Here is a 72,089-nt window from a genome sequence, read left to right as displayed (position 1 = left end):
GGGCCGGGTGCTGGCCAACTCCTCGTGCTGGAGACCCTTTCTTGGACATGGATCTAAGAGCAGGTTGCTGTGGTCTGCTCTTTGATCCAGTAGACACTCAGCATTGCTGTTGTGGGGTGCGTCCTTCTCCCATTGGTGGTGCTGGTCTCGTATTGTTCCCCTGCCACCGAGAGTACACCTCGGATGGTTCAGTGGAGGACAGCTGGTTGATTCTCCTACTTATATCTCTCTGCTGCATCTCTTCAAGCGACTGGCCTTTTTCACCTTAATGCAAAACTGCCAAGATTTCCTTCAGTTGCTCCGTTCCTCAGACTCCTATGGTTATATTTATCATTTAACATTTTAATTCAATATGTAAGTGTAATATATATAGAATTACCAGACTAGGTGATTTTTGGTGCATCTGACTGCAAGTCGTCACAGATCCCTGTCTTTGAAGAGACCATTTCAAAGGTAACAAGTCTGCAATTCTATCACACACGGTTGTAATAATTTTGATTGTGCTGTGATCTCTGTTACCCTGGTTGGACTGTAGCATCACAGAGAAAATCCCAACAATCACATTATCCACTACGAGCAGCACTTGGTGACCCCGGGAAGGAAGAACTCCCTTTTAACAGGATGAGACCTCCAACAAAGGGAAGCCACCGGCCACGAGGGGAGGTGAGAAAAACACAGAGAGGCCAAGAAACAAACACATGTACTGTAGAGGGTTGTTTAAGAGAAAGCCTCTGTTTTACTCATATCATGACTGTTGGTGCTGGATATAGCAGCATGTTAACCAAAGCAAGTAACAACACAGGATATTTTTTGATTTTTTAAAGGCTTTTAAAAATATTTTCTGTGATTTGATGGGAAACAAGAGCATTCAGAGACTGTAACTCTTACCAAAGGCTAATGGTTACACTAAAACCTTCATGTTTTATGATGTTTTTATCACAATCTGATGATGTCAGCCTGTTATTGGCATCGTTGTGTTTCTATGCTACTATATGATTTTTTTTTCCAGGTCAACTTTGACCACAGGTGCTAACTATGAAAGTCAAATGCTTAGTGAATCTGAGTACTTATGCTCCCTAAGGCCTAGTATATTGTTGTTAAGTTTGAAGACGATCTGTAAAAAATTGTAGGTAATATGAAATTTTTACTGATTTTCAAAGCTGACCTTGTAGTTGCACCTTGACCACACACCTCTGGTAGCCATCAGTAAGCTCCTGGCATAATTCAGGTTGGATGTTTGACTGCTCTTCTCAGCAGAATTTTTACATTTCATTTGAATAGGGACCTAGCCTAGCCTAGCCTAGCCTAGCCTAGCCACTTCTGCCCTTGAGACGAAGGTTTAGAAGTGTCCAGAACATCCAGACTCACTAACTCCTTTTCCCCACTGCCACCAGACTCTTGAACAGCTGACCCATTTTGCACGCCTGGTCGTCTTACATATTGAGCTATAGCTCTTTTGCGCACATCTTTTTCAAATCTCCATATTTTGTCTCCTTTTCTGACTTCAGCTATTTATTTGTACTATTTGTATTTATATGCTCTATTTCTATTGTATATATTATTCGGCATCTGTGGGTGGACAGTAAAGAAAGAATTTCATTGCACAAAGAAATGCCTTTTCTCTTGTGACACATAAACACTTTGAATCTTGGATCTAGTGCACAGATTTCAGAGGGATTGAGGTGTGATGGCTGCACTTACAGCCACACAGTGGTAATATCACCATATTAGTGCAGAGGCTTTTACATAACACTGCATTCTAAAATAAGTGCGCACATTTTAGTTTACACTGTTATGTATGATTTAATCTTTGTCTTCTGAGTTACCTTAGTTGCAGCTGCTCCAGTCGCTTGATTGAGGAGCCAGGAGGTGGAAAAGGGGCGGAGCAAGCCTTGATGGAAAGCTGCAAATTGGCTCATTCCATAACTCGGGACCATGGGGGGGATTTGGACTTCATTATGTTAGTTTCAGTTAGGTTTTGTGTGTTTTACCCCTTTTTGTGGGCTGATCAGCCACTATTTAAGTTTCCCTTTGTCTTGTTAAGTTAGGTCAGTTTGTTTGTGTTATCAGTGTTGTTGTCAACTTTGAGTAGAGTTCTGTTATTCTGACCTCTTTTATGGGCCCAAGATGTTGATTCTTTTTGCAGGATTTAACCAATTATGATTTTGGGGTTAAATAAAAAATCCTTTTTTTGGACTTTAACCTGTGCCTAAGTTTCCTTCGCTGCTCAGTCCATCACAAAGCTCAGGACTGCTAGCCTGCTGTATCCTTTCCATCTGGGATCACTATCCTGGTGCAACATCAAACTTTGTCTGAATGCAACCCTCTATCTGGTCATTTGAGGTGACATTTAAGAATATCAAGGTTGTCCTCCTCCTTCATTATTCCATCTATTTTTTACAACCTGCCAGTAGCTCTGGGAGCAAAGTGCCAGAGCAGGATGCAGCCTCCTCCGTGCTCCACAGCTGATACAGACTTTGAAAGCCTCAGTTTTACTCCTCCAAACATACGTCTTGTCGCTGTGGACAAATAGCTCCATTCTTGTCTGTTAGGGAAAATGTTCTAAAACACTTCTTCAGTAAAGACTCAGAGAAGAGAAACACACAGAAGTTCTTGCTAGCAAGGGCAGCCTCCACTCTAAGAGACTCCAGTGAGAGAACTGCCCTGGTCTTTATTTATACTCTTGAGCGTATGTGTGTGTGTGTGTGTGTGTGTGTGTGTGTGTGTGTGTGTGTGTGTGTGTGTCACTGCTGATCAAAAGGGTCATATAACATACAAACACAAAAGGTACATCCTTGGTCATAAAGAGGGTAGTCTCCCCCACCCTAGATGGCACGGTGAGGAAGTCCAGCAGTTAAAGCACTTAGACTAAAACAGACATAGCTACGTTAAAACAATAAAACAAGGTGCGACCTCTCCCACGCTCCCAGGATGTGGGGGGTGAACCAAGCCTGCAGCCTGCTAGAGATCACACATCTTATCACTACACAATTGATTATATGCCTCTAAGTATACATGGTTAAACATTTCCTAATACAAATAACTACAAACAGCATCCTACCATAAGCAAACTTATATCACTAAAAGATTATACTGACTACTAAATACAATTTTCCATTGACATTGTCTCATCTGACTATGAAACTTTTCTCCACAAGGCATCTGGCTTGTCCATGTGGGGAGCTCCAGATGTCACTTGAGCTTGAAGGTGCTGACTTTGGAGCGAGGGCTTCTTCTCTGTGGCACCTAGTTTCTGTTTTTAAATGTCATTAGAGAAAAATGCAATCATTGTACAACCATTCCACCCTGGAAACGGTAACGTTCAAAGAAAACATTAAAAGCCCCAAATTACCACGACATTCATGCCATGATGAGTGTATTTGAAACATCTGACCACAACTGTAGGCATTAGCACGTGTGCTGTTGTGTCACCATGAGGAGTGATTTAGATACCAAGTCATCGTGTAGTAAGTTTCAGCATTATTCTAAGAAGAACTCGTGTCTCAGTGGAGTGCTGCTAATATCGTATAAACATGACTGAGTCTCATCTTTTGTAGCAGCTCTGTGTGTTGACTCTGACGGTTTGCGTGCAGGCCTGTTATGTTGCTTAGCCTTTAACGGCCTGAACTCTTCCACAGCAGCATTTTTAATTTCTCTTTGATATTTGGGCTGATTGGGACCTGATGAATGTAAAAACAAAGAATTACCAGATTTTTTTTTTTTTACCTAATTTTTGTTTCTAAGAAAAATGAGAGCCACTTATGAGGATATTAGTTTAAAATTTTGATAGAACAGTAGCAGCATAATGTCCTCGTGAGTGGATATCAGGCCCTTGTTAAGCAAAATTGAGTATTTTGGTCTAAATAACCCAAAATGTGACGTCCACATATGTGGACGCAGGTCCTAGGAGGTTAAACTGGAGCTAAAGCAAATATACATCAACGGGGACGTGCATGAAGAATAGCTCTCAGTCTCAGCCAGCCCACTGGGGAGAGTGATATTCAATCTGATAATTGAGGTATTGATGAATCAGGAATGAGTGGTGACATTGATGAGTGTGAGACTGGAGGTCTTGCATCCGATGGTGAGGAGGACCGTTAGAGGGAGAATGGTTGTGAATCGACCCGCACAGCTACGCCTCCCCGGCCTTATTCTTTTTCCTTTTCTATCCTTAGCTTTGGTATTTTCTCTCTTCTGTTTGCTCCAGCTCTCCCCACATTTTCCTGTTTTCATCTCCTCTTTGGATCTATTTCCAACCCCCACCTCCCCACTCCACCCCCTTCTTTTTTGTCTTCTGTTTTTTGCTAGTGTGGGATGAAGCATGTAGAACAGGCTTACATCCTGTGAGTGGTATGTGGTATTTGTGACTCAAACAAGGAAACGACATAGAAGCGTTGTCCTTAAACACTTCACTCCAACCGAGCAGAGACAGACCGAGGCGGAACAACTGGACAGAGCAGGTTATGGAAGATATCGTCCCAAACTAACACAATAACAAATGCACAAGCGCTGTTACATAAAGCAACACAAGGTAAGGAAATGTAACGTAATACAACGCGATGTAATGTTACAACAGAACTGAGAGCAGAAAAGGAGCAGAAGTGATGAGGGTGCACTGGCCCAGAATCTAAAGTCCCTCCTGGCTAGCTCACAGGAAGTGGCACATTACTGTCGAATAAACTCAGAATTCTCTCCCATATGTGCATATGTGTATACATGAAACTGCATATAAATGTGTGGTAATGTTTGAACAGCTGACACTGCCCCGATGCATGACTAGGGCCAGTGAGCAGAGAAATGCAATCAGCTTCGTCAGGATATGGAGATCAAGACGTTTCTGTTTGCTTTTAAAGACAAATGCAGATAAATGCCCATCGCAGGAATTTCAAATAGACCAGAATGATTTTTTGTGATGCTTCAGTGTTCATTAATAAAACTAAAGCTGTGCTGAAAAGTGACAAGTGAAAAATGACAAGAATGGCAGAATAGGCTGCACGTACATATTGCGCAGGTTTTCTTTGGTAATGCTCTGTTTTATTTGATGCAACCTCCTGTTTGTCCGCGGTAGCTGCTGAGCTTTCCAGATGGTCAGTCCATTTTAAATATCCCTGCAACTATTTGGTGCATTACTATGATATTCTCGCTGTTTTGCACAGAAACAATTTTAGTTTTTGGACAGTTCACACTGTTCGGGACATGCTAACACATGGACATGCTAACACATGGACATACTAACACATGGACATGCTAACACATGGACATGCTAACACATGGACATACTAACACATGGACATGCTAACACATGGACATACTAACACATGGACATGCTAACACATGGACATACTAACACATGGACATGCTAACACATGGACATGCTAACACATGGACATGCTATATTGCTAACACAATTCTAATATTTAAGAAAATGTTTTCCTGAAAGTTAAATATGAATTGAACTTTTTCGTGTCAACTTCTACTTCGGCTAAATTGTTGATTGAGGGGCGTTGGTTGGCATAGAGCTCCACGGGGAGGGAGGGAGGGGGGGGGGGGTGATGATTAACAGTGATGAGTAAAATTTACATTAAACCAAAATTCATGATAAGTACTTACATTCAGAGTCCAACTAGAATCTCAAATATCTGGAGCAGTACCCTCCATGGAAAAGGAGACTAAAGGCCCTCATGTCGTTGCAGAGGGAAGTGGAAAGGTGTGATAAAGAAAGGGATGCCAAGTACAGCAAAATCCCCACACCTTGGAAACTGCCGAGCAAAGACTCACAGTCTTATCTTGAAGAGATAAACCAGAGAGATTGAAAGTAGGAGAAGAAACCAGCTGCTTTCCACTGAACCATCCAAGGTGTACTCTCAGTGGCAGGGGAACAATATGAGAACAGCACCACCAAGACTGGAAGAGCACATGGGAGAAGGACGCACCCATAACAGCAATGCTCAGTGGCTACTGGATCTAAGAGCAGACCACAGCAACGTCTCTGAACAGGATGCAGCAAGTATCACAGCGGCAGACATCCAAGAAAGGGTCAGAGTTGGACAGCACCCGGCCTGACATGATTCACACTTACTGGCTGAAGAAGCTGATTGCAGTCTATGAGTCTGGCAGCACAAATGAATCAGCTGCTAGTAGATAAGACACACCCCGAGTGTCCTGATCCTCAATAATCCCCAGAAAGGACCGGTCCCATCAAAATACCAGCTAATAACCTGCCTCAGTATCATGTGGAAGGAGGCATCATAGCAGCTAAGATGAACAGACACATGAGCAGGGCACAGAAACGGATGGGCAGGAATACCAGAGGGGCGAAACTACACCTACTTATAGACAGAGCAATTGCCCGAGACTGCAAAACCAGCCTCACTGTGAAGGTCTATGACTCAATGCCCCACACCTGGATCCTGGCATGCCTAAAACAGGAGCCTAAGAGCCTTCATCGGGAACTCAGTGGGGATGTGGTGGACAACACTAAAGGCCAACTTAAAGCTCACAAGTCACCATCAAGTGTGGGATCTACCAAGATGCTCTGCCCACTGCTGTTCTGCATAGGCCTGAACCCCTCAGTGAGAACTACAGAACGGAGCAACCGTCAGCCACCTCCTCTACATGGGTGACATCAGGCTGATGCACAGCACCAGGATACACAGCAACGACATCACAGTGTAAAGTCCTGTTGTGGTACAGCCACTTTGGTATAGCCTCCACTGCAACACAGCAGACCAGTGTGTGAATGTGTGTGTGAATGGGTGGATGACTGGATATGTAAAGCGCTTTGGGGTCCTTAGGGACTAGTAAAGCGCTATATAAATACAGGCCATTTACCATTTACCATCATTCAGGCAAACAAGCGCTCAGAAGTGTTCATGCTGTAAGGAGCTGTGGCTCTTTACAGCATGAACAGCATTTCTGCAGCACACCCTGCATGCATCTGCCTTTTCTAAAGTTTTCCTCACGTCCTGCTCTAATCTCTCCCCTCTCTTGTTCATTCTTTGAAATTGCTTTCTTCTCCTTCCCTGTCCTCACCCTAGCCCAGCGATCCCCCTCTCTGTCTCTCTTCCCTCCTCTTCATCATGTATTGCAGCTCCAGGGTACAGATCAACACTCTCTCCCCCAGCACCCCCTCCTCTCTAATCTCACTCTCCTGCCTCATCCTTCTCCTCCTCTCCCCTTTCCTGTCGACTCCCCTTTCACCCCCCTCCCCTTCCCTCGCCAATGCGTCAGGCATTTCCCAGAACAGGGTCAGCAAAGTCACGGTGCTGGTTGGCCAATCGCGTCTTCTCTGTGACGGAGACCATTTTCACACGTGTGCTTTTCTCACATCTATGACCGAAAATGCACGAAGCTCTGCCATCGCACTCGTGTGAGCGTCGTTCTAATCACACTGCAAAGTGCATGCAAATGTTTCACCTCAGCAGATCGAAAACTAGCTCCCAATGTCTTGCACCTGCCTGTTGCTATGGAAACTGGGTATCCTCTGTGCGTCACCTGTGCCCATGTTTGGTCTGGTTTCCTGCTCCCTTCCATCAGCTTCCCTCTTGCTCTCTCTTGTCAGATTTTGCTGTCTCTGACGCTCTCGCTCCCAACAACTCACTGGAAGAGAAACACACACTAAAAACCTTAAGTGCATTAACTAAATGAATTCCTTTTTTTGCACAGTGCAGTGCACACACACACACACACACCGCTGGGATCACCTCAACAGAGACAAAAACATAAAATACTGTACACATTTCAGAATACAAGCACTGTAGAGAAAACAGCAGCATCGAGTTCCTGTGTGATGCTCTTAATCAGAATTAGCTGAGCTTTGCGGTTCAAACAGATGTCGCTCTTTATGAATCAGCGATGAGGAACAGAGCGCCGCACACTGAAAGCATCGGCATTACTCATCATCGAACCCTGTTGTGAAAATAGTACCTACAGGAATTTCTCTCCCCTAATACAGAGCTGATACTTAAACCCTACTGCACGAACCAACAGGGCACCGATGGAGCCTTCCCACTTTATGACACAGCTAACAGCTAACAGCTAACAGCTAGCCTGGCTCTGGGAAAAGAAGCAGCAACTCTAATGTTTGCTCATTTATCTAATTTACTCTACACAGAGAAGGGTGCAAATGACAAAGTTTGTGTTTAATGTGTTTCTTTGACATAAGTGGTAACTTTAATGAACCTGCAGTTTCTCCAAAACTGATTCAGTCCCACAGACTCCCAATTTTAAAATGCCCAACTTTACAGTATTAATACACCTTCTTCCAGCCACATACAAAAAACATTTACAGCCTCTACTGATCGTTCCCACTTCATGACAGCTGGACAGGGAGGGAATGTTTATATCATCCTGGAGAAGAAACGATAACTACTTTATTTATACCATATACGGGGAATTCGTTTATTACAGCAAATGTTAAATAACAACAATAATACAGTAATAATTACTCTCTGGCAGACACCGCGTTTCCAGACATCCAACCACTGCAGAATGGTCAGAGTGTTTCTCTGCGTGTCCTGGGGTGTACATGGTGAGCAGGAATGGAGACAGCACAGTGGAGCTGCTGTACTGCACATCATTAAACCAGACAGAGCCCTGCCCAGTCTTACATACTGTCTATCAGATAGTCACCAATCCATGAAATAGATTAAAGTTAGTGCAGAAACAATGTGGTGTAGCTGACAGCTGTCTGCTATGACAAATCTGCACTCACTTCACTAAAGGTCCCCACACTTTCAGTGCCTTTAACACCAGTTTTACTCGACTTGTCTAACAAAATGATTTGCTGTGTTACTTTGGTTTTGGTGAGTGAAACTGTAATCTTGTGTTACATTTTATAATAGCATAATATTTGTGTAAACAGTTTGGTCATGATTGTGGTCATACTTTGAAAAACATGATTGAAAGAGGAAGAAAAAAGGGTCTCCTGCGTCTCCACGTCTGACACTGTACTAACCCGCCTGTCCTCCCCGACCTCCTCTCTATGCACACCTTACTCTGTAACGATCTCAGCCAGTGTCTCAATATAACAGGCAGCCAAAGTGCTGCTCATAGGGGGTCATGTGATTGTTGGGTTTTCTCTGTATGTATTATTGTGGGGTCTACCTTACAATATAAAGCACTGTGAGGCGACTGTTGCTGTGATTTGTATAAATAGAATTGAACTGAATTATTCATCGTAGATCATCCCGACAGTGTGTTTGATAAGGTGAAAAACCCATCCATCAGTGTATCCCTACCACTGCCCCCTACAAACTCCCTTCCAAACAAACTCTAGAAGAATAAGTTTTGTGCAAATGTGCCAAGTTAGTACAGGGCAGACGCTGATGCAGCTAATAAGGAAAAGTGTAGGATCTTGGCAGGATGTTGGATGTCTGCACACTGCAAGAATCTGAGACAACTTCACCCAAGGCTGCCAGAATAGTTGTGGACAGTGGGGCGCCAGGTATCAGAGAGCAAGGTCCTGCCTGGGGGAAAACCGGGCAGAAGGACAGGGAGAGACAGCGAGTCAAGCAAAGACAGATGAGACTCCAGTTAGAATGACGGGAGAGAGAGAAAGATATGGGGCCTATCAATGTGAAGTCAGAGAGAGAGCCTCCACTGCAGTAAAACAACCCTATACCAGGCTGACCCTCCTCCTCCTCTTTCTCCTCATCGATTCAGTAGCGCAGCAGCAGCATAGCAAAACTCTTGCAGAAAAGAAATCGCTCAGCTTTGGGCTCTGCAGTGGCTACACGGTTTGGGGAAAACACCTCTCTTTTGTCTTCGATCGCTGCGTCCTCATATTTGAATCGACACACCCAAATACAGCCTATTGTACTGACACCCACGATGATACCTGCAGTTTCATTAAAGGCCACCTTCTTTTTGAAAGACACCCCTTTTCCCACTTTTACTCACCGCTAAACTTATCCTCACCTTCCACTGTGTCTGAGTGATTTTCCTCGCCTGCCATAACTTCCATGCAGATCTTCTTCAGTCCTCTCACGCTCCTCCTCTTTATCACCTACCGGCTGCCTAACAACAAGCCTTCACCTTCTCCTTCTCTTCTACCCTGAAGCACATTTCTCTCGTACACGATAAAACCAGGAACACTGTAGAAACACAGGCATGCTTGGCATTCGGTTCATTGTTTCCTCTCTGCATCCTGTGCTCCACAGCCACGGCTGTATCCTTACCATTCAGAGTGAGAGTGCAGTGGCAGCGGTAAGTGTGTGATGTGTGGGGCTTTAGGGGAAATAAAGCTAATGGGAAACATAATGACAAGAACTCTTCAGACTCCTAATTAGATAATAAAACGAGTGTTTGCATGGCAGCAAAACTAAAACAGTTCAGTCACAGTCTTGACGCATGAGTGGCTTTTTTTTACATAACATTAATCTGTATTATTTACAGGCTTATCAGGAAGCCCTGCTAACAATTCCTTATATAACATTTAGATTTTATATTATTATTATATTATATTTTATGGCTGTTTTTTTGAAGTTTGATTAAAATGTCTCTCTCTTGGCCACTGAGCAGGCCCTGTGTATGTGTGTGTGTGTGTGTAACTGTGTGTGTGTGTGTGTGTATAACTCCGTGTATGTGTGTGTGTGTGTGTGTGTGTGTAACTGTGTGTGTGTGTGTATAACTCCGTGTATGTGTGTGTGTGTAACTGTGTGTGTGTGTGTGTATGTGTGTGTGTGTGTATGTGTGTGTGTATAACTCCGTGTATGTGTGTGTGTGTGTGTATAACTCCGTGTATGTGTGTGTGTGTGTGTGTATGTGTGTGTGTATGTGTGTGTGTGTGTATGTGTGTGTGTGTATAACTCCGTGTATGTGTGTGTGTGTAACTGTGTGTGTGTGTAACTGTGTGTGTGTGTGTGTATAACTCCGTGTATGTGTGTGTGTGTGTGTGTATGTGTGTGTGTATGTGTGTGTGTGTGTATGTGTGTGTGTGTGTGTGTGTGTGTGTGTGTCTGTCTGTCTGTGTGTGTGTGTGTGTGTGTGTGTGTGTCTGTCTGTGTGTGTGTGTGTCTGTCTGTGTGTGTGTATGTGTGTGTGTGTGTGTGTGTGTGTGTCTGTCTGTGTGTGTGTGTGTCTGTCTGTGTGTGTGTGTGTGTGTGTGTGTGTGTGTGTGTGTGTGTGACCATCTCTCCTCGTTGTATTTTCAAAGGTCAGTTTGGGGAGTACAGCTGACACTGCAGTAAGATCCAAGCGCACACAAAGGCTCGGACACAGGACATCAAAGTGCTCTTATCAGTCCTGTAAATCCAAAATGTCCCACTGAAAACAAAAGCACAACACTGACATGGTCAAGTCATGAAACTGAACTCGTGTTAATCAGATTTGGTCTCATGTATCCAGGAGAAACGCAGGAACCTGTGGGCTCTAAGCTCTCCTGTTGTTAACATGTTTCTACTCGTGGCTCCAGGTGACGTCAGGGAAAGCTGACATTAGAGGTCAGTGGATTGATCCAAATATCAATAATGCTGGTATGGGTATCAGATTGATACCAGCTGATACTTTGTTTCTAGTCTCTGATATCATTATGTGACCTCTTGAATTGTATGAAATTATCTTCTTGGAAATTAAAAAATATACGTTAAACCTGCTGTATGAAAAATGTCAGAGCGTATTTGTGTTGACTGTCTACTTTATTTAAAACCTACAGCACATTTAAAGACCTGAGGCTGATCCAACGTGCTGTTTGCAGGGAAGCACAGTCCACGTCTCACATACTGGTATCGGTGTGTATATGTTGGTATCAGCAACACTGCGCCTGTACTGACTTATTAACTAATAAATACCAAAATGTGCAGTACTGCATTACCTGTTAGGACAGCAGTTGCTCTGTTTGTGAACGCAGCAGCCCCGCCCACCTGCTTGTTTATAATAGGCAGCCAATCAGTAGAAAGCTGGCTTAAAGGAACAGCTAATAGGACTGTTTCAGGAAACATCTGTAATAAGGGGCTGTACCATTCCACAGAAAAAGATGGGGGAGGATTGTTTTGTACAGTGAATCATGGAAAACCTCATTAAAAGTTATTGAATAAAAACATAGAGGTGAAAATGAGCACAGTAGGTCCTCTTTAAGTAGAATACTCACCCTTCTTTACACCCAGACCCAATCATATATGTAATACTTTTAGCAGTGTCGCATTCCTTTTTCTCCTACATTAGATAATATAATTTTTAATGCAGTTTCATAAATCTTCATTCCCAAGTCAAATTAATAATATCATGTCTTCTTAAGTACACTAAACTATTATGATATGTATTCAGCTTTACACTTATTATGTGCCAGTCCTGCTTCTTCGTGGAGGCGCTTATTTGGACTTTGGTATATTTTCAGTGTGCTGTAAAACCATACTGAAGACTGAAAGCCAGCAGAGTTAAAGTCTAATGGGACCGCTCTGGTCTTCATGATCTCTGCCAGCAATGCTGATGAGTTGTTTTCAGGGCAGAGGAAATTTGTTCCTGTAGTTTGAGCTGATTAAAGCCCAATGCCAGCGTGTTCCTTACAGAAACAATATGTTTCTGTATAATAGGATCTTAAAGTAGAGAGTCAGTGTTTTAAAATCCCATGTTTGATTATAGTGACCTGGTAATATCAAATATTGCTCCTTTGGCCTCCTGTTATTCTCTTTTTCTTAAAATACCATTAAATACTGTTTTTTTTTTGTTTTTCTTAAATCAAAGTACAGTCAGTGAAATGGTTGCAGCTGCAATGCATCCTGAGAGATATTTATTATACCAGCTTTTGGTGTCTTTCCCAGGAATTGTTCTGCTTATGTGAGCCAAGACCCCATCCTCTGTTTACCACCCAGCCTTACTGGTCTCACTATGAAATTCAGATCAATACTCTCATAATAAAAGTTCCAGGCCTGGAACAAATTGGAATCTAAAGCTGAGAAAGATAAAGAGATCTATGGCACTGCCAACGCTGCACTAATGAATGATGAATCACTGCAACACACACACACACACACACACAGTAAACCTGCACAGGTGCTAAACAAAGACAAAAGCTGCTGGCAGAGCTTACTGTACGTTCTCCTGTTGTGTCACATTCAGCGTGAAACACGACTCCCGCATCAATAATGGATACAGATCTGCACAGTGCTGTCGACGGGAGCGTGGCTACCATATTTACACTATTGGTGAGAAAAGTCACGAGCACTGGATCCATCTCACCCTGAAATCGGAGAAAAACAGATTTTTTAACCCAAAATGTTGTTCATCATCAAAGCTTTTAAGCTAACACCTATGTGTCTATGTGGATCTCCGTGTAGATGCTTCTGGAGACTACAGGCAGACAGACACAACTGCACGTCGTGCATGTGCACAATGAGTCTGTGCATGGTTATGCATGTATGTCATTACTGGATGCTGGATGCATATGTGAGCACATTTGTGTCTCTATGAAGGCACGATTATTGCAAATGATGACACATCAATAATGCTCTAATGTGACAAACAGCAATAATATAATATAGTGTGTGTTTTTGTGTTTGTCCCCAGAGGCTGTTTGGGGAAGTGAAGGGTTGAAGTGCTGAGTAAGCGGAGCAGGGCCCGAGCTGAGAGACTGCAGTGCTGCTGCCTGCAGCTCAGACTGATACTCAGCAGAGGGGAGGAGGGAGGCTCCAAACAGGCTGCGACTCTCAGGCATGTTCAGCTGGCACGCTTTCATGGTACGCTCACACAGACAGTTCAAATAGGAGAGCTTGTTCCTGACTGCGCTAATGACACATTAACTCAAAGCCGCTCGCATGTGTCTCCGAGTGGTTCTGCAAACATGCTGCAAGCCGACGCCCTAACAGACGTGCTGCATCACAGCCTTGTTTACTCCCTCTAACCTGTGTGCCACTGATTGTGCTAGAAAAGCCCTCATCCTCTCCTCCCGCCCACTCCCATTCCTCCGTCGTGCTCCCTCCCCATCCTCTGAATCACCCTCCGCTGCTCTCCCCCCCCGTGTGCCTCTGCCTTCCCTTTCCTCGCCGTCACTCCTCACCTTCCCTCATCTCTCGGGTCTCTTTATGAATGGCACTGCTGGGCTTTCAGTGATATGTTCTCCATTCCCCTGCTCACCGTCTCCATTCGTCTCTCTGAGCATCGTTACATACATGCGCGCCTTTTTCTGCCTGTCTCACTGCTTCCATCCATCCCCCTCTTTCTCTCCACTGTCATCGATGGCGTTGTGCTTATGTATATTTAAACAAACCCGGGCCCGTATTGAGAACCTCGAACCCCCCCTCTCTGCTGATATATTTGATTATATAACTCCGTCCCCATGGACCTCGAGGACGCTGCAATCTAATTTTATCAGGTGAAGGTGGCGATGATGATGGATCAATGCGACATTTAAAGCAGAAGAAATGTCTGTTTCCTGTAGCTGCATTCATGCAAACATCCAAAACACAAGCCTTATCCAAACAGGGCTCAGACACAGTATCGTTAAGGTAATCTGGGCAAAGATGAACGGCTACCATTTTGATGCCTTTCTGTGCTCGAAACACAAGAGCTTGCTCCAAGTTTTCTGTTCTAATAAACAACCAGACGCTGCTTTGGAAAACCTGGTAAACAGCGCCATGTGCTGGTACAAAGATGGAACTGCACAGGGCTGAAGGACCAAATCACCCCGACACGAAGGCGACGTGAGAGCCCTGACAGGCTGCGATGATGACTTCTTTCTTTGTGTGACGTCTTAAGCGTGCGGTTTGATCTGTTTTCTCTCACTGCAGGCACAGTTACTGCAGAGCTGGCAGGATCTGAACCATCTGCAGCATCTGCACACTTTTATTTCACTCACGAACTGTGCTAATTTCCAGCTCTGTATCTTTCTATTCTTGCAGACCACTAGAGTAGCTTTGCATGATTCACAACTCAAAATAAGTTCTTCTTTATCTTTGCTGCACCCTCTCAGTTCATCCACTGTCTGAAACCACATATTTGTCCCCCTCTTAAACCAGCAAAGACAAATTCATGTAAAAACATCAATACCCCATTATCTGTAACTGTAACCTCATTTAGTTGCACATCCAACCCCCGAGATGTCTCAGAATAAGAAAAATAAAGTGCAACTGCAACAATACTCCTTAGCTTTTCTACATGATCAAAAATGCTGCTGTAATAAATGAAAGAAATCTTCCAGCACAACTCTGAAACTGCAAGAAATAAATTAGAGAAAAGGTTCCAGGGGCTCATTGCCATTGAGTGGAATATTTTATACAGAAAATGTCTCCTTTTATTCATTTTTCTGTGGATACATTGTATAAAAAGAAGATGTTTTTTGTAGTCGATAGTGAGAAAACAGGAACTTTTCTGTTTTTTAATTGTTTATCTTCATTATTGTGTTATGAATAGCTGTGGGGGGAGTCTTTATTAGTAGGACAGCTGTAGGTTTAATGAAAATACAGTTAAAAGTCCTAAAACATCCAGTGGGCCGAGTAGGGGATTTTGCCAGGCTGATTCTGGCCCCCAGACCTCAGGTTTGACAACCCATCGTTCCGGTCACTCTGCGTGTCAGAGATGACCACATTGAGCCATTATAGCAGCAGAAATATGAGCAGAAATAAGAAAAAGCTAAATAAACGTTGTTTCATGAAATAAACAAACAGTTTTTTAAAATAAGCGATCACACATTTGGCCCATAAAGTTCATTCTCATGAAATGCAAAGTTGTTGCCATGACAGCAGAAAAAGCAGTGAAAGATGATGCGTATCACCGAAAAACAGCTGCAGTTTGTAAAACGTGTTCAACAACACTACAGCAGATCGGCTCACAGTTCATCCTTCTGAGTCATGCTGCCAAACAACATTATGACCTTTGACCCTGTGGATATAATGTTATCCATACACCATGTTGCTGCAGTGCTTCCTGAGTTGCAATGTAGTTTATCAGGGCCACAAGCCCTTTGTTCTTTGCCACATGTTGCTGTGCAGTGCTGTCTGCGTTTAATCACCTGGCTGTGATAAATGACAAATTTTCCAAAAAGGAAACAATAAAAGTGAATCGATTATGTCCAATCGGTTCATCGTTGAGTCCACGTGGATGCTTGTGCCTCCTTAAAAAAGAAAAAAATATTCTTAAGGTAATCCTGAGTTATAACATCGATGATTAGAGACGCACAACCTGGAAACATCAAACCTGTGACCACGTCTGTCACGGGCACAGAGCCGTAATGAAAGCAGCAGGAACCTGATGCGATGGAAGGAAACGTTATTCAAAGCACGATGTCCAACAAGGCAGAAGAAAGAAGCCATGTGGAAAAGATGAAACATCCACAATTATGATAAGTGGCCAGTTTCAGTCCAAGATGTCAGCCTCTGTCTAACCTCGCTGCCTGTTACTCTGCGCTGTTTGTTAGCTCCAGCATCGTGCCCTGGAGGTCGCGGCTGAAAGGCATCACGAGGTTGTCAAAGTCCACCTTTGTCTTTGACATCAGCTGGCTGGTGGTGGGCGGCTTCCCCCAAACCTGAGACAAAAACAGTCAGAGTGAGAAGTGGAATTACACAGTCACTTCTTCAGGAACATGTGTGCACTAACGGGCTTAATGCAGGGTTGGTTTGTGCACGTTGTGACTGCTGCAACTAGCCGGCAGCAGAAGACACATTAAGCCGTCTTCTTGTAAACGGTGGAGAGGCTCACCGTCTTTGGCACAAAGGTGATGTCCACGAGTTTGGTTTTCCCAGTCGTGATGCTGGTGTTCTGCAGGACGACGCTATTTGAATCCTTCTGGGGTGGAGTCTTCTCTGCTGCTGCAGACGACGTCTCTGCTTGCACAGCGACTTTTGCAGCAGCAACCTGTAGTGAATACCAAGACTTTCAAAGCTTCTGCAGACAAAGTGTCAGATTCAGGCTGGTTAAAATCAGCTAGAGATGTCCAAATGCACAAGATTAGGTCGCTAACAATAAACGTTATGTTTGAGGATTAAAGCTCAATGGTTTTCAGTAACGGTGCAGAGGCAGGATAAAGAGTAATCCAAAGATTTAGCTGTTGCACCGAGGAAACAGAAGTACTCTGTTAAAGCACCGGACAGCTAATGTTTACTTTGGACTGAGAAAACCTGGTGAAGGAATCTGAGGAGCATCAGTAACAAAACTTATTGTGTATATAAATGTGCTACAAAAAGTATTTGCCCTGTTCCTGATTTCTTAGTTTTGCATATATGTCACACTTACATGGCTCGGATGTTTCAGATGAGAAACAAAGTCCCTGACATCCGTCTTGAGAAGGTTACAAAGCCACTTGTAAGGCTTTGGGACTCCAGCGAACCACGATGAGAACCACTGTACACAAATGGAGAACCTTCCCAGGAGTGGGCGGCGTACCAGAATGACTCCAAAAACACATCAACGACTCATCCAGGAGGTCACAAAAGAACCCCGAGCAACAAAGAACCGCAGGCCTCACTTGTGTGTGTTAAGGTCAGAGTTCATGATTCAACAGTAAGAAGGAGACGGGGCAAAAATGAGAGTTCGAGGAGAAAACCACTGCTGACCAAAGAGAACAGAAAGGCTCATATCTACCAAAAAACACTGTGATGAAGCTGTTGGGATAATACTCGGTGGACCGACGAGGTAAAGCTCTCGTCTGAGTCCTGTTATGCCGGCATAAAACTAGCACGGCTTTCCATGAAAAGAACATCAAACGACTGTCAAACCTGCTGAATTCAGCTCCACCAGAAAATCCTGAAGAAGCATATCTGGCCATCAGTTCGTGCGCTGCAGCTTAAGTGCGCTTGGCTTCTGCAGCAGGACAACGATCTGACACACACCAGCATGTTGGTAATTCATGTTCAAGAACCCTCCACTGTGGCTGAATTAAAACAAAGACGACTGTTGCTCCACAGTGAAGGATCCACAGTGAAGGATCCACAGTGAAGGATCCACTGCTCGTTATCACTGACTGCAGTTGTTGTCACGGTTGACACTTAGTAGCTTTAGGAGGCAATGACTTTTCCACACAGCTCCACGTAGGATCATTTAGTTGAATGAATATTTACTCAGGTTATCGTCGTCTAATATTAACATTTGTTTGATGATCTGAAAACATGTTATTGTGACAAATAAGAAATCAGGAAAGGGGCAAATAATTATCCACAGAACTGTGAACTTTACGAGATATGACTTCCTGCCAGATGTTTGCATCACTGCTACCTGCTGCTGATGTGATCCTGCCTCTGGATGGTACCAAGTTAGACTGAACTGAAGGTCCTGTGAAGCTGCAGCTGGAGATCATCTAGGCCTGCTTTAAGCAATTTGCATCGATTCGAGTGTTTCTTTTTGTCGGCCATCATCGTCAGGTGTTCAGCCTATCTGCCGCCACCGCTGTGTCAGTGTGTCATCGCAATAATGAATGTTTATCACTGGCATTGTCAAAGCATACGCAGGAAAACTGTCTGCAGGCTGCAGGATGTGAAACTTGAGCTTTGCCAACTGCATGTCAAAAAAGGCTATCATCTGATTGGCCAGGACTGTGGCTAAGCTGGATATTGACGGCTGCTGTTTTTGTAAAACCCCGTCTACATGTGAGGCGCGGTCATGGGAAGAATTTGCTGCTACACCAATCGTTCTGCACAAAGGCCCATTATTAACTTAATCACCGATCACACGGGTGTTGATGTTCTCATCAGGATGTTCTGGCGTTCACCACAGACGCTGCAGAGCTCTGTGCTGTTTGTGTGAGCTTGTTATCAGGTAATCATTGGCTCTGCTGGCATCAAACTGCCTTTCCCATCCCCTAGCTGCTCTGTGTGTGTGTGTGTGTGTGTGTGTGTGTGTGTGTGTGTGTGTGCGTCCTATATTTCTTAGTGTAATTATTCTTTCATTGACAAACATTAATTTTTTTGTTCACATGTAACTAATTTTTAAAGACAAACAAGAGCAACATGCAGTCGGGTACTGAGAGTGGTGTACTTCCCACAGAAGCCCCCACATGTTCCCACGGCTGTGGTTAGAGGGTAGGACGACCACAGGGCTTCTTCTGAATCACTCACAGTGCTGAAGGTGCATGATTTACAGAGAGTTTGTGAATTCCAGTGGGCCTGATGAGGATTATTGCCCTTTATTGTAGAAAACAGTGAAAGCAGCTCATACCGCCTCCGACCGAGCTCAGAGAAAAACGCTCCGTGATTCGTCGGCTCGCTGTGTGACAGATATTTTCATTGAATTATAAATACTCCTGATTATTTATGAACGCGTCACAAACACCTGCTGCTTTCAGGGTCTTAATGACAACATCAATACATCTGAACCGACTGTGACCTGGTTACAGGGAATACAAAGCTAAACACCAGCTCGGTGTAGCTGTAACCAAACACATGTGGTGTCATTTGCGTACGAGTGCCCAGCTTTAAGTAATCGGCTCCCTTTGCAGGCTCGGGTTTCCCTGCTGCTACGAGGGAGAAGAGAGCAACACCAGCGTGTGTCCTTTTACATGATTTAGAGGTCATGATGGGGATCAGGAGACAGAGCGGGCTGTCTCTGTGGCCCAGACGCTGATCCCAGAGCTGCCCCTGCTGCATACATCAGCGTGGGAGTGTGAAAGAGCACTGAGGCCCAGGAAAACGCACTTGTGTGGTGAAAATGCTGTGAACGCTCAAACAGAGGAGAAAAGCACTATATCAGAACCAAGACTTGCTATATTCCTATAGTACAGAGTGAACATTAGATACAGTTTAGAGAAACAAAGATAACAGGGAAAGTCTGAAGGCAAACGATTTTAATGTGTTTCAAAGGTCTCCTTTAAGTCGTAGATTATTTGTGTACCTTGGCTTTAGGCTTTTTAGCTTCGGCCTCCTTTCCTTTTGCTTTGTCCTTTGGTTTAGGCAGAGAATCCATCTTTTGTTTGACCAAGTCGATTATCACAGGGTTTGCAAAATCTCTGGCAACATCAAGGCAGCTTTGCTCTGTACAGAAGTAAAATCGGCAGTTAAACGAGACATGGTGATTCTAAAGTGGCCACAGATGTGAAAGTGCTACGATGTAGGGTTGTAGTCAATGGGCCTATAAAGACAGGATATGAATGCTGGTACGTTATACATCGCCACAAAGGAGACCTGTAGAGTAAATGCTGATGGAGAGTTAGAGTTAAAGAGTAATTATACAAAATCACGTGTTTCCATTGTGGCATTATAAGAAAAAGGTACAAAGGCTTTGAACTACGTCACACCTCTCTTGTTCTCTGCAAGCACACTGGCACCCGCCTCGATGAGGAAATCCACACAGGACACTCGAGACGTCTCAATGGCCCTCATGAGGGGCGTGGCTCCGCCCAGGGCCGGGGCATCGACGTTAGCTCCAGCATTCACCAGAAGTTCAATGAGTTCCCGCTGCCCGGCGTACGCCGCATGGTGGAGGGGGGTCCAGAAGAACTGGTCACACACGTTCACATCAGCCCTGTCACAGACAGTGATGTCAGGGTTTAAGGCGTGTATTAGTATTTAGGCCCATTCTTTGGCTCGGATCAGCAGCCACCAGAAAACACCAGAAAAAGTCAGTTTGCTTCTGTGTGCGTGCTTTGTGATACAAAGCTAAAGAAACAGGTAAAAAATATTGAAAATATTAATTTGGCTTTTATTGTAAAGCCACAGAAAAAACAAACGGCACTGAAATCAGAACATGAACTTTCTCACCCCTTGCTGAGGAGGTACTGAGCCGTCTCATAGCTGCCAGTGGAGCACGCGACCATCAGCGGCGTCTTGTAAAACTCATCCTGAACGTCCACCGGCACCCCTTCACTGAAGGCCTGGTCCAGAGACTCCAGATCATTGGTTCTCACGCAGGAGTTCACGTTGACGTAGACCGGCGGTGGCTTGTGTATGTACCATCCTGAGTCGTTCATCACCGGATGCACTGGCGGGTGAGCCGGGTCGAATCGGAGGACGTCCGAGCAGTTAAAATAGGAGCTGATCATGAAGCTGGGTGGGCCTCCGTCTGCTCGTCGGGGCTTCAGCTCCGGTGGGAGGGTGCAAACGGGCATGGGGAGAACAAACGGACCCTTCTTCTTCTTCTTGCCCCCTTTTTTTCCCTTTCCCCCCTTTTTCTTCTTAGGCATATACAAGGAGAGGCGGAACGGTTTCTTGATGTACTTGACTCCTCTGATGAAGTCACTGATGTTGACGTCTCCTCCATGGGCTGAGATGACTGCTTGGATCCGGTCTGGTTCAACTGGAGCTTGTAGCTCCTCTAATACAGAAATAAACCTCTCTGCAGTAACTGTGTCTGATTTGTCGCCAAAGGCTTTCCACAGTTCGGCTTCATACTCTTGAGACCAGTCGTGGAGAGTCAGTGCCCAGAGCTCTGACATCTGCCCGGTGCCGCTGGGATCGCTGCCTTTTCCCTGCTTCCTCTCCGCCTTCCGGAGCTCCTTGGCTACTGCGTTGTGACCGCAATCTTTGGCAATCTGATGCGGCAGCAAACCTTCCCGGTTCTTCAGTTTAGGGTTACAACCTGACCACAGAGCAGAGGTTATATAAACACACGGCAGAATGTCCTCAGGACTGTGGTTGCAGCTATAGTATCATACCAGAGATATGCAGACACAGAGGGGAGAACACTGATCCTCCAATCTGTTATAAAAATACTGAGGAGAAGAATTCGAAATTCAGTTCTGGAGTTTACCCAGAACCCAGTCCAAGCAGTGAGGAGACGTCAACATGGGACAAATGTACTGTCTGACATCCTGATAACAGCGAATTACACAAGTCCAGCCTAGAAGTCACAAATGCATGAACGTGGGATGTTTCCAATACAAGAGAGGGTTTAATATGCGCGTTGAAGGACAGAAATGGGACAGATTTGTCCCCAGCTGGGCAGCAAACAGTCCAAAAAGACCTCTGATCACACAGGAAGCTGACAACGCGCTAAAACCAACACACAATGACAGGTGTGGTGAGCAGCAGGCGTGCACAAGCTGGTAATTATGGACAATACTTCCACGTGTGAACATGAAAACAGCAGGGGGACTGTGTTATTATGTTAATCTCTGAAACGACTGTGCGTTTGATCATAAAACGACAGTTTGATCCATATTTATAGCAGCTGGGAAACCCCCGTGTGTGATCAAACGAGACGTGCTCGTGTATCAAAGAAACCAGAACAGAATCAGAAATGTGCTCGACTCTTCCACACGCGTGTAAATGAAATGACATTTCAACATTTTGGCAGTAACGTGGAGCGTGCTCCTTTACGTTTCCATGTATACGAACACTACTCCAAACGGAGGGTAACATATTGAAATCATCGTACCGTAAAAAGGTACCGTAGAGCAGTTTTTGGAACGAACTGAAACTCCCATATTCCAAATAGAGTCCTGTTCCCCTTTTAAACTTGAAAATATTCAGTGTAACCGTCAGCATTCCTCTCACAGGCCATGCATATGAATCATTACACAGTTTGGGTATACAATACTTACGTAGCAATACCTCAAAAACACCGTGATCAACAATAATGTGACAGCCTCATGAACACGCACTCACAGAGGCGACGCCTACAGAAGGTGAGGCAGGTGCTGAGAAGACAGCAATAAGATGTGAGCCAGTACAGACGTACGGCCATCATCACGGCCACATAAGTGTCATAGATGCTTAGGTGGGACCCTGGGAACGCAGTCCAGCACCTTTGGGCTCTACGAGAGAGAGGGAGGGGATCAGAGCGACAAGCCAGAAGCAACCATGAATACATGGCCCCCACCCCCACCCACAAGATGAGCTGCTACAACAGTGCCTTAGGTAGCTGAGGAGCTAACAGGAGGAGGAGAAACAGGAGGACAAAGCCCCTGCATGGGCTAGACAGAGGAGGTGGCTGACATCAATAAATCCTACCAGAGGTTAGAAGAGCTCGGCCTAAAGGACTCCACAGAGTCATGGCGGCGCAGACAGACAGCTGCTGACGACCAACCACACAGAGCTGTGGCCGATAAAGAGCACAAGGCTGCAGACGCGACAATCCTAGCTTACTGTAATATTGGGAAGAAGTCCGATGGGCGGAAAGAACAGCTGGAGATGTGAAAGGTCAAGTCCAAAGTGGTCCCAGTGGCTAGAACAGCGAGTCCAGCAGATTCCAGGCATCAGAGGTCTGAGGAATGACCGAGACGCTCGAGCAGAGCACACGTCATGGTGGTTTTTATATAAGGCTGCGAGGCTGAGACACATTTACCTCGTTCAACAGTAAGTATTACGATGAGCCCTTTTTACTTAAGTATTCAGTTTGTTTCCCTGTTTGTCAAACACCAACACACACATTTAAGACTCGGAGCCGATTGCAATGCTCTGTGACCAGCTTTCTCCTCATGTACATTTTGAGTAATAGCTGCTGTGCTCTCCTCCTGCGTTTCAGCGTTAGCCTACAAGTGACATCAGACTGAAATTACTGAACGTAATGTTGATATGAGCTTTAAATATCTGCATCAGCAGGAGTGACAGGCCTCATCACAGAAGAAGACTTTAAAGAGTACAGTACCTCTCTGTGCCAGGAACTTGCAGCAGTTTGCATTGCCCGAGGCAGCAGCGTAGTGTAAGGCTGTGCAGTCCTTAAGGCTCATCGCACTCATGTCTGCTGAGTATGCAGACAGCACCTGAAGCACCTGAACACAGCCCAGAGCAACACGTTAGACGAGCCTAAATCCGAGGTGCTGCTTACACTAACAGTGGGTCGCTGTCATTTTAATTCAGCTTCCAGGACAAAGTAGAATAAGACCTAATAGATACAGCTTAACTTTGCATGTTATTGCCATTTCAAAAGATGTCAGCTATTATATATGAGCAGCTACTACACCTCAAAAAAGCCCCCCATGGCAGCATAGTGGACGGCTGTGAGCCGCTTCCTGTCAGAGGCGTTGGGGTCTCCGCCCATCCTGATTATAGCTCTAACAAGCGGCAGGGACCCTGCTTTGCCTGCCTCCATCAACGCTGTGACTCCAGTTTTCTGAGCAGAGGGGAAGAGAGGAGAGGAAAGGCTTCAGCTCCAACAGACTGTCTTCAAAACGCAGGTCTCACAGTCCCTGTTGTTTACCTGGTGTGCCGCATTGGGGTCTGCCCCGGCATTCAGCATAATGAGGCACAGGGGGGTGCACTCCTGGGCCTTTTCACACATCAGCTGAAAGACATGCATCCCCTGCACTGACACGCTGTTGGCATCGGCTCCGCACTTAAGCAACACCTGCAGGCAGCGGCAGTGGCGTTTGGTGGGGTAGATGCAGTAGAACAGCACATCTGAGTCACAGCGTGGGTGCAAAAGTTTAGGAAAAGCTCATGAGACAGAAGAAGCAAGTAAGCGTCAACAATAAAGCTGTACATCAGTGTAATCAGACTACTTTGATAGCTAAGCACTTAAGACCTAAATGCTGTTTCAAATATTAATGTGGACCCTCCGTCTAATCCAGTGTTTGCAGTCCTTCGCAGCTATCAGCGAGCTAACTCTGCCAAGTCAAATCAAGCCATCTTCATTTCTACTGCAAAATTAAAAGCGAGGAAACTTTCGGGAAACTTTGCTCTGACAGAGAGCTTCCACGCTTCCAGCACCGAGCACAGCTGCTAACTGCTGGTGGATCAAACTGCTGTAAAAGGAGGGAGGGCAGGATGCTGTGTTTTACTTTCCCCACTCTGATTATTCCCACATTACTCCATATTCCTGACACGACGGATAACACAAACAGGTGTGTGTGACTACTGAAGCTCAGCCTGCTGTGAGCACTGAGGCCAGGCTGAACAAAACCCCAGGGAGAGCTGGGTCGTATCAAGTTGCTCAGCGTGTTTCACAGGAGACGATCATTAGGACTTGATCTGTAATTAGACGTGTCCATGTGGCATGACACACAAACAAAACCTCATATGGCTCTTCACACATGTGTACATACATCATACAGTATGTAAATTATGCACACGTCAGGAAGCATTCAATCACTCAGCCTTGATCTACCTCTCAAAGGAGAGCCAGTTAGAGTAATCGCTACCACAGACACACTGTAATGGGGTCATTATCACGATTACTTCAACGAGCTCCTTCAGAAGACCTTTGTGCGCTCTGATTGGAGTTGTCTGGGATACCACCTCCTCATCAATATCTAAAGAGACAAACTCTGCATGTTCATGAGCGGAAAGACGCCGCAAGCGATCCAGCTGACCTAACTTGAGATGGAAACGCCCCCATTTGGGAAACTGAGACTCAAATGAGAATACATACATTTAAAGCAAACCATCTGATACACTTGGCACACAATGAATGAGCTTCATTTGTGCAGGAACTTTTAAACAAATATGACATATCGCAAACAAAAAAGCTCTGAAATTCAACTCTCACGTGTTCCTGTGATAATATCAGCCTTGATCATTCTGCAGCTGTTAAATGCTACAAAATATTTTTGTTTCAAAACTTTATTTAATCAGAAAGCAAAAAGCTGCAGCTTTAGAGTCTCTTTGTTTAAAACGATCGTGGGATAAACCTGCATCCGCACAGGAAGCGATTAGCTTCCCAAACCTTACTTTGTAGGTAACAGTCGGCTGTTAACGGACAGACTCCCATCACCTAAGTAACTTCTAATGTATTTACTTCCCTGTTAGCTGTCAGCCACCAGCATCCTGTGCTCTCAGTGCCAGCTGAAGTTGAGAAAGACTCAGACTTCTTTCTCATTGCCATAGTTTTTTCACCCATAGTCACTTTACGTCGCCAGATGTGACTGAATTTCTCTCGAGTTGCCAAGTCGTTGAAAATCACCCACTGTGTGGTTAAAGCTAAGGGAGACAAAGATAGGCATCAATGTCCCTCTAAAAGTGAGCATCGCCATTGGGCTGAGCCCTTGAAATGCCTCTGGGTTCTTATTGTGAAAACTTATTTGAATTGTGTGACAGCTGCAATTCTGAACTAGACATCTGAAGAAAACCCTGCTGTTTACCACCATATACACACTACATGAACAAAAGTGGGCCGCCTACACCTGTACCATCGGCCATAGAAACTCATGCCACGAAGCTTTAGTGTGTTTGAAATCCCGTAACTGTTCTGTCAGTGCAGTGTTGCTAAACCTACACAGAGATTATAAATAGTAATGCCTTTAGTTTTGAACTCACTTTTGCCCTCTACATCCAGGAGCCTCAGGTTGGCTTCGCTGTGGGCCAAAAGAGACACAATGGGATGGTTGCCCAGCTCAGCAGCTAACATAATCGGAGCGCGGCCCCTTTTGTCCTGCACGTTAGGATCTGCTCCCTTGGAGAGGAGGAAGGTGACGAGCTCTGCGAGGAGAAAAAGAGAAAGCAGAAACAATCCGGAGACAGATCATATTTGGGCTTGTGGTAAATTCTCAGACCAACTGGGCTTGATGCAGATTATGTTTAAAAGTAACTGGAAATACATGTTTATACCCCATGTCCTCTTTCCCCAGTATTTGTATTTGTATTTGTATTTATTTATTTATTGTCATTGTTAAGAACAATGAAATTGCGTTTGGGGCTTCCATACAACCCCAAAAAAAGAAGAAAATAATAAATACCCCTTAAAACCCAAGTGTACATATTTAACCCAGTGTGACTCCAATGCAATAAGACAATCCTTAGCAATAATGTTCGTAGAAATTCAGACAAAGACCTGAGAAACATGACAAAATACAACAATGCAACCCATTCAATATTATTGTACTGTGAGATATGATATCAGATTGATATCTGTTGAGGGTGCCGCTCAAACCACACTTTGTTTTCCTCTGCCATATCAAATGGCTGAAAATTGCAAATCTTTTTTACTGCAGTGTTTACTGCAGGCAGTGATTAAGATGTTTAGCAAACTTAATAACATCCATTTTCCATTGCGCTGCCGTTTTTGAGAACTCTACATGCTGCCACAAATCTCTGTGGACATATTTTCTTTGGCAAGTAATGCGGCATGCAAACAAAGACACAAAGACTAAATTCACTCGCTGGGCCCACGTCCTCATTTTAGGTTTGACAGCGTTTTAGTAGGTAAAAGTGATGCTTTGACATGAATTGAGCTGCAGTTTGGGGAAGGCCTCGAAGGGGACGGCTCCCGGGCCTGGCAGATCCCCGTGGACTAAATAGAAATGAAGAAGTTAAAGAATTGAGAACAAGGAGGGAGGGACGGTGGGGCACGTAAACGACAATGAACAGTTTGCAGAACTGGCGGAACCTATACAGATGACAACCGGAAGGAGCGTGTTTGGAGGCGTGGTCCCGCTCCTGAAATTCCGATACATTATCTCCAATGAAATAACCTGTACTGTAAATACCCACAGTATTTGAGCTGAACAAACATAGCACTCGTCCAACCAAATGTGTCTGATTGTTGCAAAGGAATGAGTCTGCCACAGCCAACCCACAGGCATACATTACCTAGGTTGTTGGCTGAAACTGCCACGTGGAGCACCCCCACGCCGTCCTTCGGCTCTGTGAGACTGATGAGGTCTTCCGCCCCGAGCTGCACCATCTTCTCTATCTGTGCCGTATCCCCTTCATGGACCAGCTGAAGCAGGCGGTAGATCTGCAGGGTCTGCAGGCGGCCCTCTGCCACTCTGCTGCTCATTGTGGACTCACTGAATGCTGGTATGAAATAGGAGCTTTCTAACATGCACGCAAATATTTGGTTCTAACATGTTTTAATTGAATTACAATTTTTAGGTGCTTTCTTTTCCTCTGAAAAACTGCAGTTTAAATAAGCTAGTTGTTCATGTTACCCATGTGAATGGCGACTTTCATACAAAGTGGCCCAGTGCTTTTTCTGGTCTCTTTAAGACAAACATCACCACAGTACATGAAAAATAAAGTCACGAGTATTGTTAAAAATCTGTCAGTACAGACGCATAAACCCTCAAGCTCATCACGCACCTGCACGCAGACACGCACGGGTTACACGGGCTCCCCTTGTTTGACAGACACTTGCTGCTGTGGTCCACAAACCCAGGCTTGGTCAGCGAGAGGGTCCCGTCTGTACCTGCTTTTCCTCCCAGGCTTTTCACTTTTCTGTGCGGGCCGTTAGAAGGAAACAAAGTCGGCTCCATGGCAACGGAACGCGCGAAAATCCCGGGCAGGACCTCGTGCCCTCGGCAGCGTCTGATGCTGCTTTCAGGGTCTCTCGATAAGCTCGGCAATACTGAAATTGTCGTAAATGAAAGCGTCACCACTTTGCTTCCATTTCCCCAAATGGATTATTTTATTTTTTCAAAATTGTCAAAAGTTAATGACAAAGTTAAAATCGTTTGCTTGAAATTCTTGCAAACTGACTAAAAATAACAGATCATGTACATGAGTATTCACAGCCTTTGCCATGACACTCAAGGTTGGCATCATGTTCATCCTGTCTCCACTGATCATCTGTCAGATGTTTTCTGTTGGAAAAGCACACACCTGTATAAATCAGGTCACAAAGTTGACAGTGCATGTCAGAGCACTAACCAAGCCATGAAGTCCAAGGAATTGGACAATCCCAAACCTCCGAGACAAGATTGTATGGAGGCACTGATCTGGGGAAGGTTACAGAAAAAGGTCTGCAGTTTTGAAGGTCTGACTGAGCTCAGTGTCCTCCAACATCTGTAAATAGAAGACGTTTGGAACCAGCAGGACTAGAGCTGGCTATCAAGCCAATCTGAGCAATCAGGGTAGAAGGGCCTTAGTCAGAGGTTTTAGAGAACCTGACAGAACTCCAGCGTTGCTCCGTGGAGAGAGGAGAACCTTCCAGAAGGACAACCATTTCTGCACCACCAGAAGTTTCTCCACCAATCAGGCCTGTGTGGCTAGATGAAAGCCACTCCTCAGTAAGAGGCGAATGATTGCACGTCTGAAGTTCTCTGATCTGATGAAACGAAAATTGACCTCTTTGGCCTGACTCATGTCCTCCATCATGTCTGGAGGAAACCGGCCACCACCATCCTCACAGTGAAGCACGGTGGTGGCAGCATCATGCTGTGGGGATGTTTTTCAGCAGCGGGAAGACTAGTCAGGATCAAGGGGAAAGGAATCAAAAATGAATACAGCAATGTGCAGAGAGTCCTTGATGATAAGCTGCTCCAGAGCTCTCTGGACCTTATACTTGGGCGAAGGTTTATCTTCAAACAGGACAATGACCCCAAGTGCACATCCCAGATAACAAAGGAGTGGCTTCACTCTGTGAATGTCCAGCCAGAGGCCAGACTTGGACCTGATTGAACAGAGAGCCAAAAATGACTACGCAGCCTGGTGGGGCTTGAGTGGTTCTCCAAAGAAGGATGAGAGAAACTGCTCAAAAACAAGAGTGCTAGCTTGTAGCATCATATTCAAAGACTTTAGGCTGTGATTGCTGCTAAAGGTGCTTCAACACGATGTCGAGCAAAGTCTGTGAGTAATTATGGGCATGTAATATGTAATTATATATTTTATATACTTCCAGCAAAAATGTTTTTCACTTGTGTAGAATTTCATTTTGGAATGAGGCTATAACATAACACAAATAAGAGCACATATCTTTTCTTTGATAAGTAATGAGCATCTTGACTGTTAAGCTTTTCCTAACAGCTGCTGGAGTAAATATCCTGAACACTAGGGGTCACTGCAGTGCAGCATATGAAAGAAAAACAGTTTAACAGACTCCTTGTCTTGTCTTAAGCTAAAATTAGCCTGTTGAAGTCGAGGGAGGAGATGATAGAGGTTTGAAGTAGGAGCCAGAAACAAAAGTCAGCCCAGCTGTGTGTATTTGTGAAGGCCAAAGAAGTGCCAGATCAAATAAGTGAAGTCCAAAGCAGGCGGGGCAGTGTGTAAAACCTGATGCATACCAGCTCATTTAATAAAAGAAACCAAATCCAGATGAGAGCGATACTGTTGACGTGAGCCGTATAACATGAGCCGTATAACACTGGGTATCTGTATTTGTAGCACACGTGGCAAAACATACAAAACGTATACAGTACCATGCAAGGTGAAGTGGCAGTTCTTAAAGATCATAAAAATATGTACAGTCTGTTAAGGTTACACAATGCTTAGACACATACACTTATATTTCCACACTAGAGTTGATGACAAACATGTCCTCCTTGCAAAGGAAAACGTGTATGATACGAAAAAAGAGAAAATACACTCTTAAGCCATAATGTACAAAATGCATTATGAATCTGCAAACAAGTGTGCAAGCCATTTAAAAATATGTACAACACCTTTCAAAATACACAGTTGAAAAACAGACAACCAAAGGCAGGATGTGTGTGTTCAATCAAAGAAATAGGCTTTGTATACTTGATATAAGGATAAGTGTAGCTTCTGTATTTGTTATTGTTTGCTTTGCATAAAAACTCCAGCGTAAGATCGACTGATAGTAACAGCGACATAACTTTCACCATCTGAACTCTCACAAACGTCCTTTAGAAGAACTGTTCTTGCCCTTGGCAGTCCTCCACGTCCTCTTGTGTTTCTGGGCACAGCTAATGTCCTACAATGCTCTTATTGTTTTGTATGATTTATAAAATCCTGTGGTTTCTCCACCAAACTATCAGTGACTTCATTTGCGCATTTCCTCCTAAAGAATAGTGATAGTGGTTTGGACTTCATCACTCTGCATTTTTTCCAATACAATTGGCACTCTGCGTTGTATTTCTGGGAATTTACTTGTGGTAAGAATGAAACTCCAAGGAATAATTCAGGAAGTGTGTGTAATAACCTCTGATCGTTTGGTATGCTGTGGGTGGATAAGGGACAAAAAGCCCTCACATTAATCATCTTTTTATAAGATAACCTTTCTTTAAATGGCACCGGTGGTGCTCCCTTCCAGCTCCATGTTTTCATTCTTGAACTCTGCTTAGCTTTGTAGTTTTGAAGGATCCCTGGTTAAAAATAACCCTTTTTTTATCTTACACTGGTCCTTGGCGTAGCCCTGTAGTTCATCCTCTGTCTGAAAGAAGCAATTTCAGCTCCCCCGCCCCACTTTGAGCCAACTTTCTTCCTATTGGCTACGCAACTAAGGTGCCCATATAAGGGATATCCATTCTCAGTGACATAATACGGAGCTAAAAGTAGAAAAAAAACTACCTGAACCAGTTCCAAAAATGTTGGAATGGCATGTAAAATGAAAATAACAACAGAATGCAATGATTTTGAAATGTTATGGATCCATATTTTTACAAGTTTAAGCTGAAATTATTTTGAGAAAAAAACATTAGCTCTTGACTTGGTTTGCATCAGCAAATCTCAAAAAAGTTTGGAAAAGTTAACGTTACTAAAAAGAAACAGCTGGAGGAACATTTTGCATCTAATTGTAAGGTCCATTGTCTGTGACTACAGTCCGCCGTGACATCCACAAAGGCAGGATAAAGCTCTATACACGAACATGATCCAGAAAGTTCTCTGGGCCAAAGCTCATTTAAAATAGACTGAGGCAAAGTGGAAAACTGTGGTTGGAAGAACTGAAATTTGAAATTCTTTTTGGAAAACACGGACGCCGTGTCCTCTAAAGAAAAGGGAAGAGGCACCATTCGGCTTGTCAGCAGCTCTCGAGTCCTGCCTCTCTGATGGTGTGGAGGCGCATCAGTACCTATGAAATACATACAGGTGGGAGATCAGAACGAGTTCCCACCCAGACATCTTTTCAGGGAAGGCCTTAGACAATGCTAAGCTGCATAATGCATCTATTACAGTGCAACAGAGAAGAGCCAGGACTGTTGAGCAGCTTGGATCCTCTAACAGACACCAACGGGACAACAACCCTCTCCCAAAAGTCCAGCATCTGGTCTCCTTAACTCCCAGCTTTTTAAAGATGAGGGATATAGTGATAAGAGTCACAAACATGTTTTGTGTATTCGATTGTGAATAAAAAGGTGGATTTATGACATTTGTGACACAAATCATTGTGTTCTGTTTTTATTTCCATTTTACACGATGTGCCAATTTTTTTAAATTTAATTTTGGGGGAGGGATTGGTTGTAGATATATATGAAAATATTAGTGAAAACATGTGACATTATTAGATAACCGTGCAGTGGCTTCTTCAGGATACAAAAACACACCAATGGCTCTTGCCTAAAATAGTTTTCCTTAAAGCTGTGAAACACAGAACAAACGACTGTGGTTACAAAGGACTTCTGAAATCCTTCCTGGCACTGAAGGTCAAACATAAGCTTTTGTCTTGCTGAATAGATCCAGTCCAATAATCTGCATTTCTCAGTGGCACTGTCTCTTGGACAAATCAGAAGCTCTCACGCTCAGGATTTTTACACATCCAATCAGATGGTTTCGTAGAGCAGCATCCCACTGAAGATGGTCAGAGGTTCGGAGGAGTAGGCCAGCTTCCCAGTTACAAGGTCGATACAGACCGTGTCCCCTTCCTCCATGGGTAGGATGATGTTAAAGACAGCTAACGCTCCAGGGATGTGCTTTGCCTCAGCCATGGGCTTCTCCAGGCCTTCAGGCTGATATCCGGCCGAGTCTGCTCGGGCCACACCAGTGTTGGACTTGGACAGCACTGCCTCGATCTTTATGTTTTTGTGGCCTGTCAGGATGCCACTGAAGAAGTACTTCCCACGCACAGGAGCTGTGAAATAACCTGAGGGACAGGACGAGGTCATAATGACTGACTGCAGACACCAAGTTGAAATAAAGAAAACCTAAAACTATTGAAACGTCCGTTGTAGTGAAACTCACCTGTTTTGGGATTGTAGGCGTTATTTTCATTGACAAAGACTTCATTGAACACTATGGTTCCCGTGTTCCTCATCGGGCGGGTCATGGCGGCAGAGAAGGAAAGGCGTGGCACGTGGGCATCGGAGCCTGGAGGACCTGATGATAGAGCAGAAACAAAGAGCAGGTGTTACCGTGGATTCGAGATCAAAGAGTTAGTCGCACTTTGATCTGCTGTTTGATAAGAACACCACATACCCTGTTCCCCTCTGAGACCTGGAAAGTAAGATGAAAGACAACAACAGCGAGTTAGACCCAGCGATACCATTCCTCATGTTTATATTGTACATATGCAACATGTTAATGAAGAGACATCAAAGATGCACCAAATACGTCTGTTAATACACGTTTATTTATATAAAAAGTAAATTCAAACTAGTAAGAAGCAGAAGTCAATTTATGGTATTCGTCATTACTCTGACCTAAATTTACTCTTCTGTACTGAAGTTTGTGTCCCAGTGGGAGACGGCTCACACATGTGCCTTGTCCCATGGCTGGGTCGCATTAGAAATTCATAGTTCTATAGTTTATGTTTTTTTGAGTGAAAATTTAGAGCAAATCACATTCTACTGCATTTTAGTTGGTGTGATGATTTAAGATTTCAATGGTGATAACGTTATTGTCCCCAATGGGAAATCGATTTGCAGTATGTCCATAGAGAGATATAAACAAACAAACAAACAAACAAACAAACACACACAAAAATAAAAAATAAGCCCAGAGAAAACTACCTAAATTTGATCATCTAGTTGAGAATAATGCCAATTATCAGCCAAATAAAAATGATTTGCTGCTGCGGTGTTAACAGATTGTTCAAGAAGCCTCTGTTTGGTGAAAGGTTTTACCAGGAGTCACATCCTAACGGTACAAATGCACATTCCTAAATAACATAGCTAACTTTAGCTAGCTTGATTAAGCTTAACTTCCATCTTTTTGGCCTAAGATGATCACTACTCTGGTTCCAACACTGGGCCTACAGTATTTACCTGGGGGTCCCATTGGTCCCTGTTCGCCATCTCTGCCCTGAGGTCCTATCCTCCCTTCGGGTCCCATCGGACCCCGGGGCCCTTGCTCTCCTCGGAGCCCAGGTGGACCAGGTGGACCTGAAGGAGTGCAATGTTTGGTGAGACAGCCAGGAAACACTCCAGTACCAGTAACACTATCCTTAAAGAGAACTCGTGGGACTTAGCTTTTAGGCAGAGAGCACCATTTAAATCATTTTATGACAACTGCCTGGAATCTTTCTTTCATCTATTTTTCCCTCAGTCCAAACGTACCTCCCTTCAGTTGGGAGCAACTATCTCTCGACCAGCATTCAAATCCCACGCCATCTGCCCTCTGTGACTCACCCTTAAAGTCCCGTGTTTTGAATCTGTGGAAGTCTCTGACCAAGTCGACCACTGAAGAGTTCAGCCTGTGTATGTTGGAGTGGATGTGAGGCAGCTGGACGTTCTGGATATTTTCAATAGCATTTCCTTGAGAAGTAACTGTGACATTGAGTCCATTAACAGAGGTCCACAGCCCAGACACGTGTCGGTCCAAGCCCTCCTTGATGCCCTCCAGCTTTCCAGAAACCGAGTCGAAGCGCCCAGACACTTTTTCGAGGTTGGAGAGCCTTCGATCTAGGCCGTCACTGGACCTCCGGCACTCCCCGATCTCAGTCACATGGTTGCTCCTGATTATTTGGATCTCTCTGCCCAGATCGCTGAATCGAGTGTCTGAGTCAGCGACGTGGTCTGCCACGACCGTTTGCAGGTTGTTCACCTTGAAAAGAGTGTTGAAAGTTCTACTATGAAAAGACAATTTATTCTCCTACGGTCAGCACATCATCTGTCAGAAAACCCAAATATCTGTAATATCCTATTTTCATAACTGTATAAATATTCTATGAAAACAGTTCCAAAGGTAACCACGATGCATTTGGAAATTTTTATGAATTTCTCTTGTTTTTTATTGAACTTCTGTTTTCTTTTGTGTGCTTTTGCATCATTTTCTGTTTGCTGGTGTTTTCTTGACTTGCAGTGCATTTGAACTGAACAACTGCGCAGCCCGCCCAACACTGCTCTTTCTGTTTTTCCAGGCAGTTTCCGCTGCTATGCCTGCTGATCCAAGCTACCAACAGTCACACTGATATAGCCTCCTTGTTTTGGTTCATTGCTTACTTTATAGCCACTCCACAATGCAACGCAGAAAAAGCCTTTAGTGGCTTTAAAAGGTTCACATGTCAAACAGATGTGTGCATAACTAGGCTATTATCTGCATCACATATTCTTACCTCAATGATGATATTGTCCTTAATGTGGGTCAGATCTGTTATCGTGTGCCCGTGTGTCTGCACAGTCCTTCCCAGGCCCTTCAGAGTGTCATTAATGGAGCTAAAAGTATCCATGACCTCAGCCAGCTCTCCTTGGATAGACTTCAGATCCCCTCCTAATTTTCCACTATGTACAGTGTGACCTTCCAGACGTTTCTTTAGATCATTTATGTTGGTTTTACACTGCACCGTGCACTCCTCCACGTCCTCTCTGAGTCGTCCCACCTCCTCCTGGAGGTTGGAGCAAACCTGAGAGCAGACAGATTCTCCCGAGTCGACTTTTCTCCGCAGATCCGTCAGTGCCGTCTGGCATCTGTTGAGGCTGATCGTGGTGGAGTTTTTAAATGTGAGCAGGTCCTTTTCTACAGTGCTGCATATCAAACACTCCTTAAAATCGCGGCCCAAAGTTTCCACTTCAGTGAAGATCCTGTTGAAGTTCTCGCCATCCTTCCCGGTCACAGCTGTTATCTTTTTCACATCAGTTGTTAAGTTAATCACTCTCTCAAGCAGCGAGTCTCCTGACACCGACAGGTTGTTCAGCTTGGTGTTAAACTTTTGGATCTCATCCTGGTTGGCCACAACCCTCCACTCTAAAGTTTTCACAGTTTCATCACTTGTTCGGTCTCTTGCGTTCGGCCCGCAGGTGTCTCTGCACATGTCTGTGGTCGATGTTAGCCGTCTGTCGAGGAAGGTCGTGATGTTCTCCAGCTTGCTTAAACGTCGACTGTGGTCCTTGACCGTGTCTGCAAGAACAGCCACATCCAGCTCTACTTTACCGATCTTGTAGCTGTGGTCATCGAGCTGAACGAGGACCGAGTTTCGCAGCTGAGTGACGTCTCTCTGCACAGTTTCTTTCATGTTGTTCCCGGTGTTAGTACACCTCTGCTCCGTCTTCCTCATTGTGGTATTCAGCCTCTTTTCCAGTTCTCTTAGCCTGCCGTTCAACCGGTCCTCTGTCACTCTTCCCTTTCCTCCACCCGTCCCGAGCTCCTTATCCAGCCGCCCTTTAATAGCGTCACACTTGTTTGCAGTGGAGGTGAGTCGGACTTCGACATCAGACAGCCTCCTTCCCAGCTCGGTGACTGTGTTGCAGCAGGCCTGTGAGCGCTCGGTCTCGCTGCGAGAGATTTCCAAGCTTTGCCTCAAGTGCTGGTCTATGGAGCTGATCCTCTTTTCCAGGGCTGCGATCCGGTCCCTGTCCTGCTGCTGCTGGCGCCTCATGTCCTCCACGCCGACCTGGTGATAACGAGACATACGAGACATAACCGTCATGATGTCAGGCTCATATTTTTTCAGCGTCCTTGAAACTTTGATTTTTTTGTGATTTCTAAGGGTTTCAAAGGTACATTTTCCTGAACTGTAGGTTTGCTTTGTTGTTCTGCTTCTCAGCAGGAGTGATTGTATCTCTATACTAATACCATCTGTATTACTTCACTCTATAGGAGAAAAGCACTGAGCCATCTACACACCAACAGGAAAGCTGCGTAGCCCTGGAGAGTCACCCCACGAAGCCCCTGGTACAAAGTGTTTGTGCTGATGTTTTATTATTTTTATTGTTTTATGGATCACTGTTTACTTAACACAGGCCAGGAAATCAAGTATGGGATGGTGGAGGTGGGGTTTCCACGACCAAACCCCTCTTTCATCTTCTTATCAAAGGTTACAGCGCTCCGTTAAAAGGAAGGACGTTCTGATTCAATATTGTTTCCCTGTAAATATCACTCGTTGTGTAATATTGCAAAGAATTTTTACATATATTATGTATACAGTGCAATCTGAGGCTATAGTAAAGATAAATATTTTTGTCTTGAGCAACCATGTTTGTTTACTTCATCCAATCCCAGACTGGATCCTGTAACTAGCTTTTTTCTTAAATGATGTCATCTGCTAACAAACTCACCATCAGCAGATTTGCACATCCAGCTAAGCTGCAGGTGGATGTGTAATCATATCCTACTGCAGGGGTAGGCAACTCCAGGCCTCGAGGGCCGATGTCCTGGAGGTTTTAGATGTGTCCATGACCCATCACAGCTGATTTAAAGGGCTAAATGACTCCTCAGCATTTCTTGAAGTTCTCCAGAGGTCTGGTAATGAACTAATCATTTGATTCAGGTGTGTTAACCCAGGGTGAGATCCAAAGCCTGCAGGACACCGGCACTTGAGGCCTGGAGTTGCCCACCCCTGTCCTACTGACTGAGATCACAGCTGGCAAAAACACAGACAGTAGAAAGTGAGGCTAAGCTAATGCGTTAGTGCCTTAAACCTGCATTCTATCTGAAGACCAACAGGTGGCGACAGCTGTGGCTATAAAAAGACTGACGTAGGCCTGTGGGTCAATGACTTTGTGCCTCTGTAAACACTTTCCTGCTTGGTTTATGGGCTCATTTACTCTTTTCGTGTCATACTGAATAAAAAAGTATATTTACAAACCTTCGTCATTCCACCTATTTTTCTATTGTGCGAAAGGCTTTATAGCCTTGTTTTGAAACAGGTGCTATATAAATCAAGTATCAGTCAGCACGGGGTGGTTGGGCTGACAGCTAGCCAAAAGTGTCCGAAGCTTCCACACAGGAAGTGACTAACAGTGACATGGAGACCATGGGCAAAAAACCTGCTGATGATGTAAAGCGCTCAGGCTAAACTTTTCTCATTTTTGAGGTAAATACATTCGCTGAGTGCCAATAAGAGCAGAGTGTACATACGGCGACAGACGCAAGACGATATAACGTCCTCTAGTTTACGCAACAGGTGTAGGTGTCATTGTAGAAGCTGCCCAGTGTACTAAGACAATCGCCCTGCTACGACGGACGCTTTGTATGCAGCATTTTAGGTCATATGTGCTCAGAGTGAAGATCTGACAATGCAGGAGCACCTGGGACAAACAAAGGAGTGGCTTTGTGCTATGGTGGGCGCAAGTGTGGGGCCCTTTATGTGTCGACGCCCACAGGGAGCCATGACAGCACACGAGGCAAATGAAAACTCACTTTATCTGATTTATGTTGAATCCCAACAAAAAAACGTAATGCAGCTGGTAAACTGTTTCCTTATTGTCGCTGCACTTTTCTCATCTTTTTCTTCAGTAATCCTTTTTTACTGTTTGTTTGTGCAGCAGTTTATGCTGCAGCATGGGGCCATTATCTTTTACTGCTTTGGGCAGAAGAAATCGCTTCCCACAGGGGCAAAGGCATGAACATCGAACTGCTAGTAAACGAACCACAAGTACGCCTTCATGTCTTATTGGTGGTGGGGAAATAATGGTGATTGTTGCCATATTGATATAATTATGACATAATGAATGAGGACATATTGGACTTTACCTGACAGGAAGAGCAGGACAGAGACACCCTCCTCTCCAGCTCTGTCAGTATCTCTTCCTTTAGGATGTTCAGCTGGTCACCTCCACCTCCTCCTCGGTCTGCTCCATCCAGTTCATTACCTCCTCCATTCACCAGGTGGTTGTTGATCGTGAGCAGCGTCTGATCATGTGCCTAAACGACCACAACAGTCACAGAAATGAGCATCATCCATGCTTGCGTGCACAAACAGCAGACTTCTGGACAGCCGCAGTTACCTGTGTTCTGTTATAGAGATGATCCAGCTTTGTCTGGATGCTGTTGATGGTTTCCTTCATGTGTGGTTGAGCTGAATCTGCAGGGACAATGGCCCCAGTCAGCCCGTGCCTACGAGATAGAAACAGTTTTGATTCCCTCGCGTGTGAGAAGTTTTCATCCACTCCAAAGCTGAGGTATATCTCCAGTGCAATAAACAGGAATTGAAAGTGTGCCGTCCATGCGTGACCCTAACAACACTTTAGTTTCTTTATTTCCACTAAACAGCGTTTCACTAACACTCAACTCAGTCCATGAAATAAAGCGTGCACGTGTGTTAAAAACAACAGTGACGTACAGCCTCTGGTTTATGCCATTGATGGTGGTCTGCATGTTGCTGAGGTCTTTGGTCAGGCCATGAATGGTGTTCTCCAGCTGTCTGATCTTCTCTGTGTCTCCTGGACAAAAGGAAAGGAAGGTGTGAAATGTGCTGCTTAATGCTGTAAATCTATTTGCTAAATGTCTCGACATGTTTTTCAGTCAGCTACTTATACTGACTGTTTTCATGTTTCCAGATTTGGACCATTTTGCAGAAACACACAGCTCACTGAGGTTCAGTACGTGTGACGCACATAATACGGCAGCCTGAGCTTCTTTTTTTAATGTTATGACCATTTGAAGCAGTCGTCCTTTACTTTATCAGAGGCCACACGTCTTCTTTCATTCTTGAGGTATCAAAACTCAGAAGATAAAGAATATTTTATGATTTGTTTGTAATTTCACCTTCTCCTCCCCGCTGCCCACCACCTGTGTCCGCGACACCAGTCTCAGGTGTCCCCTGTGGTCCACTGTGGCAGTCCTCCCCGGAGTAACCATGGCAACACCTCCACTCCATTTCTGTCACCATCTTGTAAGCTACTTTATATCTCGGTCTCCTGTACGTCCGATAGCTGAGGATGAAAAAGGAGTTTGTGAAACGACATCCAGATTGGTGTTTTCACTCGTCCGACCCCGTGACCCTTTCATCTCGATTGTTTTTAGTTTGTGTTGGTCGTCTTTATAGTGTCCCATATGGAAGAGAAATAGAATAAACTTATAAAAGACTTGCATCAGATGTGGCCTACTTCATATAGTGACTCATATAAGGCTGATATGATTTAGTCATGTACGTGGCCACTTTCTCAGTACTTTCATATATTCTTTTAGGAAGTATCCAAAACATACAAGTTTCATTTTTATAATTTTTAAGGATCTTATATCTGTTTTCACTCTCTTTTCATACAAGTTTCACACAAGACAGATACAAACTTTATAAGATTTATATTTATCTTTTCCATATGGGGTGGCTCAAAAATTGTTTCATTTTCTATGGCCAGATTTAGCTTTATATTACTCTTTTTTTGGTATCATTGTATGGAGTGTAGAAAAGTCAGGATAGATTTTAGAAAAAAATCTATAGGCATACATGTATTAGCCTGTCAGCATGCTATCATCTGTGTTTGGTTTCAAGGTGCAGCCATGCCTGAGTACAGCCTCACAGATCACTAATACAGCACCAAACGTTTCTGCCTTCAAAAACTGCAGCCAACTTGTTCCCGGTGATGACACTGCAAGATTTAATATTTGCAATGTAACCAAGTCAAAGACCTGCAGCGGCCCCTAAACCCTGCATGAGACATCATCATTGTGCTGTACACTGATATTCATGTGCAAAGGTCATTATATGTGAGGAAAATCACAGCAAATCATCTACTGATGATGAATGAGATTACAGGGACTTTAAATTCCCATTTTCCAAAGGAACTGCACTGAGCCAGTACAAAATCTCGTTCTTAGAGCATTCCTTTGCAAAAAAAGAAAAGCATGTTTTATTTGGAAAGCTTTGCTGGAGTCGTATCATTAATGTGCCACTCAGCTCTGCTTCTGAAGAGGTCTTATTTGCAGTCCTAACGCAATAAATAGACCAGAAATTGGCCAAAGCACTCCATAAAGATTTACCATCACAGGCATGTTAACAAGCCGCGGCTGCAAAAGTTTTTTTCCTTTCGTGACTTTACTGTAGGTAACACAGAAAAAAGATTTCGTCTTCCAGCTCCCTTTTCTGTGAGCGTGAGAAAAAAGCTCCTCGTAGAAGAAAAACAAAACAGGGCTCGAAGAAATGGGAGCAAGAGCTGGGCAGAGTTTGCAAGTGAAAGTGAGAGAATCATAAAAGGAAGAAACAGAGAGCAAGAGAAGATTGTTTTTGCAGGGTAGGAGACGAGACTGCGGTGCCTGGAACTCCTGTTGGCTTCATTCTTAGCATAGCCCAGGTTTAGACTGAGGCCCCTGGCAGGCATCGGGATCAAGCGGCAAGGCCAGGGTTAGACAACACAGTGAAAACTTCAAAGGAGGGAAAACATCAGCAATGCTCGATTAATGTTTTCTCCAAGTATTACATCCACGACTGGAAAACCCATTTAGCGAGTCCTATCTCTAGTAAATGTGCTCCGTTACTTGTAATAGTAGATATTCACCCGTCTGCACCAAAGAGACTTTATCACTGAGATTACCCAGAGACCAGTACGGAGCTGCAATCATGTGGAAGCCCAGCTTCAACCAGGCGCCCTCCTGACCTCGTGGTTGAAGCCCGGGAGACAAAAGATTGAGAGAGCTGAGTGAAGTCTACAGACAGGAAATAGAACAAAATGATGGATACAGGGTGCAGGACTCCTGCGGCTTTGAAGACGGCAAGGCTAAACTCGGGGTAGAATCCGGAAACACGGAGACGAGGCATAGATACTCACGCTACTCGAGGACACTGTCCCCAGGCACAGCGCTGGTAGTCCGGCTTGATGTACGTCTCCACGCCATCCTCCATCACGCAGCTAACCGTGCGCGTCACCACATAAGCGCACCAGTTCCTATTGAAGCAGGGAAAAGGAAATGGCAGATGAATGAGTGTGTGATGGCTATCGGTTAGCTCAGAGTTTCGAGTCAGGCGTTAACACAAACATAGCACCTCGCCCTCACTCCAGTTCTGCTCTACGTTCCCTGGCACAGAAAACAGGGAAGGAATGACAATCAAAACTCTGGTCACACGTTGAATGTGAGTCTCCACTGTTTGGAGTTTTTGTAGATTAATATCTCAGACCTTAGACTTGCAGTTATTGTTCTGTGCTGCACTCCAGGAAAATTGGTGCAAAAGTCAGATCATGTATGATAAGTACATGAATTTAACAATGACTGCAACACACCAAGTTCACTGCAGTATTTATACTGCATCTCTTTGCAGTAAACACAGAGTTACATTTATTCACAAATGCCCAGCATAACATTTATAAAAGCCTGTCAGATGCATGATCTCTTTCCACAAATCTGAGAAGTCGTGAACCAGGGAAAGTAACTGCAAAAGTAAATTAGATTTTCTCTGCAAACAGTTTTCAGTTCATTACATCAGTTTTAAAAAATGAAGCAATACCTTCATAAACCAATGAAGGTAGATACACTGTAAATGTGCTTTAAGTATGAAAGCGCCTGTTTGCGTTTTTCCTTACAGATAACAATATAAAAATAAAAGAAATATTCATTTCAGATCTGGCCCACATACCTCAAAGAATGACGGCCCTTTGGTGGCCCAGATTTGGTTTGCCAAAGGTGGCCCACGCATGGCCTGTGATGGCCCAGAACAGATGTCAGCCTAATGTGTACCTTAATCGACCCATGTAATAACTACATGTGCCGGAACATAATAGTGCAAAAGTAACATGACGAAACTCTGCTCAGACAGTGAATGGACCGATTCTTATATAACACTTCTCTACTCTCACAGATTACTCAAAGTGCTCCATACAGCATTCACACACTCGCTCTAAGCTAAGTGCTTCCTAACTACATTCATGCACATTCACACTCTTGACATCCTGGAGGAGTCAGGGATCGAACCACTAACCTTCCGATCAGTAGGTGACCTGCTCTACCTGCTGAGCTACAGCTACCCAGCGGCAAACATGAGTGAAACCTCACTGGGTTTTGGATAAAGTGTACACTCACAAACCTGTCAAACCTGCGTTTGAAACATTAGCTACCATAGCAGTATAGTATTGCAACATGACATTTGGGTCTTCTACCTAAAATAGGAAAATAAACAGTGTCATCATTGCCAGACCTGGCCCACATCTGGTTGACACACACTCTGCCATGACACCAGTCACTCAGAAGTGCCAGCTTGATGCTGGGCCAGACCTGTTTTCTATGAGCCTGGGCCACATAACCCAAACCATAATCGGCCCAGATATGGCATGCCATCACATAGACAGTGCCATCTACACCTGGCTCGTATCTGGATGACATACCACTTACTATGCCAGAAGCCAGCCAGCAGTGTCAGCTTGACACCAGATCCGGGCCAGACCTGACTGTTATGTGGGATATGACCCCCTATGAGCAAGCACTTCGGCAACAGTGGGAAGGAAAAACTCCCTTTTAACAGGAAGAATATATAACAAAATATAAGAGTAAGAAAACGTTTAGCCTAGTTAAGCACATAATGTTAACCCGGGGATGCAGGTCGCTTCGTCTAAGCAAACAAATATCAGCAACATCAGTTTCCAGTTTTTCCAAACATAACTATATTTCCTGTCTTTGTTAACTTTGATGTTCCAAAGCTACAAGCTGGTTGTGCTAATACTGGGTTACTTAGTGGACTTCACACAAGAATCACACAAAAAGCTGAAGATAGTAACCTCACTGTCCACATGGTGTTCTCTCTGGTTGTTTCACTGTATTTGAGCCTACAGCAACTCAGTGCACTTAGGTGCGTAGACATGGTCAACATGACCTGCTAAACTGCTAAACTGCTAAACCAGACAGGTTTGATTGGGATTATCGCACATGAACACTTTTTCTGATTTTTCTGTGATCAAATGTTAATGTCAGAGAGAGTGTCCAGACTACTTCAAGCTGATAGAAAGGAACACTGCTATCAGCTAAGAACAGGATCCTCAGACTACAGCTGGCACAGGCTCATTAAAAAGAAGATTTGAAAACCATTGCCTGGTCTGATGAGTCTGCATTTCTGCTGCAACATTCAAACAGAGTCCAAATTTGGTGTAAAAACCATGAAAGCATGGATCCATCCTTCCTTCTATTAATGCGTCAGGCTGCTGGTGATAAAACTGCGTTTGATGCCACTTTGGGCCGCTTACTACGAACTAAGCCTCATTTAAACAACCATCCAATTATGACCACACCTACCCATCTCCTAATGGCTGCTTCCAGCAGGAAAATGGACCATGTAACAGAGGTACAATCATCTCAAACTGGTTTCATGAGTTCACTGCACTCAAATCCCACAGTCACCGGATCCCAATCCTACTGGGTCACCTTTGGTGCAAGAAGACATTCACATCATGGATCTCAGCAACTGTGTGATGCTGTCATGTCAATATAGACATGAATCTTCAATGAATCTTTACAGCACTTGATTGAATCTATAGCATCGAGAATGAAAGTAGTTCTGAACGCTAAAGGGAATCTGACCTAATGTCTGTGAAGGTTCTCAGTCATCATCGTAGTATAAGGAGCTTGGAAAGCTCCTTAGAAGTTCAAACTGAAGGTGAAACATCTTCAAGCAACTTAAAGAAGTCCAGACGCTTTTCTTTCCAAGCTCCTTAGACCAATCTGACCTAATACTAACAAGGTGTACTATATATGGTGCACACACGTGTCACTGCTGACAGGGTAGCCCTCTGATCAACCCTCTGAACCACCGATTCCCACCTGTTCAAGGAAGCACGATGTTCATTGATCCTACAGTACACACATGGAAAACCACAACACCAAGCATAAAGTGGCTGCAAAGAGCAAAATCACAGATCAACAGCAGCATGCATCTAGAGTTATGTTTCCCGGTGAAGTATTCACTCGCGTCATGTACTTCCCCTCCTTCACTGAGCCCTGAGGGGACTGTAAGTAAGTAAAGTTTATTTATTAAGCGCTCTTCATAGACAGGCCGTCACAAAGCGCTGTACACAGAGATTAAAATAAACAGACAGTTAAGTAACAAAATAGACAATATACACAATATAAAAGGTTAAAAGTAAATAAATAAGTAAAATAGTAAAATAATACTGCAGCTCCTAAGAGCTGGTGGCTAACTTTGTTTGCCAGTGACTTCAGTGGAAACAGCTGCCCGCTGTGGCTCAAATAACACTGGCTGCTTAACTGAAAAGAACTTTTCACACTAAATTAAATCCAATGTTGATAAAATAATGCTCATTATAGCAGCTTTCTAATGCTAGGTTCAGGTTTTAACTTAATCCATACTTTTCACGCCAACTCAAATATTAATCCTAAAATAATTCCCATGAAGTGGACATTTGTTAAAAAAACGTCCCCATAAACATGCTTTCATAGCACGACGCTCCCACACACTCCCACAGTCTGCAGGCTACTCCGTTTGTCCTCGTCTGCCTTATCGCCCTTGACCCTCTGATGTCTCTCTTGATAACGGCTGCAGATAGATTTGAGACACAGACGTCCTTCAGTCACTTTCTATCATCATTTTCATATTACCCACAATCCCCATCTGCGGCTATTTCTCCAGTGGTCATTACGGCCAATTAGTGTCACTCCCAGAGTCATCTACGCAGAACTATGAAGTGTTTTATGGATAAAATTTGGAGAACACAAGGAGCTCCTTCATCCTGGGAAGTCAGTCAGCAGCTTCAGTCCCTCTTCTGTCTCGTCCTTTCATCCGTCTGTCTGTCAGTCTTCACGTCTGTCACTTTTCTCTCTGTGTTACCGTCTTGTTCAGTCTCACACAGGTTTGGCACCCGAGCGCCTCTCTGTCCATCTCTGTTTATTATCTGCTACTCGTCTCCTTTCCTTTTTTCCTCCTCCTGTAGCCTTCGTTCTCACCCCGTAAACTGTCCCCCTCCTCATTCCAGAGCTTGTTTCATTGACAAGAAGAGTTTATCATGTTCTGACCCCCATGACCTATTACCTCTCTTCATGGGAAAGTGAACTAATTAGTTGTCAGACTGCTGTTAATGTTTGTTGATCTGAAACATAACATATGCTACAGATGGATGGAATCAACCACATCCACACCTTAAACATGTCAATTTTCAAAAACTTTACTTATTGTTGGAGCTTTTTCCCAAAAGGTTTTCCCAAAGTTCTGGAGAAAAAACTGTATCTGCTTCGGGAAACTTTGCTGGGTCAGGACATTTGCAAATACCCCATCAACCTGATCGCGGTGCCAAAGCCTGTGCGTTACATACGAACGCTGAGCCCATCAGCTCCGTAACATATGCCAAGGTCGCGAATCTGAGACATCCACTTCATCCATCCATCCATCTTCATCCGCTTTGTCCGGGGCCGGGTCGTGGGGGCAGCAGCCTAAGCAAAGAGGCCCAGACCTCCCTCTCCCCAGCCACCTCCTCCAGCTTATCCGGGGGAATACCAAGGCGTTCCCAGGCCAGCCGAGAGATATAATCTCTCCAGCGTGTCCTGGGTCTGCCCCGGGGCCTCCTCCCGGTGGGACATGCCTGGAACACCTCACCCAGGAGGCGCCCAGGGGGCATCCTTGTCAGATGCCCGAACGGCCTCAGCTGGCTCCTTTCGATGTGGAGCAGCATCCACTTCATTTAATTATAATCAATAAAAACAGTTAAAAACAACCGTTGAGCATAATTTTCTCTTGCAGAAAGCAAAGAGGTCCAGGTGATGGTTAAAGAAGCACCTCAGACAACATTTTGGTTTAAATTCATGACGTCAGTCCAACAGTGAAGAAAGGACAGGAGGGCGGGGGCAGAGCGAGGGGAAGACATGCGGTAAAGGATGGATGCTCTCAGCCGTACGGCACGTGGCCGCCCGCTCAGCGCCCCGAGCTTTAAAGTAGTTACTGTTACTTTTCACTGTACACTTACAAAAAGGCTTTTCAACAACTTCTGTTGAGAGTAGAAAAGTTAAAGCACACAGGGATTAAAGTTTCATTTAAAATGGAAACAGCCTGTAAGATTTGTTACTCTCTTTTTTAAATGGGACTTCTTTATGTTTTCTGTCCACAATAATAGATGTTCATAGACGTTCATGGCTCTACGTGACCGATTAGGCTGTTGTTAGTTTTGTTTTCACAGCTTCCTTCCTCACGCAGCCACAAACTGACCTGTGTCTGTTCTGTCTTCTGTTAGGTGCATGTGTAAACCACTCACTCTACAGCCACGGTTTACTTAATGTGATGACAGATTATCACTGACATGTATGAGTGGGTCAAAAACAGTGGTTACATCTGTTAAATCCGCCTGTGATTCCCCCTCATTAACATCTTTTCGGATTGGCTGAAGGGAGCGTCCTAACGTTCCCTCTGATGTGTGCTATGATGTTGAATTATTATTTATAGTGTTCCTGCGCACTGTTTTGGTAGAGCAGTGGCTTAATGAAAGTGAGCTCTGTGGATCATAACCATAGTTTCCTGCTGACTCGATGCTTGATGTCAGCTGAAGGGTGAGAAATTTCATGAGGATAATACATTTTGTTTCAGTGAACACAAAAAGTATTTGTTAATTATTTAGATCTTTAGTGTCTGTCTGTGAAGCTTTTGTATCTGCGTGTCAATCGAGTTGATCCCATAGAAAATAACTGTGCAGATGTTGATTCAACCTGAAATAACCCAACAGCTGCTCTGACCTCCGATCTTTGTCTCATCCTGTGGCGGGTTAGATCGATCAGTAAGGCATCTAACATCTAACAGCATGTTTCAGACAGAGGGTACCACAGCAAGCAGAAAAACTCAGACGTGCTGTTGAGATTTTACTTCTTTATCTCATATTGACACATCTCAAGGATTAAATGTGTAGTTAAACATCTTTAGACTGAAAGAGGAGTTTTCACTGTTCGTGGTCCTTCATGTAAAAGGCTAATAATACATGTGATGGTTGTTTCTCTTTTCACCAATAAGACATGGAGTTTGAGTGGAGGGGTTATGGGAAAAACACATGAAATATTGATGGCAGTTAAAGGCCGTGCGCAGAAACTTGTGGCTTATTTGGTCCGTTTACAGCATATCACGTTGCCTCACACTGATGTGAAGTGGTTTCTAGCTTTCAGCCTGGAGTCGGCACCGCTGAATGATATTTGGCTGAAATCACCCAGCGCCCATGCGTCCAAACAGCACTGGAGCTGCCTCTATATGCTTCCACAGATGCAGCACAGACACTCGTGTGATTTGTTCCACTAGCTGTGCATTGCTGTTTTTAATATATTACATTTTCCTCAGTTACATTGTGTTTAATGTCTTTGTAAAACTCGGTCTGGTGGTCGGTTGCACTGCATTATGCTTCGTGATGGTTTGCTGGGTTACCGCTGGTCTTGCTCTCTTCTACTTAAAATGACTGAGAAATGGGAATCGAACATGTTCATCAAAGCAAGAGTAAAAAGAGAGCGTTTCAAGTCACACAGCCGTGGTTAATCGTCACCGCTCATCCTCCTGTTCTCGCACTTTAGCTGACTTGTTTTCGTCACAGGGATTCAGTGGGACAGCGCTGCCGCTCACTGACAGCAGATAAAGCTTAGAGCTGGCAACACCCCGCCCGATTTTCTCTGACAGAGAACAGAACGTCTCATATAAATAAACGTAACCATCGATCATTTTTTCACTTCTGAGCAGACACAGATGTGCAAACACGCATTCGTATCCATATACATCCAGAACTGCCTCGATCTGGCAGCTTTCAAACACTTAGTGTACACACCGCCCTCACTGTGGGCTCATTTTCCAGTCTTTCCATCATGGGATGACAGCCGTCTTTATATTTGTCAGATGATGACGAAGTCTAAGCGCAAAGCTCATTGAGTGCATGTCTGTCCCAAAAGCAGACTTTGCTGGATTTGTTGAAGTTTTCAGGCTCTGTGCTGCATAGATGACACATCTGAAACGTTTCAGCAAACCCGTTTTCTCCTCTCTGGCTAATCAGCATGAAGTTAGGCTTTCTCAGCCGTAATCCAATAAAGTCCCAATAATCCAAACGGCTGCAGAGAAATCACTCAGATGAAAGTGCACTAACTAGACTTGGCATCTTTGCCTATAAGTGTGAAACACAATTGCACGCACACTCAGCTGTGCATTCCTAAACAAGCACTAGCACACGCACAAAGGTAGACGCAAACCTGAGTGTCACCTGCTCATTCTTCACAAACACACATTACTATTGTGAACATCATCATTAAAATCACTGCTCAGAACAACACGGCAGGAACACGTGTTCCTCCGTGGACACACCGTCAAGACCGTGACGTATGGATACTAAAATACTTGCTTTGGATTTCACAGTGCCGGTGTTTGGACAGTGACACGTTTTTGTAGTTTTGCCTCTGACCAGCACGATGGGGGACTTTAAATCATACAAGCAGGATGTGATTGAAGAGCCAACTGTCAGCGTTATTTCAGGCCGTTTAACAAAATTGCTCCATTAACTGTTCAGCATTGGCAGATGTTTTTATACATAGTGCCCCATTTTCAGATGGTCGAAAGTAATTGGACAAACTAACAGAATTTTAAATAGAAGGAATGGTTTTAATATTTGGTTGAAAGTCAGTGAGTGAAGTGTAGAACATTTCCTCCAACGATATTTTTCTCTTCCTTCTATCTGCTACATTTCGTTTGTTTCGTCTTTCCAAAAAGTTGTGTTTTGTCCAAACTGTGTTGGCTCTTTTCCGTGAAGGCCAGCCTGTGCTTCCTGTTCCTGGGTGTAACCAGCGGTTCACAACTATGAACTTGTTTTTCGTAACCAACTAAAGATTGTCGATTTGATCGCTCCTTAAGTTTTTGCTATTACACTCATGGGATTATTTTGGATTTAATGATGGGCATGTTCACTTGCACTGACATCTCCTTCAACCTCGTACTGAGAGCTTGAGTGGACAGTACCACCAAAACATACCAAGTTCAACACTCAGAATCAGCTCCAGACCTCCAGGATCTGCTTCATTTACCATTAGAAAAATACAGTAGCAGGTTTCGCCTGGACATAAAAGAGCTTGTCGGTCAGTCGTCCAGTTACTTTTGAGCTACTGAAAAAAACTGGCTTTGTGTAAAAATGGCTGTAGTTGATAAACTGTCACAGTCGGGGTGTTTGCGGAGTGGACGCAGAAGCAGACACAGGAGAGAGAAAATGAAGGTTTAACAAAAAGCCGTTTATTTGGCTGATAGTAAAAAACCACCAAACAAAGGCGAGGCGAACTGGGGCAAAACTAAACTAGAAACTAAACTGGGAGCAGCTAAACTTACTATGACGACTAAGACGTGAGACATAACATGTAAACTGAACAGCAGCATGCAAAACTTTGAACATGAAGTAAACTAAACCTGCCAAGAACACGAACACGAAGAGTAGAAAGCAAGACTCTGCGACCCGACGTGAAGTAAACAGACGACCCAACAATGAACAGAGGAACACAGAGGACACATGCACAGAAGGGTAACAAGGGAAGTGGAAACACCTGGAAACACAGCTGATACAAGTGAACACGACGCCACAGGGGAAGCAAAACTAAACACACCGAACATGGAAACACAAGACTTTCAGACAAAACAGGAAACATGGAAAGACGTAGACTGTGACAACACAGGCTTGACGACGGGACATGGAACACGCAGACATGAAACGCACAATAGACAGAACGATACACAAGGAGAGGAAGATAGAAACAGGAAGCAACACATGAACAAGGGAGCATGGATGAAACTAAGACATACTAATAATACACTAGAACTTACCAATTACTCTAATAAATCATGAGGAATCAAAAACAGTAAATAAACCTAAAATGCTGGTCACAGTCCCGCTGTCATAAACAGCTCATGCATTAGTTTTGTTAATGTCCTTGAATCAGAGCTGAAGGTCTACACGAGGGCTGTTCGATATAACGATATAAAAACATTTATCGTGTCCTATCACGCTATCGTTGGTTTCGTGGTGTCGTAAAATAAACTGTTTATATTAATATTGTTTCATCGTTTGATGGTCACTGTAGTGGCTACATTAATTTCTTAAAGTAAACCTTTCACAATAAAGCTTAAGATCCTGTTGAGACTTTTCAAAATAAACTGAATCATGTGAAAGAGTATGCAGAGAGTTTATGGATGAGAAACAAAAAAGAGCCGTCAGGTGCTAAAAAATAAACCTTAGACTCAGACCTTGAAAGGAAACGGCGGCCGTTACAACTTGTGTCTAAAAATGTGTCGTTGCATGCATCGGTTAAAACACTCGACTCCAGCTACACGACGCCCAGCTGGAAACACTTCAAGTCGAGCTGCCCGAGATTCACAGAATTTACAGAAAATGTTACATTTTTGTGATTTATATCGTTATCGGGAAGACAGATGTCTGATATCGGGATATGGTCATATCGCACAGCCCTAGTCTACACTTACTGAAGCTGACCGATTGATCCAGCGTGATGGCATACAGAGGCAGAGCTACAAAAAAAGTGTGTCACTTGCCAAAATTGTACCAGTTGGATTGTATTCACATGAATCCCAGTACGCTGCTGTACTCCCAAATTAAAGTGCACAGCTGTTGCCAGTATTGAATCCTTTTTCTACAGTTTGCTTACAATAAACATGATTTACGCTTTACTGCTGTTAATGCATTTTAATGATGAGAAAGCTTTCCTTTCTTTGCTTTCTTTGCTAAACTAATAAAGCATTAAAAAAACTTGGATTGTTTCCGAATACTCACATCCTGTTAGATAACTCACCGACTGAAACTCTAAACATGTCTAAGAGTAAATGACATTAAGACATTTGGACTTTGGAGAAGTTTGTAAAGCTAAAAAGCTAAAAATCTGAGTTATTACAGGCAACTGAGAATTAAAGCGCTCGTGTTTGAAATGCACAGGTCTCCATGTATGGGTCTGTACTATTGCCTCCCATCAGGGGCCATTCAGCAACGTTTCCTTTACTATATCAGCTCCACAGTATAATACTGCACATGTGCAGAGCAGTTCCTGCACATGCTTCAGGATGTTTATGGCTACATTGTGTATTTTCAGGATGCTTGTCTGACAGTAGTAGATAGAGCCAGAAATGTAAAGCTAAAGTACAATGATATTCAATCCATATTCAAACATCTATTGTGCTGTGCAACCAAACATTGTTAAACCTGCTGAACTGTAGTTGAAACTCACTATGTAGGCTGAGTCTGTAGACGCTTTCCTTGTGCCAGTGCAAGTGGAAAGAGTTCAAGTGGAAGTGGACAAACTGGTTCAGGTAATTACAAAAGAAGGTGTGACTGAGGCTGGGGTCATGTGGAAGTAATCCAAATGGACACACAGAGAAGGCATTTCAAAAATCCACATCCATTTATTAAATTGCATTATGTAACCTTTTTTTTATCATAGCGCTAAAAACCCTTTAAATCCACACATTTGTATCAGTATTTCCTGAGCCGCTCCTTCCCTCAGACACTGTCACATTTACAAGTGTAACTTTGTTCTCACAGCTTTGAACCATCAGCAGTAACAGAGACTTCTGTCAGATAAGAGGACGTACAAATGCAGCTCTTTGGAGGTGTTCATTGCACAAACAGTATTGTCTGGCTTTTTCTTTTTCGAGGCAGGAGGTCATGTGATGAGCCGATTAGTTTTTATTGACAGTTGTAATAAAGAGATTAGCGATGGCACACTGGAAATGTTCTGGGATTGAGAAACTCACAGCATCTACAGTAATTTCCATCACCTGTCGACCTGCCGGTCGTACTGCAGAAAATCAGCATCTGCATGAGAAAGGCGGGACAGGTTTTTTACTTCATTTCAAAAACTAAAAAAAATGTCCAAGATTTTCTCTAGCAACTTTTTTTAAACACCCATTTATCGGGGATTAGCTCATAACTCATGTGGTGGCACAGTAAAGTCGGGCCTGGGTTCAAAGCTACCAGCTGTTAAATCACAAATTAAGCTGAATTCAATTTCACTTAAAACACTAAAGCTACAGACCACAAAACCAAAACAAAATACTGAAAGGGGCTAAAAAGTAGAGTAAAGGTGAGTAAAGTGAAGGTGAGTATAAAGTTACTTTAACATGATAAGACATACCTGCTGCCTTGCCGCCTTAAGATGTTGCTGATTTCTAAGGATGAACCAGGAAATTGCTTAGAGTTTGTAGCTATGAACAAGTGTTCTCTTGTAAACAGTAATGTGAGTCATTGTTACCAGAAGGTTAATGATTATAGCAGCTTTAAGTCAACGAAACGGGAAAGCCGGGCCTTTGCAATGCAAGAAAGTAACCAAACGATTGGCCTTGAATGCTGGCTTCACATCCTCACATCCACGTCGTCAGTCTCCCACAGTCACAAACATGCAAACTATGCCTTCATTAGCTCTCTGGCAGACACAGAGCAGGGAATCTTTGAACGTATGCGTCTTGTCTTTATATACAGAGCTATAACTCAGCGTGAGTGAAAGTCTTACACCTGCCTGAACCTTGCTTTAATGCCCAATAAATTTCAGCTCCCTGTAAAACAGCAGACAGAAACTTCACAGCCAAGCAGGAAGTTGTGATCTGACATCTCTACCCACGCATTCCAGGTTCATTATATTCAGCAGCATCACTGCATGGGACCTGCACAGAGAACGTGCGGGTAAAGTAGAATATTCGCATCGAATGAGTGGGCGGAAGAGGGAGTGAAAGAAAGAAAGGAGTGGGCTGAGGTTTAATGCTTAAACAAAGAAATCCTTTGGCGGCGTCTATTGTTGAGGAATCTTTCACTTATCTTCAAGGAGAGGCCTCGACAGCAACCTGAATGAGTGGGTTGAAAGGGGTAGGCTAGCATTTGAACTGTGAACCGGAGGTCGAGCGTCCCTATGAAGTCCTTGTACACACAGTGAAAGGCACACGGATCGCCACGGATGACTCGAGTGCACTCACTCATGCTTGAGCGATCCCATTTGGAGAGGCTAACGTACAGAAAAGGCAGGCGCACGCATATTTCCAGGCTCTGCACACGTTTTACTGGCACGCACACCAGGACGTGCGTGACTATGTAAACTTCTCTCTGATTGTTTAGCCTGACGGTCACCAAGATATACTGAGAATGTCTAGGATTCTGCCATTTGCTTTAATATTATTGCTAAGACACATCAGCATTCGGAGGTCTGCGGGGGATTTTTGGTGACCCACTTGAATTTTAGCCATTTATGGAAGCGTGCGCATTTAGAGCATAAGTGCTCAAAGCCTTAAAATCACAGTTGCCCAGAATAGCAAGGTAAAGCTCTCCAAGCTGTTTGTAGTACAAATGTCCTGTCATGGCATCCGTGACCCGAGTCGAGGCTCATAGTCTCAGCTGTTGAGCTGTGTGGGGGGATGTGATGGGAAGAAATCCCAGTCTTTATAACTTTCTGTAGGTTTATGTAAACAAAGGACGGCTTCCTCATATGTGATGCGCGCTGAAACTATGGTAATTAGGTTACAAAGGCTGTGCCTGGAGAGCATCCCTGTTCCCACATGGCATTAGCATATTTAAGGAGATGTTTTTTATACTGACCTAATTAACAGGAAGCAGAAAATACGGATAAAGTGAATTTGAGCGCGTTCCAAGTTTTGGTTCAATAGGAGACAAACAGCCTGATCCACCGGCTGCATAGTGCAGCATTAAACATGTTCTAACTGTGCAGTCCTATTAAATTTACAATGAAGTTTACGCTCCTCACTTCTGAGTAATTTTGTGGGTAGATGTGTCATATAGATGGGTGATTGTTAGGGAAATATTACACTGACAGAGATGAGCTGGAGCTGATCAAACACGTGCCAAAAAGACAAATAGAGGACATGCTAATCACTTCTGTGCCAGTCACACAAATCAAATAATTATGTTCTTCAATTCTGTTGCAACAAGAGTTAAAGTAATAGCCATGCTTAGTGCAAATTAGCAGATGTTACCATAGTAACATGCTAAAACTAGAAAGCTCATTGGAGCTTCTTAGCTGCTGCTTACATGAGATGATATTTAACACAGTCTTCAATTTAAACTGTCAACGGTTGCCCCAAAGTGCTTCATATTGGTAAACGGCCTAAAAATCTACTTGAGCATTCAAACAACATGTTACATTCACGTAACCACCGAGATTTATGCACATTCACAACACTTCAGAGCAATTTGGGGTTCAGTATCTGACAACAGTCAGTGTTGTCTTGTGTTGTGGGTGTCAGCCACCAGGTTTAAATAAAGATAACCAACACATCAGCCCGGTTCTTAGTCTGTGTACAGATCATTGTCCATTCACACTATGGATGCTTATCAGCTTTGATAAAGTGATACAAAGCAATAATATCTGAGTAGGCCTACAGTTGGTGATTTTGAGATTGGATTTCAGCCACACAGACCGTTTGCCCGCATACAGACAAACTCACTCAAATGTTACAGGTCGACAATTCTTGGACTACGACAGAAACGTGAAAGCTTCCTGCACCCATGCCCCCTGATTCTGCACATTCATATGCAAACATCTCTTTAACAACACTGTTTACTTTTTACCCTGAGAGCGACATCAATTTCTGCTTGGAATTTCATCGCAAGTCATCCAAAAGTTGTTGAGACATTTCACTCAAAACCACAAATTTGAACTCCACGGTGGTCCTAAAAGAAAAAAAAGCTACCATGAATGCTGAGATCATTCAGCCTGTATCAGCTGGCAGGCATTACCATCCACACAGCCAAACTTAAGCACTTGAGTGTGTGAGAAATTCAACCCCCTCATTGTTTAGTCTCACCGTGCATTAAGATCGGCTGAGGGAGCACTTTATGAGGTGTTTATAATTTATAAACGAAGAGCACAAAGTGTTGGATCACATGTGGGTGAACAACAGTTGTGAACATGATATTTTGGGCTAATGCTTAGTTGAATCTAAGGATTAGTTCCCTGTAGATTTATGCAGATGTGGTCAGTTAGGTTTTGCATGCATTGATGTTAAATAAAGAGGACTAGAACCACCGAACGCTGCCTTTAAACTTCTGCGATGCTTAATGAACGGATGCTTGCTCAGACGCAATTAAGACAAGCTAAGTTGTGGACAGCAGCTCCCACATTGCTGAACAATCCGAATCTGCTCCTGTTTCCTTAATAATTCCTTAAACAGAAGAAGAGCGTTCTAAACAGAAAACCACAATGAGAAGGTTAGAAAGTGAAACAGAGTCTTGTGGTTCTGCCGGTAACTTTTGGTCAAGAAGCTTTTGGAAATTTCACATTTGATTCATTTTTCAGTGGATCCTTAAACCTTAGGCCCAGAACAAAGAAGCCTTTGTCATTCAGTTATGAAGGACTGACAGCAAATCTCGGTGTTTACGACTGACGTTTCAGTTCAGCCACAGGAGTAAGTACCAAAAACCATCAGGGCTCCGCATTCAAGACTTTTGTTCTCAGTGTCATGTTTGAGGACACCAAAATAAAAAGTTTAGACTTTTGAGTACGGAGAGAGGCGACTGACTTATTCCAAAGCCATTTGCTGCACAGGGAGGTACAACAAAGTTACACATTCATTTCATTTTGCTCCAGATTACTCCAGTGTCTGAATAAGTGTACAGTGCATTTGTCTCCCTTTGTGACCCATGTATAAGGGAACCTAAGTGTGATAACTAACAGACGGTGACAGTAAGCATGTTCTGCTCCTTGCTACCCTCCAGTGGTGATCTAATGCCTCGTCCATCAAACTACCAACGAGCCAAAACAGGTCTGCAGTCCACCTGCATCCATCTCCAACATCTCCTCCGCTCTTCCTCAGTCAATATCTGCAGCTTGGAGATTTTGGCAGGAGATGTGTCAGAAAGCTCTGGGTCCTCCTGATCCCGCAATCAAACCTCTGCTGGATGTCTCCAGTTCATACCAAAGCCTTTGCCGCTTTTGGAATACTTCACACATCTGTCAAAACAGATCACTTGAGTTCAAACAGATGTCAGAGGGGCAAACTGCACCGTCATGGGCCAATACATTCTTCTTCCTGATACGTCACTTTGTGTGTGCGTATGTGTGTGTCCATCACAGGCCAACCATGGTGACTCCTTCATAGCCTGCTGGTTGCAGCAAAAGGAAGCCTTTTAAGAAGCAAAGCCCCCCCTCTGCCCCTGTCAGTCTGTCTTTTTTCTTGTCTTGTCTCCCCTCCCTGCCTTGTTGTCACTCTTTCACTCTCTTTTGCCATGCCCGCTTGCTTGGTCTCACTCCAGATAGCCTTTTATACCACTTTTTCTACTCCTGCAGAGACAGAGAACGTTTTATGCCTACTTGTCTCCGTCTGATTTTTTTTCTTTTAGCTTCCTATCTCTTGCTTCCACTCGACCAATCAACTCGTTCTCCATCTCCATCTTGTGTCCTCCTGTCTGTGGTTACAGCTCAACTTGAATGCACACGTGAACAGCTGCTTTTGGTCACAGACAGCATCAGCAGCACAGAAACCTGATAGAAACCTCTGTCGCAGGAGCTCAGCTCCCAGAAGCTTGGCCTATCCTGCCGACACATACACACTAACTACAAACACATGCAGGCCTCGAGGCAGACCCACACCACATGTGAGTGCAGTGAACCTTTTTATTCACACACATGTGCGACTACCTACATCATCAGATCAGTTCTTTATTCATCCATTTACAGCCGTACAAGTCACTCGCATTGTCTGAGGGGGTCGTCCACACACGGGCCCCTGAAGGAGGCGATCAATTACATGCTAATAACAACCTACGGGGTGGATACAGGATAATAAAAATTATACGCCCACTAACAATATCATTGGCCGGGTCTGAGCTGGGACGCCATCAGTGACTACTAAGCAGCTGTCTTAGGATCAAAACGGGAATGGTGCAAATCCAGCTGAACCAGCAGTTCTGAAAAATGAAGCCAACATGAAAGGTTAAAAAAAAACTAACGGAATTACAAAGCATGTTTACAGGATAGAACAGACGGGTAACAGACGTCTCCGAAAACGTCGGAGCCCTTTTGAAAATATGCGGTGTCTTGATAAACTGAGCAGATATTTGAGGTTTGCACAGCTACATTCTCGCCTGAAAATATGTTAAACGTGTATTTTGTGACCCAGAAAGAATAATAAGAGTAATATTAAAACTAACTAGCTGCCGCCATTGTTGGAAACTGAGCTGGGCTGCGCTATGAATTCTGGGATAGGTTGGGCCCGACCCATCCTTCATATCTGGGGAAATGAAGAATGCATTTTTCGGCATGGTGGAGTCTTCGAATTTGGACAGGCTTCGCCGTGTCGCTGTAACGTAATTGGTCTACAAATGCGGCCTCCGAAGGATGCAGCCGCTAACTTTGGAGACAGCTACGATACCGGACACTGCTCCTTCTTCTTCGGGGTTTGGCATCCTTGTACATGCAGTGCTGCCATCTTCTGTTTCAGTCCGTTATTACACTCTTAAATCCTGCTATTATTCCTGCGTCTTTTGGGATCTTACAAAGCTTCAAACGACGCGTCGACTATTAAATCAGTCGTCGACGATTTTGATAGTCGACGTAATCGTGACTAGTCGACTATTCGTGGCAGCCCTAATGGAGAGTTTCCCTTTTATAAAAGTTTCACGGCCATTTGAAAGTTAATCCAAGCTAAAGAAGCTAGCTAGGGCTGCTTGAATTGACTGACGTTTTACACTGTAGCCAACAGCCACCTACTATACAGCACCTTGTTCCAGGTGATGGTGCCCTTTAAGACAATCATCTTTGTGTTCTAGTAATAGAAATGCTAGTATTTGTAACTTAAGACAAACACTGAGAAACACGGTATTGCACTAGTACTGTTCAGAAATGCACCTCTAACCAAGCTTGCTAGCCATTGCTGATAGCCTAGCATTCCACCCTCTCACATTAATATGGTGACTTCTGGCTAAAGATAACATAGTAAGTTGCATCTTCTGAAACATGCTAGCTGCAATGCTGAGCCACAACTTTTACTCTGAAGGAGCCTTCTTCATGGCTCTTTGTCAGCTTTTACTCAGCTCATTAGTAGTTAGCCAGTGTTTGCAGACAAACATAAAAATTAGCAGCAACTGTGGCAACCTGCTGGCAACCAAAGCAACTCCTAGGAGATTTTTGTGCAGCACTTTCTTTGTAAACTCAGACAGCCAGAGCCAGCAACCTCCAGGAACCATTTGCCAACCAGTCTGGGAATACACATCATTCCCTAGCAGCCCTGGTTGTATCACATCCTTTATGGCAGACAGCTCCTGAACAATGTGAGCCCTTTCACCTCTACTTAACAAGCTCCAAAGCAGAATGATAAATCCTCCTCTGACACTTGAAGCCTGTGAGAGATTCAGGGCCTCCTGAAAATTTTTCACTTGGGGATCTGGAACAGTAAATGTCTGTAATTCCTATAAGCTCTGTCCAGCTCCGGGGCCCCTGAATCATCACACTCCACCCACCCACTCACTCACTTACTCACGCTTTATTCCCGATTCTCTGCTGCGTAAGAGACTTTATCACCAATAACACATTTCATGTGAAAATGAGAATTCAGACCACGTGTGAGCTGCTTATAAACGGCCCATTCATCTGATGCTTGAATGGTTTAAACAGATACAAGCAAACTTTAAACAGTTGTTGACTAATAGATTGTTGCATCCATGAGTTCATCCATGAACGGACCAGTGGGGAAATTCACAGGTCTCGAACCTTTCTTTGGAGAAGAAAAAATAACAAAGCAAACTTTTTTAACCAAAGAGTTTAATTTGAAACTATTTTTAGGTAAACAAACGTTTTAAACTGAACGAGTCACAGGTTGGTGATCTCTGCGCGCGGTGGACCTTACCTGTGCCTGCTCGCCGCTCTCTGACCCGCTGGAACTGTAGACTCCGCGTATCCCAGACCCGAACACACACGGGCTAGTAAGAAGGTAAGCAGGTAAAATAAATGCTCCATCATTAAATCCAATGTAAGTCAAAGACAAATGAAAGTCATTTAGGTCCAAAGTCTCTCCAAGAAAAAGCCCGCTGGATCCGTTCAGTGACGCACAGTCGGTAAATGCAGACGCAGAGCCATGACTTCACAGGATGATGAAGACCCGCAGAGTCCAGTCAAGTGCATTTCAGACGCTAAACTGCGAGCGTGCTGGAGGCAGACTTCCGCTGAAGAGCGAAGGAACAAGAAGCAAGTTTGCTGAGCTCAGTGAGCCCCATGCCAGCTCCCTCCCTCCCTGCATGCCCCCTACCCTCCCCCGTTTGTCTGTTTCGCTTTGATACTCAGTTTACTGGAAGTGCACTTCGCTTTCTACTCTGCTTCCCAAGTGTACTCATGTCGACGTGCGTGACGCTTTTCAGTGTGTTGTTATCTTTTTAGTAAGTAGTAAAGTTGATTTATTAAACGCTTTTCATAGACAGACAGTCACACGCACAGAGTAAAGTTATTTTTAAACTTTACTTAATAAACGTTATAACCTAAATCGTCAGAATACGAAGTAGACTCCTCTGCTCTCAGGCCCTGCGCCAAAATCACAGTGTAAATATAACTGTGGATAAACTGTATAGAAAAGATGGCCATAACTTATCTAGATGGATGAGTTAGAACAACAACCTGTCTCTGAACTATTAAAACCGCCCAAAAATATACTTTGAAATGTGTCAGTTTGGACACATTTCAAAGTATATTTATTTTAATATGTGCTCACGTTAAAATAAATCACACTGAGCTAAAGTCAAGGCTCTGAGGCATGAAACATGCTTATTTATTTCTGATATTGTCCCAGTTACTTATTTTACTTTGTTTTACACGCTGTAACTGTAAAACTTTTAGTCTCATCTTTTAAGCCAGCCTGGAATAGAAAATCGATTAACTCAAAGTAAGGATTTTATATCGTAGGCTGATGTCAGATTTCAGTCTGAGAAGCAGATGACATCGAGCGACTCCAATCAAACGCACACAGACAGCAAGTAGTCGAAGCATTGTGGATATTCTTGTGCTCTCTGAGCCAAGAGAGAGCTTTTATTCATGCCATGATTTACGCTGCTCTTCATTTCCTGCTTCAGTTCTCTTCCTGCTATTATACGTATCCAAAGTGGGCCAACATGCCCAACAGTTAAATATAGACGGCTGTGATCTCAGCAGCTCTCCTGTGAGTGACACGGTGTCCAAAGTCGGTTTAAAAACAGTCGTTTTTATTTGTACCGTGCTTTCAAATGTATTTGGAAACATTTGCTGAACTCTAATTGTCCACACTCTGTGATTCAGACGAAAGAGGGGGGAAAGGACACACTGGCTGTCATGGTCCGTGGGAGTACCCGGAGGGGTTTTCCTTCTGTGGCTGCTGAGCCATCCCTTTGGGGCGGAGACTGCAGTGCTTCACCTGAGCCTCTTCTGCGAGCAATCAGCGGGAGACCTACTTAAGCTGACTCGACTGCTTCTCCTCGCCAGTTTGTTCTACTCTTCTCGGTGGTAAATGACGTTTGCCCTTCGTGGTTTTCCTCGTGTGATTTATCTCTTGGAGTAATTTCTGTCTTCCCTTCATTCCGTGGAGTTCTAACCCTGGCTTCACCTTACTTGGACAGTCTCTGTCTCCCTGCCTGCTCACCCGCCTGCCCTCCGAACTCCACGCTTGAGCTTGAGACCCTCCAGACACTTTCCACGGACCTCTCTCCCCCCCCCCCCCTCAGTGATACTAACCCGGACTGACACAGTAAGGCAAACAATTCTCCAGTTTCTAGTTATCAAGCTCCAGTTTTCTCTTCAGACTATAGCTCCCTCTCCCTCTGTTACAGAAAATTCCCCCGGCTCTCCGACCTCTTCCCCATTCCTGCAACTAGCCTTATTGGGCCTCCCTCGTCACTTTAGGTCACTGTTCCAAATAAATATCGCTGTAAAGCATTCCTCGCCCGTGTTTGTCTGCGTTTTTGGCTCCACTTTCCTCGCAAACCTTTCGGTTCATGACACTGGGTTTGTTTTTCGCGTTTGGTTATTCATGTTCAGAGAGCCTCGAACAGTTTCTGTGTCCTGATGAGCAACTTTTGTGAGACTGGTTGTAGGAGGCTGTTTTCTTTCCCTGGAGTTCTCTTGGTCTGTTGGTTTATTTCTTTCACTCACTGAAAGCTGTGCATCTCCTCCACTGCTGCCACAGAAGAATGCCCAGCTCAGCAGCCCTCCCATCAACCCACAAATGAGATCAGCTCTCCCAGCTGCGCTGTTGCCGACTCCCCACTGAGAGCAGAGCCAGGCATGCTGAGGAGCATAGACCATAACAGGAACATGCAGCTGTACCTGCAGCTGTATGCATGATGATAAACGGATAGTTGGCAAATTAAAGATAAACTCTGCTAGGCCATGACTCAGATATATCATTGAAATACACCCAACAGTGTTAGGAAGCCAGGTGTGGTACAAGCTGATGCATGACTGCCATGCTTGCCCTTTTTGATGTTTTCTACCAAGCAGCTCAGCATCCTCATAAGTCAGAGTGACAGTTAGCAAAGCATCTGCTGGGCTTGTAAAATTGGCCATTGCCCAGTTCTAGCTTTGTGAACTGGATTTCCAGCGCAGTGACCCCTGACCTACGCAGATCCATACCAAACTAAATTCCTTCCAAAGAAACGCTGGAACATATTTATCAGATTGGGAAGTAGTGGCCTGTGTTTAGCAATGGTAGAGCCACTGTACTTTATTCCACAGGCTCATGGCTCATTAACTGCTGCTGCAGGCTGTAACATTGCTACTGTACCTTTCAAATGACCTGTTGCTGGTGTGAGATGCAGGCCAGCCTGCAGTCGAGGTGATAAGAGTGAGAATGAATGAGCGGCCTCACAAACCACGTGGTGTGTGACACAAGCCAGATATAAGAAGAATCTGAACTCGAACTAAATGACGGGGAGCGCTGTGAAAAAGACGTTCATCATGTTGGAACGTGCAAAATACATCCCTCCCTTTGTTTACAGTGAATCTTAAAGAAAGGGATTTTTCTGGACAGCAGACACGGACGTGGTGACGCCCTGTTATTTTCAGACAAAACCCTTAACTTGCCTCCTTTTCTGAAGCCAAACTTTCCCAAGATTAATTGGTAGCAATTTCCGAATTGCAAGTACTAAGATGATGAAATTAGTACCAGTTGGAATTTAAAAGTGCAACAAGTCCACGAGTCAACTGGAGACAGGTGTTGCCAGCTTATCTACTGCACATTTTTAACACTTAAGCTCACTGTGGAGTGTTTGCTGTGGAGTGGACTCTACCCTTCACAGAGAAAACTAAACGAGACAGTAACACAGAAACCTCTTACTGCATTTATTTTCATCGCCATAATTAATGTGCTGGTTATTTTATCTTATACATCTAAGAATATACAGAATATGTGCTCTTTTAGTGCTCTGAGCTAAATGCTAACAAGAATATGCTAACAAAGGAGAAATCTCTGGGGCTGAAATGTTAAGTCGGCTCAGAAGTGCCAAAAACTGCGGTTTCTCTAATGACTACTAGACGATGACTCCAAAAACAAGCCAGGCTCCATCACCCGTACGTGTGCTGACGTAGAAAGGCCCCAACAGCACACACATGGTGAAGAGGTCCAGTTCTAACAGAGGTTAGGCCTAACACAGAGGCTGCAGCTACAGCTGGCTGAGACTTGATTTGTATGGAGTTAGCGATCAAATAATAACATTTTGTTAAGTAGACTGGCCAAAAATCTTTGATTTAGTCTAGGTGAAGGTGTGTGTGTGTGTGTGTGTGTGTGTGTGTGTGTGTGTGTGTGTGTGTGTGTGTGTGTGTGTGTGTGTGTGTGTGTGTGTGTGTGTGGTATGCACTGAAAAGCTTTAAACTTTTAGAGAAAAAGATTTTCAGAAACATCAAATGAGAAAATAAATAAAATTCACAACTGGAAATGAAGTAACAGGTCACGGTTGAGTATTGTAGGAATCAAAGTCTTTTTTATTACCACAGCGATTGCTCCTGGTAGCCTTTAAAAAAGAAACCAGGTTTAAGCCGTGGCTCAGGGGGTTGGGAAGTGCATCTGTAAGGTCGCCGGTTCGATCCCCGGGCTCTCCGTCCTGGTCATTGTGTCCTTGGGCAAGACACTTTACCTACCGCCTACTGGTGATGGCCAGAGGGGCCGATGGCGCAATATGTCAGCCTCGCTTCTGTCAGGGCAGCTGTGGCTACGACTGTAGCTGCCCAGTGTGTGAATTGTAAAGCGCTGTATGAATGCAATCCACTATTAAGCCACTTGGCTTAATTGGTCTTAATTTACCTGAAAGCTTCAGTCATTTCTATCTTCAAAATGTGCACTAGCTGACCTTACATTACTCAATGAGAGTAACTATTCTGAGTACTTTGGATTACTTAATATAGTACCATGCTTTTTACAACCACATGAATGTCCTATTGCTGTGTGATTTATTACTATTACTGAAGGTTACTCTCCACACCAACACCAGCTAGATGTTTAAATCTTGATATAAATGAGTAACAGTAGGTGGACATTAGGTAAGGCTGCACTTTTTGCAGCGATCTTGTGTAGAAAACTATTCGGCGCGTATATAAAACAGGTCCGCGGCTCCGAACCGTAGTAAAGGACCTCTGACTTTGTGTCGGGCTCGTAGCCGAAAACTAGCTTTACTTTGTTGTCTGGGTCAACTTTGCTAGCAGAGACAGAGAGAGGCGTTGAAAGGCTGCTTATTGTTTCGGAGGAAAACACGAACACGCCGTACAGTCGAGTCTTAACAGCTTACTTACAGCTGGGCTCGTCAGGCTCTCTGTTTGGCTGCAGTGGTTATTATTATATTTACATGCTTCCAGCTCCCGTTTCTGCTCGATGACAACTCGTACTTTTCCTTTTTCTAAACATGTAACAGAAAACCCAAAAACCAAGTCAAATCAAGCCGAGCTGACTGAGCAGGAACTAGTGGACGGGGCTGTAAGAACGTCGAGCGTCTCCACACATGTCAATCCAAAGAGAATATTTCCATATCTGTTATTGTGGAGCCATACTGATAGAGATAGCATCTTGATGCTACTTTTTTCCCTCCGGGGTCACGAAGCTTGACCTTTCTCTGACCCTAACACTGTTTCTATCGTTCATATAGACCTAGAGCCAGGACGCTCTCCGCCATCTGCTGCTGTGGCAGCCGTTCTGTGCGCTGACACGCTGAAAGTTGCTGATGAGCCTCTTCTTCTTTCCTTCCTCACATTTTGCTTCGTTTCACAGGAATCTCTGGCGCTTTCATTGGTTTGTGTGGTTGCACTGTGAGGCTGCCTTTGAAAAATGTGACTGGACGACGCGTCTTTTCCTTTCCTGTGGTTTTAGATTAATTGCATCTTTCTTACAGAAGAAGTTTGCACAGGGATGTTCTTGGATAGACTGTGGAGCTGTGCGGCGTTCGCTGCATGGGCCGTTGGACTCTTGACCAAAGCTCTTTGGGGAGATTAACATTCCTGTGGGGAGGGGGGACCACTGCATCACTGCCATTATAAATAGGCAAGATTAGGCCATACACAACAAAACGAACAACAAGCCTCACTGTGGTAGAAACACACAATATGTGTGGATGAAGGCATTGTTCCTATAAACAGCTAGTATACAAGCTGGTGTGTGTTTAGAGAAAAGTGCATTCAGTGCTTTTCTGTCGCTCCCATTGTGCCCGTTTCAGTTTTTATCAACTCCCACCGCTTCCCTCAAGTCTTTATCGAGACTTTGTGTGTGTGTGGTTTTGACCGGTGCATGTTTCTGATGCTTTGCAGCTGCCATGTTGACATTCTTGGTGGCTTGGCCTGCATTTCACATTTGTGCAGGTCAGAGGATTTTGTTTGCCTTAACTATTATGGGAGACCCCCAGTTGTTATTTCGCACTTTGGAGGAACCTTTAAATGCCTCTTCTAGTGTGGTATGCTCTGCTGCACCAAAAGGAGCCTCGGGGGAGGCGGCTCTGGAGTGCATTTCTATGAAACTCTGGACTCACTGACTGAGGTTGTTTCTTTGAAGGGTTTATACCCCCCCCAGGCCGTTTGTACTCACAATACAGACTGGATTAATATGTCACACTGCTTTGTGTGTACAGCAAACATACAGTAGTACTAAGCAAACTCACACACAAAGTGTTCTTCATGTTGTCCAGACTTTACACAAACAGCAGGAGCCACTGTTTCTGAAACTTATCTAACCTCCAACAAAAAGTCTCCAATCTCTGAAGTTCACCTCGAGCAGAGACACGAAGGATAGAAACGAACATGAGCCTGTTTGGATCGAGCGGGAGCTCCCGGCTTCCATCATTAGGAACGCTGTCACCCAGAGCCACAATGTCAAAAGCTCAATTTAGAGGAAAACAGGCAGCGGTGTGTTCACAGTCCAAATAAAGTTCATGTGAATATCCATTCCTGCTTGTTGTGGCCGTCCCTCACTTACTGCAACAAAAGTTCGATAATGTTGAAATTTCAGTGCTGTCATGTTAACGATGGCTCACATCCTCCCAGGATTTCAGGATCGTGATCAAAGAATGAAAGCATCGTAAGGATGATGAATGTTGTTTCATTTCTTTAATCCTGCTGAGTTTCTGCTAACACAGCAATAAAATAAAGCACACCCTGCCAACCCTCCTACCAGTATTCACAAAAATCAGGAGTTATTGGCCATTTGCTACTTTTCAAAGAAAAGACTCAACACAAAACCCGTTCAAGGTATTTTAAAGATACATGAAAGGATTCTGCTTGAAATAAAAATCTCAGTCAAACATTGTTTCCCCCCCAAAAAGTTCTGATTTTCAAAAGACGTGCAATCAATCGCTGTCATCCACCTGATGTTTCGCTATGATGGCTAATCGAGCATTTAATGGAACCCATCCATCCAACTCAGGGGGGCGGGGCTTATCCCAGGGAGGGTGTGGGCGCCACTCCATTGAATCAGCAGCTAACCCCACTAAGAGCATGTCTTTGTACTATTGCCTGAAACTCAAGTACCCGGACACAGCGCGATCATGTCAACTCTGCTCCATCAAAGCTTTTTTCCTTATTTTCAGCCATGTTGGATGTTTATGGGGTAGATTGTTATACAAAGCACTGCTAAGGTTTCAGACTGCTCCAAATTAATGTTTCTTTTCTACACAAGTTGATTTACTCGTACGGTCAGCTGCTCCCAGAGTTGTAGTTTAATCTTTAATCATTTCTCGTGAGTTTGCTCGTTTCAGTTTAGCTGTTTGAAAATGTTTAATTTTAGTTTTTCGTAGTGTCAGCGTTAGTTTTATACGGAGCCCCGCAAGGGACATGGGAGGAAAAAACATTAAGACGGACTTTTGCGAGATCTCGCAAAAGTTCATCGTAATTTTTTTCTCCCATGTCCCTTGCGGGGCTCCGTAGTTTTAGTCTTTTTCATCATTAAGATTTAATTGGCTTGAGTTGAGGAGGAGACACAAACACAGCCTTAGGAGGCCAAAGCTAGTGCCCTCGTTGTGCCAGTCCCAAGCCCGGAAAAAAATGGGAGGGTTTTCTCAGGAAGGGCAGGGTAGAAGTGCCAGATCAAACAGGCAGATTCATCCGCTGTGGCGGCATTAGATTTGTGGCGACCTCCAGGGACAGCAGGGTGCAGTCAAAGTAAGTAGTTTGGCTGAACAAGTTGGGAATGGTATTACAACATCCATTCCCAGTAAAGAGTAAGAATTCAGTTTGGATTTGGGAGATACTTTCCTGATAAAGCTCATAGTTAAGTCTGAATTGGGTGACCCTCAACCTTCCCTTAGGCCAGTGGTTCCCAAACTTTTTTTGCTGGCCCCCCTTGTTTTACAAGAAAAATGTTCGCGCCCCCCACAAACACACCCTCCAACCACACGCGCCCATATTTTGCTCCGTTGCGGTTTATTTCACACCTCAAACATTTAGTAAACAATTAAGTAAATACAAGTAAACTGCAATAAATAACCACAATAGCTCTGCGCCCCCCCCCCCACACACACACACACTTTGGGAAGGTCTGCCTTAGGCTCAGGCTGCCAATTTTTACTCTCCTTATAAGTAATGACATGCAAGCTTTTGTCTGATTATTGGGGCAGTTTCTCTCTAATGTGGTTGCATCTTTACCTTATAATATGAAGCACCTCGAGCCACCACTGTCATCTTCTAACAGATGCAGCAGATGTATATTTCCTTACTTGCTTCAGATAGAAGATAAGCAGACTGGCTGGATAAAGGTCTGCACTGAGATAGCATTTGATGAGCACAACTTTATTTAATGATGGCTGAGAAAAGTCCGATGAGAGTGAACAAAGCTGCAGCCCAGAACAACAACACTGAATACCAAAAACTGTTGATAAGTCTGTTTAATCTCCAGAGACAGCTTAAGATAAGATAAGATAAGATAAGATAAGATAACCTTTATTAGTCCCACACGTGGGAAATTTGTTTTGTCACAGCAGGAAGTGGACAGTGCAAAAGTTATGAGGCAAAAATTAGAATACAATAAGAATAAATACAGTACACAGCTGTACAGAATAGAATAAAATAAAATAAATATACAATAAGATAAAAATAGAATACAAATACAAATACTATATACAACTGAGTAAAAATACAACGATGACAGAAGGATTATTGCACTTAGTATTATTGCATATGTATGAGTTTACTGTGAGTTTGTCACTGCAGCCCACGCCTTCCACATTACACGCAGTTTTCTTAACATACAAATACTGACTACAGCAGCTTTATAACGGACTCTACTGCAGTGCAGATTCATGTTTGGACTTTAAAAACATGTAAAACCTGATCGCTTGTACAGAAACACGGGCACGCCTCCGTTTGTTTTTTTTAAACGTGATGTCTGTGTGGAAATAAACAGCCCGAGCTGGCTGTGATATCTATTCTGCTGTGTTTTTAGCTGGTGTTCCAGTGATGCCGGGTGGGGCGCAGGGGGAAACAATTTCTCTGTCATTATAGTCATTACCCCGGCCGTTATCATCACGGATGTTAGTCTAAGAAGTCTGCATTAACACAGGCCTTGTGAAGATAGGATAGTATTATCCTTCACGAGGGTGAGGATGCTTCCCATTGGCTCAGTCAGAGAAGTTCAGTTAGCTGAACTCTGTGTTCATTGGTTTTATTTATTTCCTCCCTCGATGGCAGTGCGTCGCACTCTCTTATTGTCCCAGCTTAAAAGAAAGCAGGAGATGGAAAACTGAGGCAGGGTTTAAGCTATCACTTTGCTCCAAAGTGCCACATAGCGCTACAGAAGCAATAATCAGGCATATTCTACAAAGGAACTTTTGTGTTCTCGACTTTTACGCGTCTACGGGAGTTTTACTTTACGATCCTTTGTACGCTACCTAAGCGACCAATGATGGCGCAGCACGCGAACGACGGGGGGCTCTTTAAGTGTGCCCTACAAGATGAAGCCGGCCTCCTGTGTGGGCTTTGTTTGAAGAGGTCGCGCTCATAATCAAATCGTCGAGGGAGTTGCAGCAGGATGTTTATGGGGATGTGAGGTAGAATGATTTAGGAACCGCAGGGGTTTACGCACCACAGACGCTACTGTGCATCCACACGTATTCACGCTCAGTCCCACATATAAACACATGCATGTCCCTCTGCATTCTGCAAAGATCCCCATAATCTAGTGAAGCCAAAAACCGCCGCCTAGCTAAACTCCACCGACACCACTTTTATGTTCAGTAAAATATCTTAACAAGTGCTGTTTCATTTTGTTGTGCTCGGTGGCTGCGCTGTAAAACGTGCCTTTCCCACAGTGTGAGCAGGGGAGGCCAGGCGGGGAGGAAAGGGCAGACAGACAGGAAGCGAGAGAGGAAGAGTCCATCAATTCAGTGTCCATCCGCCAAAAGCTAACCTTGATCCTACACCTGAACCGAGTCCAGCGTTAATCACCCGCACAGGGTCAACGTACTCGAGCGCAGCTGTAAATAAAAACAATTCCTCGATTTATGTGCGCCTCACTTGCTGCCTAATGGCTACCATGTGTTTGCAGGAATCGCACGCATCCCTGCCGCGGTGCGCAACATCCCTCCCGTGGGAAAACCACCTAAGCCTCACTTCTGTTGGAAACTAAGTAGTCTTTATTATCTGCTCGTCCGTTTGGGTGCAGCCCGATTTGAACTTTCTCTCTGAGGCTGCTCCTCCGGGGAAAGCATTCGCCTCAGCTCCCAACTGCTCGATTCTGGTACAATAACAGCTTGTTCTGACATTTACACGGTGCTCCACAGACTGTGCTTTGTACTGGCAATGAAAGCTTGGACCTTTGAATTAGAAAAACACTATAGGACCTCTTGTCTTAACATGTTAAGAAAAAGTGCTTCCTCCTAAACTGGAGGAGAAGCAGAAGTGACCCCTGTGGGACCAAATCAGAAGGTCAGAAGAGACGTGAGCGTTCCTGCTATTATTCCATTCTCAGACCATCTGCAGTCCTCCGCTATATCCAACTCCTAAAAATATTTACATCCTAAATCAGAGTCAGGTAGGTCTTTCCCAGGAAAAAAGAAAAAAAACCCACGGAGGTCATGTGTTTTGTTTCCAGAAGCAACAACGGTGATCCGCATGGTGTAATTAAAAGAATACATCAGGGTATTGATGGTTATTATGGCTACGGTAGCTGAAAAAAGACAAGTCAAAGAAAATAAAAAAGGAGAAGGTCATGCAATATTCAAGATTCATGCCTCGCACCTCCACAGAGACGATCGCCTTACAGAGGCGTCACACATTAACCCAAACTAGACACCGAAGCAGCCCACACTCAAGCCCGTACAAGGGAAAGTCCAGCTGTGAGAGTTTGGGGTCTTATGGGGCCAAACGTGTGCTTGACTGCACTCGGTCCAACCCGACCGCTCAGCGATTGCCTCGAGAACGGCGGACTGGCAGCAGCAGCTGGACCTTTAATGAGAGCTTAAAAAAAGCTAAAGGCTTAAGTGAAGAAAGCGCTCTTTTGTGGCAGAGAGAGGAGAAAAACACACGTTTAGCTCTTTCTGTGTTCGCCTGCTTGTGTTTGTGCACCTCCACCTACACCACCCGTCGCCTCCAGCGGCAGACGCGGAGTTTAACAGTGAAACTCCATCCAAAGCAAACAGCACACTGCCTCTGTTTCACTCTAGATTTCCACTACTTGGAGTTTTTGTTTTCTAAAAGGTGCTCTTTGTCCCCGCTGACGTGTTTTATCTGGCGAGGCGCGTGGGAGTGCCCCTTACTTAAAGGAGGCCTGTTTGGCTGCAGCAGATACAACCACGTGAATATATTACGCTGACAGTTGGGAGCAAATTGGTTATTAGCCCTCGCAGACCTTTTTCCAGCACCCCACACCTCCACTCCTGCAAAATTTACCTTGAAGCAGAGCTTTTAGCCAGACAGCTGCAGCGTGTACCTCGCAGTTGCAACAACTTCTCGCTTTATTCGCAGCCCATACAGATGAGCACACAGAGCCCATTTCAGTTTGAAAACAATAAAAGGTTGTCTGGAATTTGGTGCTAAAAATAGGTTTTTATACACTATACTAAGACAAGCTCAGTGTTTTTTCCTTCTCCACCTAAACGGCAAGCCCAGAGGTGATCCCAGCCCACGCATGTCGGCATACAAAGCCAGACATTCATACGTCCGCCGTCCTTGACGCCCACAGCTCTGACAGCATAGAAAAGGCAGCGGCCAACGGGATGGAGAGAAACGTAGAGCAGATATTTCATGGAAAGGAAAAACAGAGTCTGCTGAATGAATGTTTTTAGCATTGAATTCAGAAGGAGCAGTGTTTCAAAGCTGACCACTTTTAATTATTGAGAAAAGCAAAGGTGGAACTGCACAGTAGCACTGGAAGAAAAAGGTTGTTCATACCATAGAAAGAAATACTGTCTGAGGGGTTGGGGCAGATATTTATCCACTCGTACAGCTTTTAAACCTCCATGTGGCTGTAAAGGGAACCGATCAAACGGCTAGCTTGGTTTACAGACGTGTTAGTCCATACGTACGTATTTAACCTTCACAAGAATTTGAAACGATCTCTGTGAAGCTTGTGGATGGATCTGACTTAGTACTTGAAGTCACTGGCAGACCGAACAGCAGAGGAGTTTGAAGTTCTTGCTGTCACCGTGTCTCTTGATCAGTGTTTTGGTCTTTTATAAGATTTAATTTTCTGTTCTGTGGCGTGTCGTGCACTCGACGCCTGAAATAGTGTGAGGTGGAACGTGAAGCTAAACTCTGAGGCTTTTATTCTTCTTGGCCTTTCCTTCTGCTGTCGTGGCTTGGACTGAACTTCACCTGTTTGATTCAGTTACATTGAATCCTCTGGTGTAAACTTTTTTTCAGGAACTTTTCCCAATTTTAAAGCCTAACATTCACAAAACTGTTGCTTTTAATTTTACCAGTGGCCTTTAAACTGCAGCAGCATCCTGTTGCCTGGGTTTTAATTCCCAGTGAAACTGTTAGCCAATGACCACACCCTGATAACCGTACTCTCTGACTCTTAGAATGACCACAAATCACAAAACTGAATTTTTTGACTGAGACCATAAACTCATTAGGAGAGTGTACTGCAGTTAGGGGGAAAGGGCTGTTTTTGGTATAAACCTCTACAGGATCTTGTTTTTGCAGCTAAAAGTATCATTGCCTGGTGGCCATACAACAACAACAAAGAAGATCCATGAATTGAACTTTATCCAATATAACAGGAAATCCATCCTAAGA

The 72,089-nt window shown here is 44.1% G+C and overlaps 2 protein-coding genes across 2 annotated transcripts; both read right to left on the bottom strand.

Annotated features, from left to right (window-relative positions):
- Nucleotides 1-15,220: 15,220 nt before the first annotated feature.
- ankef1a (ankyrin repeat and EF-hand domain containing 1a) lies at nucleotides 15,221-27,987 on the bottom strand. The gene is made up of 11 exons (XM_085246703.1): nucleotides 27,816-27,987; nucleotides 27,324-27,530; nucleotides 26,052-26,213; nucleotides 23,998-24,197; nucleotides 23,761-23,910; nucleotides 23,446-23,569; nucleotides 20,619-21,435; nucleotides 20,156-20,382; nucleotides 19,753-19,892; nucleotides 16,630-16,785; nucleotides 15,221-16,456 (listed from the first exon to the last, which is right to left on the bottom strand). The coding sequence occupies exons 2-11, from the start codon at nucleotides 27,511-27,513 to the stop codon at nucleotides 16,328-16,330; spliced, it is 2,295 nt and encodes a 764-aa protein (XP_085102829.1). The 5' UTR covers nucleotides 27,514-27,530; nucleotides 27,816-27,987; the 3' UTR covers nucleotides 15,221-16,327.
- Nucleotides 27,988-29,710: 1,723 nt separating this feature from the next.
- On the bottom strand, nucleotides 29,711-59,609 carry emilin1a (elastin microfibril interfacer 1a). The gene is made up of 12 exons (XM_085246702.1): nucleotides 59,275-59,609; nucleotides 41,270-41,386; nucleotides 39,270-39,436; nucleotides 38,845-38,944; nucleotides 38,510-38,618; nucleotides 38,256-38,426; nucleotides 34,900-36,174; nucleotides 33,974-34,388; nucleotides 33,611-33,727; nucleotides 32,823-32,840; nucleotides 32,589-32,723; nucleotides 29,711-32,490 (listed from the first exon to the last, which is right to left on the bottom strand). The coding sequence occupies exons 1-12, from the start codon at nucleotides 59,385-59,387 to the stop codon at nucleotides 32,171-32,173; spliced, it is 3,057 nt and encodes a 1,018-aa protein (XP_085102828.1). The 5' UTR covers nucleotides 59,388-59,609; the 3' UTR covers nucleotides 29,711-32,170.
- Nucleotides 59,610-72,089: the final 12,480 nt, after the last annotated feature.

The sequence above is a fragment of the Mchenga conophoros genome, linkage group LG15 (assembly GCF_057382185.1).
Source record: "Mchenga conophoros isolate Kocher_MC1m ecotype Shallow Benthic linkage group LG15, M_conophoros_male_GT1.1, whole genome shotgun sequence".
In the NCBI taxonomy this organism is placed as follows: Eukaryota; Metazoa; Chordata; class Actinopteri; order Cichliformes; family Cichlidae; genus Mchenga; species Mchenga conophoros.
The sequence above is the reverse complement of the archived record's forward strand: the minus strand, read 5'-3'. Positions and strand labels throughout refer to the sequence as shown.

Coding starts and splice junctions, on each gene's coding strand:
- ankef1a (XM_085246703.1), bottom strand. CDS start 27,513: ATGAGCAGCAGAGTGGCAGAGGGCCGCCTGCAGACCCTGCAGATCTAC. Junction 23,570..23,760: donor CCATGGGGGGCTTTTTTGAG/GTGTAGTAGCTG, acceptor GGCTGTGTTCAG/GTGCTTCAGGTGCTGTCTGC. Junction 21,436..23,445: donor CAAGTTCCTGGCACAGAGAG/GTACTGTACTCT, acceptor CTCTGTGGTCAG/GTTGTAACCCTAAACTGAAG.
- emilin1a (XM_085246702.1), bottom strand. CDS start 59,387: ATGATGGAGCATTTATTTTACCTGCTTACCTTCTTACTAGCCCGTGTG. Junction 38,427..38,509: donor ATCTCTATAACAGAACACAG/GTAACTGCGGCT, acceptor GTGGTCGTTTAG/GCACATGATCAGACGCTGCT. Junction 34,389..34,899: donor AGGACAATATCATCATTGAG/GTAAGAATATGT, acceptor ACTCTTTTCAAG/GTGAACAACCTGCAAACGGT.